Source organism: Canis lupus, chromosome 11 (assembly GCF_003254725.2).
Source record: "Canis lupus dingo isolate Sandy chromosome 11, ASM325472v2, whole genome shotgun sequence".
NCBI classification, from domain to species: domain Eukaryota; kingdom Metazoa; phylum Chordata; class Mammalia; order Carnivora; family Canidae; genus Canis; species Canis lupus.
The window spans coordinates 1,587,666-1,647,399 of NC_064253.1; the positions used below are offsets into that span (position 1 = coordinate 1,587,666).

The 59,734-nt window shown below is 43.1% G+C and overlaps 1 protein-coding gene across 6 annotated transcripts; it reads left to right on the forward strand.

The window, feature by feature from the left end:
• The first annotated feature begins 7,656 nt into the window (after positions 1-7,656).
• On the forward strand, positions 7,657-59,304 carry MAPK9 (mitogen-activated protein kinase 9). 6 transcript variants are annotated; one of them, XM_025446564.2, is made up of 13 exons: positions 22,326-22,466; positions 22,876-23,111; positions 34,015-34,144; positions 36,763-36,821; positions 37,000-37,136; positions 39,059-39,197; positions 46,099-46,264; positions 47,579-47,650; positions 50,769-50,951; positions 52,168-52,292; positions 53,356-53,419; positions 54,431-54,502; positions 56,174-59,304. In XM_025446564.2, the coding sequence occupies exons 5-13, from the start codon at positions 37,099-37,101 to the stop codon at positions 56,314-56,316; spliced, it is 1,002 nt and encodes a 333-aa protein (XP_025302349.1). In that variant the 5' UTR covers positions 22,326-22,466; positions 22,876-23,111; positions 34,015-34,144; positions 36,763-36,821; positions 37,000-37,098; the 3' UTR covers positions 56,317-59,304. The 6 variants fall into 6 exon arrangements, with proteins under 6 accessions (XP_025302347.1, XP_025302348.1, XP_025302346.1 ...); XM_025446565.3 differs by having other exon boundaries at positions 22,327-22,466; positions 22,912-23,111; XM_025446562.3 differs by lacking the exons at positions 22,876-23,111; positions 37,000-37,136; positions 47,579-47,650 and adding exons at positions 7,657-7,789; positions 47,165-47,236 and having other exon boundaries at positions 22,295-22,466.
• The last annotated feature ends 430 nt before the right edge of the window (positions 59,305-59,734 follow it).

Genomic DNA, 59,734 nt, shown 5'->3' on the forward strand with positions numbered 1-59,734 from the left:
CATTTCTTTGCTTTTCATTATAGTTCTACCTGGGTTCTATCCCCCAGCAATACACCACCTAGTCTTGAAAATGGGGGCAAACACACACAAGATCATGATCCAATTTCCCCCTCTCTGGGAGTTGACACATGTTAGGTGCATACTAAGGCCCCTTCTGGGGAAGTTGCGAGCAAAGTCACAAGTAGTCTTGGGAAATATGGATCTCTTCACATTTGGCTGCTTAGCAAAACTAAGGTGTGGACCAGGCACTGGACGTGCAGTAGTACAGTCAAAGGGAATGGGCTGCCATGCCTCCCGCTGTCAGGGAAAAGCCAAGAACTTCAGTGAGTGACACCCATGTCCTCAGCAGAGCGTGAGGGGAGAGACCTCAGGAGCACATGGTCAGGACAGGCCAAATCCTGATGAGAATCTGGGCCAAGCTGCCCTGCGTGTTCTGTCTTTGGTTTAAGAAGACAGCCTGATAGAAATGAGAGGGTCTTAGTGATGACCATCTCCCTGGGGTCACACTGCTGTAGGACGACGGCTCAGCTCCCTCCACATCTGGTGCAGAGCTGCCTTCAGGGATCCCTCTGTCATCCTCCAAGGGATCCCCTGGTCATCCTGCTTCCTGTATCTCCCATCTTCCTTCTGAGTTTCCTTTTACATTTTGGTGGAGTATATCTTTCTTGAGCAATGGAGCCTGGGAGTTAAATTTTTGAGATGCTAGGAAATATATGACTCCACACCTCACATGGGACTGAGGGTTTAGCTACATAGGAATTCTAGGTCACAAAAAAAAATTTTTTTTCTTCAGAACTGTAAAGGTAATAATCCATTAGCTTGTTCACAGTTTTGCAATGGAGGGCTTCAAGGTCACTCTGTTGTAGGTGACTTTTTCATTTCCTTCTTCTCCCCCGGTTTTCTGGAATGCCACCCTGAGGTGTCTTGGGTCTCTTCTCATTTAGTGTTGATTTCAGTCTGATACCTTCTGCCTGTCAATTCCAGGGAATTTTCTTGAATTACTTTTTTTTTGTGGATTTCTTTGTTTTTCTGGCATCTTATTTCAGAGGTTGAAGTTTCTGGACTGGCCTCTCTTTTCCTATCATTTTTATTGTGCTTCTTACATTTTTGCTCTACTAATGGGAGATTTGACTTATTCCCTCAACCTGTTTACTACTAAGGGTTTTCCTCTCTGCCAATACGATTTCATTTCCAAGGGCTCTTTTTTCTTTTTTAAATTCTGAAGATATAAATTCATATATATTTAATAACACATATTTTTAAGCCCATACTTTATTCACATTTCCTTAGTTTTATCTAATGTCCTTTTCCTGCTTTTTCCTGACATCACATTACATTTTTCCTTAGGCTCCTCTTAGCTGTGACCATTTCTCAGACTTCCTTTGTTTTTAATGATCTTGACATTTTTGAAGGCCACTGGTGGCCTTTCTAGAATGTTCCCCAATTGGGTTTGTCTGATGTTTTTCACATGGTTAGACTGGGGTTATATGTTTTGGGGAAGAAGACCCCCAGAAGTATAATGCCATTCTCATTACTTCATATGCAGAGGGGTACATGCTATCAACATGTCTTGTCACTGTTATGTTAGCTTGGTCACTGCCTGAGGTAGTGCTTGTCCGGTACTCTAATTTTTCTCCTTTTTATACTGAACTTTTTTGGAAGGAAGTCACTATGCCCACCCCCATTGAAAAAGTGGGGAGTTATGCTTCACCTTCTTGAGATTATCTACATAAATTTTTTGGGATTCAATACAGACTTGTCTGTTCTTCCTTGTTTTTTCATTTATTAAATCATTTATTTCTATTAGTATGGACTCATGGATTTTTTTTTTTTACTAAGTTATAACCCAATACTGTTATTTCTTTTTTTGCTCATATTGTCTCCCACCATTGGAAGCTCTTTCAATTGGCTGTGTCCCTTTGACTACCCCCTATGTGTGTGTATTTTGCAAGCAGTTCCTTATTTTCTTGTACCACAAGATGCTTCAGGCTCCCTGCCCCAGCCCTAGAATCAATCATTGCTGATTTGGGATCACTGGTTTCTTTTGCTGGAGAGTAGCAGTAGAAAACAATTCCTGGGCTCTGGGTGTGCTTTTGCTATTGGGGTGTCACTGCTTTTATACCATCTCAGCTGAGAGCAAGGACATAGCAGTGCACTAAATATCTTTTTAATGGCTTCAAGGATGCAAGACCTTGTCATGCTCTCTGAAGCTGGCAAGATATTTTTCCTTTTAGAATTTCCTTTCTTTTTCACTATAGTTTCTGTTTCATTCTATATAATAGGCTGTCTTAGTTTTGTGATGTTTTGTTTTTGTTTCTGTTTTTTTGTTTTGTTTTGTTTTGTTATTTTTTTCCACATGGCCTTGGGCTGTCCAGTCAGATTCAAGGTGGGGGGGGGGATGTTTTGAGTACACCATGGGACCCATTGATGCCGAGATTCACTGCTGGGCAATCTGGGGGAGTTTGCCACAGGGGGGTCGGGGGTGCTTTAGGTTTTAAGAGGTCTGGAAATATCTAGTGGGTGAGGTCTTTGTTTAGGTTTTAGGGCTGGTCTGACTTCCAGAGAAGAATTTCCCAATCCCTTGCCTGACAGCAAGGGTCCAGTTGCTGGTGCTTTGGGGGATGCCTGGAAAAGGAGGGCTGAGTGCCACTGTATTCATTTATACAGCACCTATGCCCTTTTTCTTATCAGAGAATAAGACCCCAGCCTTCTGCCTCTCCCGGCTGTTCCTGCTCTTTTCTCCTGCCATGTTTTCCCATGAGTATGACTGCCCAGCCCAGGGGTGGGAGCCCATGCCCCAGGAGCCCATCAGAGTCATCTTCTGGAGATCTTCAAATTTGATTTGGGACAGAGGGCCTGCCCCCACTTGGGTGGTGGGAGAGCAGAAGGTGACACCAGGAGAAGGAAGCTGACCCAGAGGAAAACAGGGTGTGATGAAAAAGTTTCCCCATAGCTTCCAAGGCTCTGGCCAGGCTCTCTAGGTGGTGGTCCTATGGCCAAATCCACCCATGCTCTCCCAGGTGTTAAAATGCAGAAACATGGGATCAATTGTCCCCACTGGATTAAGCGCAGATTGGCTTTCTCTAACACACAATTGGAACAGTCTTGACTTCCATTCCCTGGCATATGAAGTCCTGGTCAGGGTTGGGGAGGAGATGGGGAGGGAATGCGGGAGCAGGAGGAGAACGGGCAATGTGAGGAGGGAGCAGAGGAGGCCAGCACAAGGACACTCACTGTCCCCTCGTGCACTGGCTATGCCCTGACCTTGGCACTTCTCTCCTTGAGCTCTTGAAGCATTCCCATCAGGTGGGGGTCACCACCCATGCCCACTCCCCATGGAGCTGAGGCTCCAGGAAGCAAACCTTTTGCCTAGAACAGCACAACTAAGTGAAAAGCCTAACAGGAACCCAGTTAAGGCAAGTCCAGATGAGTGGATGATGAGATTGGAGCCATGGAAACCGGTCAGCACTGTGATCCCTGGACCAGCCTCCAGTGCACCCAGCACTCCCAGGTCATGGCATGGAGCCTGAGTTCTTCTTTCTTCCCTCCTGTGCTCCACGCCCCCCCCCCCCCGCCTCTGCCGCCCCAGGGCAGGGAAGTGGGCAATGTCTGCCAGGTGGGCGGTGTTTGGTGTCTGCAGCTGCCACCCAGCCCATATAGGAGCCAATGGACTTCATCTCAGAGGGCACATGGTCAGGGCTGCAGAGGCAAAGGTGACAGGAAAGGGGGAGGTGACAGAAGGCAGGTGGGCAGTCGTGATGCAGGTACAATAAGGCCTTCTTCTCAGCAGGAGAGGGAGCAGCCAAGGCCAGAGGTCCCCACCCCAAAAATCAAGCCAGGAACCCTGGCATCCTCCTTGACTCCATCTCCTTCATCACCCCCACATCCCACCTCTAAGGCTGACAATTTTTTCTTAAACAGACTTCTTTACATCAAGTTTTTTAGTATAATTTACATCCACTAGAAGTTACACTTTTTTAGATGCCTAGTTCTCTAACTTGAAATAGTGATATGACCATTATCATCATTAAAATAGAGTATACCTGCCTGGGTGGCTCAGTTAAGCATCTACCTTTGGCTCAGGACATAATCCCAGGGTCCTGGGATCAAGCCCTGCATCAAGCTCCCTGCTTAGTGAGGAGCCTGCTTCTCCTTCTATCTCTGCTGCTCTCCCTTTCTTGTGCACTTTGTCAAATAAATAAAATCTTAAAAAATAATAATAATAAAATACAGAGTTTACCCATCATCCTCCAAAATTCCCTCCTGGCCCCTGGGTGATCATTCCTGCCCATGCCCCTTACCTTGACCTCTGGCAATCACTCATCTAATTTTGCTTTTTCTAGAATGCCCTATAAAGAAAATCATAGAGGATGCAGCCTTGTTTGGCTTCTTTCACTTAGTATAATGTCTTTTTTTTTTTTTTAAAGATTTATTTATTTATTCATTCAGAGAGAGCGAAGAGAGAGGCAGAGACACAGGCAGAGGAGAAGCAGGCTCCCTGCAGGAAGCCCGATGTGGGACTCGATCCTGGGTCTCCAGGATCACACCCCGGACCGCAGGCGACGCTAAACCGCTGCGCCACCGGGGCTGCCCAGTATAATGTCTTTTGTACTTTTTCCATGTTGTACATTTGTCAGGCCAGGGTTTTTTGTTGCTAGGTAATATTCCACTGTATGGATGTACCACAGTTTGTTCACCCATCAGACAACCTACGGGCATGGGTTGTTTCTAGTTTCTGTTTTGAATAAAGTCGCTATATTTACGTAGAGCTCTTTGTGTGGACATGATTTTATTTCTCCTGGATACATATCCAGGAATAGGATTGCTGGGTGGTATGATAGGTATATGTTTGATGTTACACGAAATTGCCAAACTGTTTTACAAAGCAGACATGCCATTTTGCTTTCCCACCAGCAGCAGATCAGAGTTCTAATTGCTCCACATCATCACCACCTGATATTGTCTGTCTTTATTATAGCCATCCTAGCGGCTGTGTGGTGGTAGCTCACTGTGACTTGTCACATCCCTCAAATCTTGAAATAGTTTTCAAATCAGTTCCTTCCTCTTCACACCTGCCCCAGGCCAGGCCTCTCCTTCTCTTACTAGGGTCTTCTCTTGCAATAGCTCCCTAAATGGTCTTGTGAACATAAGCCCCTCGTCCCTGAAACTTCATGTGCTCTACTGATCTTTCCAAAATAAACACCTAATCACATCATTCACTTCCTTTCTTAAAATCCTTCAAGAGCTGCCCTTTACCTCCATGGATGGGCCCCTATGCTGCAATGCCCCAAGGGCCAGCTAATGAAGTCGTGACCAGAGATGGGTCATAAGAAGTAGCAGGGACTATGGTGACCTAGGAGCTGCCCCTAAAAGCTGCCACTCAGTTCCAGCTGGTCTCTGCCTTCTGGGAATGCAGGCCCCATGTTGCCAGAGCTTCTAACTATTCAAGAGAAACCAGCAATTGAGATTCTTTTCCAAGTGAAAGCTCCCAATTTTCAAATGTTGGCAACTAAGTCAATTAAAGAAACAAACAAACTGGGCTAAACAAGGCATATCAGTGAATTGAAGTGAGCCCATGGGTTTCCAGTCCACCTCAAGGCCCTACTAACCCCCAGTCCACCTCTCCCCATCTCCAGCAAGACCAGGTGACCTCTGATTTCCTGAACACACATATAGGTCCTTATGTCTGAGTTTCGGGTCTCAGGGCCCATTCTGCCTAAACCACTGGCCTAGCACATTCCTGTTAGCCTTCCCGCCTCAGTGGGGGCTTCCTCCTATCCAGGCCTTCTCAACTACTTCTCACCACCTGGCAGGCTAAGTCAGCTGTTAGTCATGCTCATGTGTGCAAATACCCTCTCCCTTCCCCCTGCACCCTTTATTCACTTGGCCTCCACCAAAATTCTGTGCACTTTTCCAAGCATGGACTAGATCCTTCCTCATCACCTCAGCTGTGTCCTCAGCTTTGCTCCTTAAACCAGAAAAGGCAGAATCCTTTTAGAAAATTATAAGTGTGAGTGTGTGTGTTTGCACATGATTTTAGGTACTCACTTTTCATGGGGTGCATGTTGTAAACTTGACTGAAGGGTGTAGCAATGGGTGTCCCATCCTAATCTAAGGGGAAGCAGCCATGAGTGCTTCTTTATGAAACGACAGCTCTGACAGCCAGGCTTTACTAGTCTCCCATAATCCTTGATGATAGCAATTTTTGGATGTGTTTTCTCTTGTGCACCTGGGGCAGGTGAGGCTGATGTGAGGACCAGTGTGGGCAGGAACCCACCGGATGGGCCTTCAACTCAGAAGCTACAATTTCAAGCAAGGATGGGCCATACTCAAGTTCAGAAAACTCCCTCTGGTGGCCAAGGTAAGGAGTGGCCTAAGGGAGGACACCAGGGCTGGATCCCTTCCTCTTCCACTCCTTCGCGGAGGCCCTGGAGCCCTCGGTCTGGCCCTGAATCTCAGACTTGCCATCCTTCCCAAATTCTCTCAGCACCCTCCATGCCCCCCAGCTCCTTGACCTCCCTAGGGTCCTGCTTCCTCCTCTCCGTTTGTCCCCTGCCTTATCACGCAGTGGGTTCTGGCATCCTGTGAAGGCTGCTCCTCTTTCACAATCCTCTACTCATCCGGTCCCCAAAGTGTGCATCGCCCCCCACCCTATTCACGGACCTCTGAGCTTTCTTTCCAACGTGTCCAGCCCCCTTGCCTCACTTCCAGCTTTGCTTTTACAAACGCAAATCTGGCAACACGCGATACCCTGGCCTCTCCCATCATTTCACACGACCCAGGCCTGCTGGAACCTGACCGAGGGCCAGAGTGTTGCAGAAGTTGGCTCAGAACGTCAGCGTCCACGGAGTCCAGGCCCTAGGGGGATCTTAGCACTGCATTCCCTTCAAGGCCTTGCCTTTCTCCGAGTCAGAGGCTTAACCCCAGCCCCGGATACACCCGCCTGTCCCCTCCTCCATTCTGTGAAGGACCCGCCGGGGACTCGAGCACGCGGCCACCCGTACTCCTCGCACCGGGCTCCCCACTCCTGGGAGTTCACAGAAAGCCGCAGGGTGCAAGACCCCTGCCTCTCCTTCCCGCTCCCTCGCCGCCTGCGGGTCCACATCCCTCCGGGGCCACACGGCTCCGATTCCTGGCCGCGCGACGCCAGGGCTCGGATCTCCCCTGGCCCTGGGCTCCCCCCTACGGGCCGCCTCTCCGCCGGCGCCGTGCACCTGCAGCGCGGAGGGCTCCACGTCCCGCCGCTGCGCCGCGGCCCCGGCCCCGGCCCCGGCCCCGGCGGGGGGATGGCCGGCTCGCACGCGAGCGGGGCAGGCCCGCGTCCCCCGGCAGGCAGGCAGCGCTCCGCACCGGCGGGAGCAGCTGCGCGGCGGCGGGCGCCAACCCCGCGGCCCTCGGCTCCGAGCCCCCGGCTCCGCCCGCCGCCCCTCCCGCGCCGCCCGTCACGCCCCGCCCCCCGGCGCGATTGGCCGCGTCTCTCCGGCTTCCCGCGCGCTGATTGGCGGGAGCGCGAGTCCGTCAGGCCGGCGGCGGCGGCGGCGGCGGCGGCGGCGGCGGAGGGGGAGGAGAAGGGAGCCGGACCGGAAGGGTCGAGTAGCCCCGGCGCCCCTCACACCCACTGCGGCGGCGGCGGCGGCGGCGGCGGCGGCGGCGGCGGCGGCGGCGGCGGCTGGGTGGAGCGGGGCGGGGCGGCCGGCCGAGACCCCGGCAGCGGAGCCGCGAGGGCCGCAGCGCAGCGCCGCCCGCCCGCCCGCCCGCCCTCTCCCCTGGCGCGGCGGCTGGAGGCGAGGTGAGCGGGGCTGGCGGGCGAGGCCTGGCGGGGCTGCTGGAGCCGGGCCCCACCGGGCAGGGGCGGCGGGGGCCGCGGGGCGGGGGCGGCGGGGCCGCGGGGCCGCGGGGCGGCGGCTGCCGAGCGGGCCGGGCTCTGCGGGGCGCAGGCGGCCCCGGCCGCCGCCCCTGCCCCCAAGGCTGCCGCAGTCCCCCTCCCGCCGCCGTCAGCATCCAGGGGCTGCGGGCCTGCTCCCGGCCCGGCTGCGCGGACCCAGACACCCAGGATCCGGCGGGAGGCGCGCAGCTGCGTACCCGCGCGGGGATGCTCGGGATCCCGGGTCTGGCCCCCGCGACCTTGGCTAAGGCACTGGCCCGCGCCGATCCTCTGCCTTCCCCTGGGGGAGTGGGGAGATGTCTACCCTTTGGGACAGGGCTGTTGTCAGGCGGTAGGAACGTGTGTGAAAGCGCCTGGGCAGGAACCCCCGGATTATAGGTGGAAAATCGGGCGGGATCCTGCCCCATGGTGGCGTGAGTAGGGCAGGAACCCCTCGGCTCCCCGTCCGCGCGGAGACCCGGCCCCCGCGCCCTGCCAGTGCCTAGTCATCGCACATTCAAGTGCCCGAGCGGGCCCTGCCCACCTCCCCCGCCGCTCCCACCACCCAGAGTACGCGTTCCTGTCCCATCCATCGTCTCTCCTGCCTTGACCGTGCAGCCCCGTTTACCTCAGGACCTTTGCACTTTCGTTTCCAGTGCTTCGAGCTGTCTCTGGGATCATTCCACAACAGTCTCTTGCTGGTCAGATGTCTCATTTTCCACGAGGCCTTCCTTGACCACTCTCTTTCTCCCCTTAGTCATTCTATCTCATTATTTTGTTTAATTTTCTTCCTAGCATTCACTCTGCTTTGAAACTATTTGTTTATTTTGTTTCTCCTCCTAGGATGTAGCTTTATGAAAACAGGTAGTTGTTTCACTTGTCCACCGCTTTATTCCCAGTGCGTAGAAGGCACACAGTAAAGTATTCAGTGATAGCAGTTCAGTGAACGAATGAATGACCCTGCCTGCTGTTGCTTTTGCTCTGTCCGCTTATTTAGTGACTTCTGACAAACTTGTGAAATATGTAAGCAGATGGAAGCTTGTTCTCATTTTGCAAAACATTTTAACGTCCTTGACCCCTTTATTTGGTAACTGTCAGAACAAGCTGGGATATAAAATTTTACGTTTTTGTAATATTTTAGCTCTAATTGCCTTCCACACATTCAGGAGGCGTTTACCAAATTCTGCTTTATCTAGGTCAGGCTTTCTGCTTGGCACTGGGGACACAAATGCAATAGCAACAGGGTCTCTTCCTCCAGAGAGCCCGGTAGAGGCAGCAGACATGTGGACAGGTTAGTGCCAGGACAGTGTGATGCTTGCTGTAGTGGGGGGTCCACACTGTGGAAGTATGGAGGAAGTAACAGGTGGTGCTAGAGTTGGGCCTTGAAGGGTGGTGAGAAGTTTGCCAGGCAGGGAAAGGCGAAAGAAGGACTGTAGGCCAGCGTGGGGTCAGGAATCAGCCTGCAGGGCCAAATGTAAAAGATCATGGACTGGTGGGGACCCTGGAAAACTAAACTTCAACCAGCAATTTTTAAAAGAAGTCAGAACTTTATGCTGTATTTCTGTGCTCCTGATTCTTAAATGTTGGCAATAGCTAATTCTTAAAAATTTTTAAATGCTCTGAGCCATGCAAAATTCACTTCGTGTGGTTGCAGGACTGTCGATCTCCAGGGCAGGTTATATAGGAGGGAAGAACTGCAACGAGCTGGAAAGGTAGCCCAGGGCCAGGGGAGCTGGGCCCTGTTTGTCCAGGTACTCTCACTTAATTGTCCCTGGAGCCCTGTGTGCAGCAGCCGTGAAACCCATTTCTGCAGAAGAGGACGTGGAGGCTCACAGAGTTTCAACAGTCTGCTTCCTAGCAGGCAGCTTGGAAAGTGAAATTTGAACTGGGATCTCTCCCCAGCTAACATCCTTTCCTGGGTGCCTCTGCTCTCACTGTTCTCTTTTGGCTTTTAATTTGTTCTGAAAGAACAACATCCAAGGTATTTTTCTTCATTAACCTTTTCTTTTTCTTTCAAAAGGATCCTGTAGAATTAAAAATAATCCTGTTTTGGCATAGTCTTCTCTGAAGAGCTTTGATATTCCTGAGGATTTAATTTTTGGGATGCCAGGACAGATTAACATGTGTTTAAAATAAGTGTCGGAGGGCATATTCAATTTGTCTATCTAAAATAAAATGTTCTTAATTTTCTGGATAAAGAAAAGTGCCAGATGAAGCAATTAACAGTGAGTAAAGCAGTTGTTTTCATGATGCATAAGGTAAAACAGAAACCACATTTTCTTAACATTTGATTTGGCAGTAGGGCAGCTATTTGTGGTTTAAATATGTAGCTATACTTTACCACTGATTAAGAAGATGACTTGTTTTTTTTTTACAGAATTTTCTTGAAGAATAATTAAATCTGTACTTCACCTTTTGTGATTGCATGAACTAGTTTCAAGGCCAGTCTTTATTTTAACTGTTTATTATGAGAACTTTCAAACAGACAAAATTAAATTAGTATCCAGCTTCCAATGTTATCAACTCCTGCCCCATCTTATTTCACACACAACTCATCTACTCATACCCTAATCCCCCTGTTCTTGTCAAGCAAAACTTAAATGTCATATGTCATATCTCTAAGAGATAAGGACTCTTTTAAACTTAGAAATGCAGTAATTCCTTAATATAATAAAATAATCAGTCAACATTCAAATTCCTACTTGTCCCATAAATGTCATAGTTCTTTAACTGTTTGTTTATTGGAATCAGGATCTAGATAAGGTGCATAATTGTGATTGGTTGATACATCTCTTAAGTTTCTTTTTAATCTGTAGATTCCCCCTTTATTGCTTTTTGTTTGTTTTCCTTGTAGTTTATTTGTTGAATCAGTTGCTTGTTCTATACCATTTCCATGGTTGGTGTCTTACTGACTGCCTCTCTGCAATGTAATTTAACCTGTTTCTTTGTATTTCCTGAAAATTTATAGTTGAATCTAGATGTGGCTTGGTCAGATTCAGGATGCCCTAGGTGGGGTGCTCTCTTCCATCTAGAGGCAAGTAAGCTCACTCTGTGATGTTAGCAGGTATTGGTGCTCAGTGCTTAGACCCATTGATGCATTAGGGGTTGTATTATTTGGGAAGCAAGTTTATATATCTTTTGCACAACAGAAGCTCATTGTTTTGGATTTTATATTGCTTTTAAATTGCCAGTTAAAATGTTTTTAGTTGCTATCTCAAATCCTCTTTGGAAAACGTTAGGGTATAGATTAATAGGTATAAAAATGAGCAAAGATAGTAGTGTTTTAATATCAGACTTTCTTATTGCTAAAGAAGTTTACTAAACATTTGAAGGTAAAATTCAAGAAATTTGATTTGATTTCATGCATTTGGGTTTGTTTGTTGAGGTTTGGTTTGGTTTCGTTTCGTCTGTAAAATATTCCACTCTTCCTCTCTGCCCCCAGCTAATTTTACTAATTTTTAGTATCTTTCTTACGCAAAGACTACACACTCTAAAACTTTTCAGAAATAGTAAAATTGGACTCTAAGGATACATGGATAACAAATGAAATAATTACCTTTTTCTTAAAAAATGAGGCCTTAGTATTAACTACCTGTACATTAAATGGGTTCTTGCCTATTCTGAAGTTGTAATTTTTTTTTTTTTTTTTAAGATTCTGTTTGTTCATTCATGAGATACACATGGAGAGTGAGAGAGAGAGGCAGAGACAGAGGGAGAAACAGGCTCCCCACAAGGAGTCCGATGCGGGACTCGATCCCGGACTCCAGGATCAGGATGTGAGCCCAAGGCAGATGCTTAACCGCTGAGCCATCCAGGTGTCCCCTGAAGTTGTAATTTGAAGTATTTCTATAAGTGGATTTTGGGCTTTAGGAGAACAAACACTGTGAACACCTTGTAGTGGTATGTTAAAAGTTTGTCTTTCCATAGGCCAGGATAGGAAAAACTTAGGGATTCGTTTAAAAAACAATTTGTCCTCCCTCTGCCACAACAGTGCAAAGGATAATTGAGAAAGAATGACTGCTTTTAAAAGAACTTCCTTTAAAAACTATATATGTGTATGTGTGTATATACGGATTTGTATAGATCTATGAGTGATTTAATGCGTTAGACTACTTAAGTGTTGTGCATCTCATCCAGTGCTGCTACTAGTTTGATTTTAGTGTATCAAGGGGTGAGGGTGCAGCCCAGGTAATGAATCCACCAGCTCTGATTCTGAAATCAAAATCTGTTTCACCGACTCTTAACTCTCCTCTCAGAAACATAGCACCTCTTATGAAGTAGATGTCTTCAACAAATGTCCTGAAATATCACCTGCTGGGCCCAATCTAGAATGAAAAGTGAATTCTGTGCATTGCCTCCTGTGTGTTGTTTTTGTTTTTGTTTTGTTTTTAAAGATTTTGTTTATTCATGAGATAGAGAGAGAGAGAGAGAGAGGCAGAGACATAGGCAGACGAAGAAGCAGGCTCCATGTAGGAAGCCTGATGTGGGACTCGATGCCAGGACTCCAGGATCACACCCTGAGCCAAAGGCAGATGCTCAATCACTGAGGCACTCAGGCATCCCCTGTCTGTTGTCTTTGACTGTGATGCTCGCCCAGTAATGGCCATGTCATCAGCTTTCCTCTTACCTGATCTTAGTTCACATTTTCAGAATGCAATTGTTTGTTTGGGGGAGAAGTAAATAGAATGGGTGTGGTAATATCTGTCCTAATGGCAGCAGACTTTGAGACCTTGCCCTCTGCGGGCAGTGTGCTCACTGTCCCCTGAGTTTGATCCTGTGCTTTTTCTCTGTTATACTGATGATTGTGGTCCAAGATCATCTGGCTACGTGGCAGGCCCATTGCCCTCTGACCCCGGAGTCCTAATCTGTTTTTTTTTATTTTTTAAAAGATTTTATTTATTTACTTGAGAGAGAGAAAGCACAAGCAGGGGAGGGCAATATTGTGTTTCCCTGATAAGCAAGGAGCCCGATGCGGAGCTTGATCCCAGGACCCTGGAATCGTGACCTGAGCTGAAGGCAGATGCTTAACCGACAGAGCTACCCAGACATCCCTAAACTGTTTTTTTAAGTAGATATCTTTATTGTGCTATTATGTGTCACAAATATCTAAAGAGAAAATATAGAAATCCTAATCTAGACAGCTATTTTGATAATTCTTACAAGAAATACTCACTCTAAATCTTAACTCTATATACTATATTCTAGAGGAGAGTAATACATGTTTTTTCTTTCTACTTTTTGGTCTCCTTCACCCATTTCTCCCACCCCCAACTGCACCCCTGGCAACCACCAATCTGTTCTCTGTATTTATAAGGTTGGTGGTTTTTATTTTGTTTTTTTAGATCTCACATATAAGAGAGATCATATAGTATTTGTCTTTTTTTTTTAGATTTTATTTATTTATTTATTTATTTATTTAAGAGAGTGTGAGCATGAGTGGGGGGAAGGGTAGAGGGAGAGGGACAAGCAGACTCCTCACTGAGCCTGATGATGTGGGGCCCAACCCAGGACTCAATCCCAGGACCCTGGGATCATGACCCAAGCCAAAGGCAGATGCTTCACCCACTGAGCCACCCAGATGCCCCAGATTGTCTAGGTTTTTGTTTTTTGCTTTTTGCCATTGAACTGTATGAGCTTCTTACATATTTTGGATATTAGTACCTTATGAGAAATATGATTAACTGATATTTTTTCCCATTTTGTAGATTGCCTTTTATTTTGTTAATAGTTTCCTTTGCTGTGCAGAAGTTTCTAGTTTGTTGTAGTTCCATTTGTTTATTTTTGTTTTTTGTTGTTTTTGGTGCCAGATTAAAAAAATCATTATCAAGACCAGGAGCTTACCGCGTATGTCTCCTTCTAGAAGTTTTATAATTTCCGGATTTATGCTCAAGTCTTTAATCCGTCTTAAGTTAATTTTTGTGTATAGTGAAAGAGTGGTTGAGTTTTATTTTCTTGCATTTTCCACCATTGTGTGGTGTCCCGTTTTCCCATGACCATTAATGGAAGAAACTGTCCTTTCCCTGTTATATATTATCAGCTCCTTTGTCATAAATTAATCAACTGTATACATGTGGGTTTATTTCTGGGCTCTCTATTCTGTTCCACTGATCTGTGTGTCTGTTTCTTTGCCAGTACCATACTGTCTTAATTACTATAGATTTGTAATACTTAATTACTATAGCTTTGAAATCAGGGAGCATGATGCCTCCAGCATTGTTCTTTCTTAAAATTGCTCTGGCTATTCAAAGTCTTCTATAGTTCCATATAAATTTCAGGATTATTCGTTCTATTTCTATGGAAAATGCCCCTGGAATTTTGATAGGAATTGTATTGAATCTTTAAATTGCCTCAGGTAGTATGGACATTTTAACAATATTGATTTTTTCTAATCCATGAACGCAGAGTATCTTTTCCATTTATTTGTGTCTTTAATTTCTTTCATTAATGTCTTCTGGTTTGTTTTAAGTTATTCCTGGGTATTGTATTCTTTTTGATGCAGTTATGAAAGCATCATTTACTTTCTCTTTCTGATGGTTCACCAACATAGAGAAACATGAAAGATTTTTGTGCATTGAATTTGTATCCTGCATCTTTACAGGATTCATTTATTCTACCAGTCTTTTGATAGAGTCTGCCCAGGAGCTTGCCCTCTGACTCCAGCATCCTAATGCTAACCATGGCACCCCACCGCCCTACTACATTTATTCTCCTACTTAGTTTTGCCTTTAACAGACATTTACTGGGCACCCACTATGTAATTAGTAAAGGATCAGACACATTTTCTGCTCTTAAGGAGCTCACAGAGTGAAGTGGAGATAGACTCGCCATGCAGTATAAAATGAATATAAGTTGTGCTGCCAAACACAGGGCCAAGGCCCCCACAGTGGGAAGGGAGAGGCTGTAGACGAAACCTTGCAAGAGAAGCGGGTGCATTCACTAGATTTTGAAGGAGGATGAAGCTGGTCAGGAGAATAAAATGGGGAGGGAAGTCACTTCAGGCAGAGGGAAGAACTCAGGAAGAGGACCAAAGGTGGCCAGGAGCTGTGATGTCAGCCTGGGTCTCTGGTGATTTCATATTGCCTGAGAGTGGGCCAGAGGTCCTGCCATGTTAAAGGGTTAGAGCTTTACTCTCCAGGCAGTTGGTCACCATCAAAGGAATTTAAGCAAGAGAGTGGTATGATCCCTGTGCATGTTCAACAAATCTTTTTGAATTTCTTATTTTGAAAAAATTCTAGGTTCATAAGATAATGTAAAAGTCGTACAGAGAGGTCCCATGCATCCTTCACCCAGTTTCCCCCATTGGTTGTATATTTACATAACTGCAGTATAATACCAAAGCCAGGAAAGTGTGTGCATACAGTTCTATGGCGTTGTATCACCCGCAGAGGTCGGCATAAACACCACCACCAAAGTCAAGATTCACAACTGTTTCATCATCCCAGAGATCTCCCCTGTGCTACCCTTTACAGCCACATACCCCGCCCTGACTCTCCACCATTCATAACCCCTGGCAACCACTAATCTGATCCACAGCTCTATAATTTTGTCATTTCAAGAATGCTGTGTAAATGAAATTCTACTTTGCAGATGGGCTTTTTCACTTAAGGATAATGCCCTTAAAATCTACCAAGTTGTTTAGTGTAAGAGTCGTTGGTTTATTTCTGTTGCTGACTGGTAATGGTACGGATGTACAGCACTTTGCTTAACCATTCACCCACTGAAGGACACCTGAATTGTTTCCAGTTTTGAGCTGTTAAAAATGTAGCTGCTGTGAGCATCCGTGCATAGTTTTGTTTTATTTTTAAGATTTTATATATTTCTTTAAGAGAGAGAGAGATAGTGTGGGGGACAGAGGGAGGGAGAGAAGCAAGCTTCCCACTAAGCAGGGAGCCCCAAGTGGGGCTTGATCCCAGGACCCTGGGATCATGACCTAAGCCTAAGGCAGACACTTAACCAACTGAGCCACCCAGGCAGGCGCCCCATCCCACCCCACTCCTGTCATGTGCAGTGTTTTATGCGGGCAGATCTCCCTTTCTAAATGGCATGTGTACAGTGGTTTGGAGGTAGCAGGAATGGAGGCCTGGAGAGCACTTGGGCAGTTGCCATATCGAGGGAGCTCTGAGAAAGCCATAACCAGAGCAGAGGAAGGCAGGGCTGAGGAGGGGAAATGGACAGGCCCAGCTATTTGCAAGGGACCTGTAGGGAGGAGTCCTCAATGGATCCTTCCTTTCTAATCCAATCGTGGGGACTGTGATCACCAAACACTAGTGGTTGTCCTTTATCATAGTTTGTAGTGTAGTTTAAGAACTGACATCCGGAAGGATGTCTCTGAGATGCTGTAAGTCTCTTGATGATCAAAAACAGAGTAAGTTGTTATGCTGTGCCATTTTTGATAACAAAGTAGAAAAAATAAACGGATTAAAAACTTGAACAGCAAGTACTGAAATTAAGAGGGCAGTTGTGAAAACCTGCTTTTAATGGCAGTGGTCAGGTAATCTGTAGATACTGTATGTCCTGGGTATTCTGAACCATTCCTGTGGTTGAAGGTTGGTTGGCCTGAATCTGTAGATGACTGACTCATCATCATCAAAGAAAAACAGTCTTGGTGGAGTGAAGCCAGTAGGATGAGATGTAAAGGCCTGTGTTTTTTCCTGGCCTGGTCCTGACCAGCCCTTGGACATACCTAAATACAGTGAGAGAGATGAATTAGAATGGTCTATTGGGAAAGACATGAATATTGTCATCAGACACACCTAAATTAAGACCCCAGACCACGCCACTCTCCAGCTGAGGATTTGGGCAGCTCCCTCCTGTCTTCCGGCTCTTGTCTTCAGCTGTAGAGTGGGAGCAGTCCTGCTCACCTGCCAGACTGTGTGGAGGGCATTTATATCCATGTAGCTTAGAGCCTGGCCCACTCCTGCCTCCAGTCTCAGCTGTACCAAACCTACCCTACATTTAGGTCTCAGCTCTTCATTTAAAAAGATTTAATTTGTTTTTTGTTTTTTTTATGTGAAATATGTGCATGACTAAGAAAAAGCAACAGAAAGTTATAGTGGGAAGAGTGAAAGTCTCATTTTCCACTGTGTCTCAGCACTTGCTAGCATAGTGTGTGTATGCACAGGTGTGTTTGTGCATGCACACGTGCATGTGTGTGTATGTGTGTGTGTGGCTTTTCCCATAGATTGACATTTAATACGTGCACTCTTTAACTTGCTTTATTTCCTTTATATATCTTAGATATCATCCCTTTTCAGGACACAAATCCCTACATTATTTTTAATGGCTTTATTATGCTTTTATGCCATAGTTTATTCACTCATTCCAAGTGTACATTTTAGGTTATTTCTCATTTTTTTTTGCCAGTTACAAGAAGTGCCACGAAACATTCTTGCACAAATATCTTTGAATATTTGTACATATATGTTTATCAGATACATTTGAGGAATTGTACTTTCCAGGTTAGGAGTCGCATGCATCTAAAATGTTCATTAGATATTACATATTCTCCTCCCCAAAAATGTTGTGCCAATTTACGGTGCTTACCAGCATGTATGAGAATGCCTGTTCTTTCACACCTGGGTTGATACTGTGAACAGACTTGCACTCAGGTCTTGACCCCTCTGGGAAACCTTCCTTTATATCCACTCTCACTCACATACTCCTGCTCATTCACTGGCTCCCCATCCCCACCCCCACCACTCTGCTGGGTTCCTGCTCTTAGGCCCACATCTACCCCCAAGCCACTTCCTAGGTGGTGTGATAATTATACTTTTGGCTGTTCATGGGAAGGGTCTATCTGGTTAGTGCTCTTTCAACAACCTTTGCCTTGTGCTTGGTGCACAAGACGCCCTCATGAAATGTTGGGAGGTCCCAGCGGATGATACCTGATGTCCCCGCAAGACTTGGACATTAATATTGTATTTATAGTAGTTGAATTGCTTATATTTAGAATGTCAGAGAATTTTTTATTTTTTAATGTTTTAAATTTTTTTGAGAATTTTTTTTTTAAAGAAACATTTCTTATTCTAGGCTCTAAACAAGTAGGATGTTCCTCCTACCCACTGCTTGTCTGTAGAGTGGGTAGATTTTACTCCAGAATCCTGGAGAGGATTCTACAAGTCTTCAGTCTTCGACAAATAGGGATTTTAGATCAGAGTGCTTCATTCAACAAGGGTTCATTGAAGCAGCATGGTAAAGAGGGAAGGGTGTGGATGTGAGCCAGATGCCTTTAGCAAGGGCTGTGCTCACTCCTTCCCCAGAGGGGTTCGCCCAGCACACTCAAGTCTGAAGAACCCAGGGAGCAGAGCGTGGCCCCCAGGGAGCTTCTTCAATGGCTGATTGGTAGACATTGGACATTTCCTTACATTTCTCGATGGAGGAGAGGGAAGACAGACCCTCCCTGCTTGTGAGGTGCTCCCGGCCTGGGGAAGGGAGACACAGGCCTACGGAAACTGACAGTCCAGAAGCAACTTGGGATGGGCAGGGACTGGGTCTCACTGCAGGGATCCCAGGGGAGGAACTAGCGCCCTGTACTGAGGGAAGTGAATGCACTGACTGCACCTTCAGTGTGGTGATAGCACAAAAATTCATACTCTTCCCAATTTGTAAACTGTCTTCTAAAACCTAGTTGACGTCCATTTTGTTGAAATATAATCTCAGCAGAGTTGATTTCATTATTGGCTAAATTACTGGCTTCCTTGGGTTGCCCTGAGGTGCTCACGAAGCCCAAGTTGGGCAGAGAAGGTGGCTTTGACAACTTCTCTCTTAGGTGAGTTTGGTTGGTTGGTTGGTTGGTTGGTTGGGTTTTTGGTTTTTTTGTTTTGTTTTGTTTTGGTTTTTGGTTTTTGGTTTTTGGTTTTGGTTTTGTTTTGTTTTTGTTTTGTTTTGTTTTGTTTTTGGCAACTAAGGGCAACATGCTTTAATTTAAAAATTATTTAAATCCTGAGATGAAAATACATCAATTCTCAAACCTAATGACATTATGTTCTCCCCATATTCACAAAAGCTAACCTATTGGTGTACCAGTCAGAATCTAGGCTACAGCAGCTGTGGCAGAGAGAGTTGCAGGGCTGCTCAACAAGGCTTGACTTAGCTTCAGTGTGGGCAGGTGGACCAGAACAGGGGGCGGCTCTGTGCCACAAGATCATTCAGGACTCTGGCTGGTGGGTGGCTCTGCTGTCTTCAGCATGTGACTTCCAACTCTGGGATCTATGACAGCTATTCCCCCAGCCAGCAGCAAGGAAGAAAGGTAAGGTGAATGGCAAGCAGCTTTCTTAAAAAAAAAAAAAAAAAAGAAAAGAAAAATGATGTTGAAGTGGCATACATCATTCTGCTCGTATCTCATCAGCCAAAAGCTGGTCATCTGGCCATTCCTGGCTGTCAGGAACGCAGTCAGATGTCATCTCTGGTTGGGCAGCCATCCGTCCAGCCAGAGCACAGAGGCTTCTGTACTAAAACCAAAGATGGAGGCGTGGGTCCTGGAGCTCGTCAGCAGCCCGGGGTTATCATGCTGCTCATCTCTCAGGCACTGCACATGCTTCTGCCCCAAGCCAGACTCGCAGACTGCATGTGTGCCCTGCCTATCTCCACTTGCTTCACCTGATTTCTCCTCCTTTTCTCTGGGTCCTGTACACCCTTCCTCCACACCGTGCATTCCTTTCCTCTCCACACCCGCCATGGCCCTGCTGTGTTTCTCCAGATCTGTCTTCTGTCCTGCCCACCCAAGCCACCGTTCTCTCAGCTTCCCGAATGAGCACTCTGGAAAGCACATCAGAGCACTTGCCTCTCTGCCTTGATGGCTCCACAGCCCTCAGGCCCGGGCCCAGATGGCTCCCAGCAGCTTCCAGGGCCCATGGTGATCTGGCGTCCTTCTCTTTCTCCTGCTTCTTCCCCTACTGCCCAGCAGAACGAAATCCAATGACTTGTCATGCTCAGAAGGCACGTCCACCTCTCTGCACATGCTCCTCTCTTGCCCAGAGCCTTGTCTATCCTCTGGGTTTAGGGGTCTCCTTGTGTCGGGGGCTCTTCCTGAGTATGCCCACAGTGTCAGCTCACCAAGGACAGACACACTGGCTGTTCCAGCATAGGACCTACCTTGTCCACAGTGGTGTCAGGAAGTGCTTTTTGAAGGCCAACAGTGCTGGTGTACTGCAGTAGGGCTAAGAAACAGCGGGTTGTAGTGGCCACCTGCCTTTCCTCTGGGTCTCCCTCTGATCCTTGGCACTTGCACGCCAATCTACCAACTTGAGCAATTCAGGTCTGGGCACAGTCCGCTCAAGCTCTGTACCTCTGCTGTCTGTCTCTGGCAAAAGAGTCCAAGGCAGATGCCACCTCCTCCATGAAGTCGTCCTTGCCTTCTGCACCCCTGCCAGTGCGTAGCACCTCTTTTGCCTTTTGAATTAGTTTACTTCTTGCTTATGCCCTTATGTTATTGTAACTTGTGTTATAATATGGATAGCAGCCTCAGTTCTCACATTTCTTCCCTCAACTAGCGAATTATGTGTGGTTTCCAGCCTAGCTGATTTGGGGGCACCTGGGTGGCTCGGTCAGTTAAGCATCCAACTCTGTTGTCCAGACCCCTGTTGGGCTCCACACTCAGCATGGAGTCTGCCTGAAGTATTCCCTCTTCCCCTGCCCCTCCCCCTGCTTGCCTGCCCTCTCCTTCTCTCTCTCTCTTTCAAAATAAATAAAATCTTTTTTTAAAAAAAGGACTAGCTGATCTTGCTATATTACCTATGTCACTTAACACCTTTTTGTACAAAAGGACCCCATGAGTGTTGAGTTGAATTGTCTCAGCCTCATAAAAACTATTTAAAAAATCCTCTTTAGAAATGGATATTCCTTCAGATGTCAGTAAAATGAAGCAACGTCATGAGAGAATCACTAGATACTGAATTATGGATCAAGGCAGCAAAAGTTTATTGAATGCTTATACTGTCATCCTGTCCCAGCAGTGTGAGATGCCTCAGTAAGCAAGACAGACCAGTTCCCGTACACCTGGACCTTAGGCATGGCTTGGCCAGGCCATTTAGCTCACAGCCTACCAGGCACTGATAATCCTGCTCTGGGTTGTCACAAGCCCGTGAGTCCATTCATCTAGCGCAGTGCTGGCTTCCCAGAGGTACTCCCTGCCAGTGTGCAATGAGTCTGTCACAGCGGCTTCTGGTAATCATGAAAATGGGTTAAAAAAAAAAAAAAAAAAAAACTGGCAAGGGGCAGTGAAAGGAGTGGCCAGTTGGAGAAACTATCCAGTTGGAGAAACTATTCATTCGATCCAGATTCTTTGTTTACACTTGTTATTAATCAACCTATTTCCAGGTTTAATGGAAATTCTAGGCATCACTTTATTGAAATACAAATTATCAAAATTATCACTCCAGAAAACTCAGCAGGTCGACATCGAATATTAGATGGTAGAACAAACAGGAATTTGCTGGAGCTGTGCAATAAAATTTCCTGTTTTAAGGCATACAGAATGTTATTGTTGGCTTGGTAATTTTTTTAAAAAGAGCAAAATAAATAGCTTGCTGACTTTTAAATAAATGTCTTCAGACAAGAGCCAGGGAACCAAATTAATGTAGCTGCCTGCTGATTTCTGTTTGCTTGTTTTCTGTATAAAATCACACAGGCTCCTGCATGGTAGGGATCTCAGCCTATTGCCTGAACTACCAAAAGGCCACTTTGGGACTGCCAGTTTTTACTAATTTATCATAAATAAATGTCAGAGCATCCATGTCATTGACCATAGGTTACAACAGTTCTCCATCTAGGGATTTTACTGAGCCTGCTGGATGTGGGGTTTGGGCAATGCAGGTCCGCTCCAGGATGTGCCCAGGCACATACCCATGTCATCAGGCCCGCCATCCCATTGTTCTGTAACTTTCTCCTTTTACAGTCACTTTGACATAGGACTTGCTTTCTGCTTCATCACTTCACCTGAATTTGTGGACTTAGAAGAAGATAGGCCCTTTTGTAGTTTTTTTTTTTTTTCCTTTTTTTTTCCTTTTGTAGTTTTTGCAGGAATCATAGAAGGATCCCTTTGAAACCTCTCCCGAATGCCGTCATCCCTGAGACAGCCCAGCATATGCCAGTTCCACAGGAAGCAAGCTGATAAGAGTCATACAGTGACATAATCTTGTCATGGCTAGCAAACTGTACAAGTAAAAGAAAGGCTGTTATTTCCTAGTCCATTCCCTGGAAACCTGGTCATCCCTGGCCTGAGTGTTCCTTCCTTTCACGAGGGCCTCGTACCTCTGAAATGTTGCCTTTTTTTTTTTTTTTTTTTTGCATGTTGCTGAAGTTCAGAACTTGGTGCAACTGAGTTTATCAACTTACAGCCCCATTGTCTTATGCCAGAAAATTTGCAGCACTCTTTAAGTGAGCTACACATGTGTAATCTCAGAATGTATGTTCATTCTGTTTTCCTTTTAGGGAACCTGACGACTGTACCAACTCTTTGGAATATTCTATGATACTACATCATGAGTGACAGTAAATGTGACAGTCAGTTTTACAGTGTGCAAGTGGCAGACTCAACTTTCACTGTCTTAAAACGTTATCAGCAGTTGAAACCAATTGGCTCTGGAGCCCAAGGAATTGTTTGGTAAGTATGATCTGTTTCAGTAGCGTGGACTGAGTTTTTTTCATCAAAAAACTAAATAAAACTAAATTGTCAGGACTTAGAAAACACCGATGATAAAAAAAAAAATACTCTTTTCATTGCAATAGGTTTTTGAACTAAATTGAGTCAACCTCTTGCTCTAGTTATATGTAGTCATATTGTAGGATACAAACCTAAATTCTTAGAATGCTGCATAAATTTAAATAGGTAGCAGTTTTTCTCTTTTTTCTTTTTTCTTTTTCTTTCTTTTTCATTCCTCCTGTCATTAGATAACTAGAGTAATAGGTATGACAGTGAGTTGTAACAGAAATTTGGAGTTTTATTCATTTCTTCATCCTGGCCACCTCTCCCTCCCCCCCTTTTACCCCCAATCACTCCTATTCATTTCTAGGCGCCGTCACTGCAGTGCCTTGCCCTTCCTTGGCAGGACGAGGCCACTCAGTGTCATTATCACCCCATGGATTAACCAGGAAGGGATGCTGTGTGAGGGGTTGGGCTGGCCGTCTCTTCCTTGGTGTCTCACTTCAGCCATGTGTCCAGCCCGTCAGAACTGTTGGTCTGACCGTGAGCCTTAGTCTCTTGCATGGTAAGACAGTCAGCTGCCGCGACATCACTGCCCAGCTAAAGGTAAAGTCTTTCACGTGTTTTCTAGACTACAGTTTTCAGCACTTCTCCAACTTTTTATCCCATAGTTTTCCTGGGCAAGACTTTTTTTTTTTTCCTTTTTTGGGTCAATAAAAACAAGATCATCTCTGCCTCTAAAAGAAACCCTGATAAAGCTAAATATCAAATGTTAACTGCTTGTAGGCAGAGGGGATTCCAGATAAGAGAGGACTCTTCTGGATGTTCTGGTAGGGGTGCTTGTTTTCATTAGAGATTTTGAGTTTAGAGACTCTGCACCAGTGGTTTGTAATGATCCTTGGTTATAGAGACCTGCAATCAGGAAGTCAGGTGCTTCCTTCAGCCTAGGTGGTTGGAGGCCCCAGGGGGTTAAGAGGAGATTGCAGTTCAGAGCTTCTCAGTTCAGAGCTAATGCAGGAGAAGGGGCTGTGTGGAAGGAATGTAGGCATGTGTCTAAAATAACGGTAATCTCAATTTCCAAATGATAGCATGCTGTACTGGTACTAAAATCCAGTGTGCCAAGAGAAGTTTTAAAGTCACTGGATGGTCCGATTGAGGACACTTCAATTCATATAAAAAGGTCTAGACAACAAAACATTCTTTTGATTCATAATCCATCTCTTATTTGGAATCAGTTGGTCATTTGACACAGGTAATTTGGCAAGACTGTTATCAAGGGCATTTAATGTAGTAACCACAGTGAGAGCCTGACTGGAAGTTTAAAAGTCATTGTAAAATGGAAGGTTTTATAAACGGCAGGCAGCTAAAATTAATGACTCAATACAGCATGGTGAATAACAGTAAAATCATGTGCTACTTGATGAAATACTATTTTACAGAGATTGGTTTTGACTTCCAGGTTGCATAGGCCACGTTTCATCTTTATTTTTTAAAGAAGTGTTTAATAATGAAATTACTCATTATGGATGTGTGGTTTTTTTTTTAATTAAAAAAAAATTTTTTAAGATTTTATTTATTTATTCAGAGAGAGAGAGAGACAGGCAGAGGGAGGAGCAGGCTCCATGCAGGGAGCCCGATGTGGGACTCGATCCCAGGTCTCCAGGATTACACCCCAGGCTGCAGGCGGCGCTAAACCACTGCACCACCGGAGCTGCCCTGGATGTGTGTTTTTCATTTAAAAATGTTTAGTTTCAAACACAAGTTCCTAATATGCCATTATAAACTAAACTTCCTCTGGAAAAGCAGTGGCAGAATTTTACAGGATGGAAAATTCTGAATTAAAAAAAAATTTAAAAACTCAGAGTCCAGAAATAAACCCATACATTTATGGCCCGTTGATTTTGGAAAAGCGTGCCAAGGTTATTCAGTGGGGAAAGAACAGTCTCTTTAACAGTGCCAGGACAACTGTATATCCACATGCAGAGGGATGCAGTTAGATCCTTACTTCATGTCCTGTAAAAGTTAGCCCAGAGTGGATCATTGACCTACGTATGAGAGCTAAAAGCATAAAACTCTTAGAAGAAAAAGTGGGAAGCTTCATGACTTTGGATTCTTAGAAATGACACCAAAAGCATGAGCAATACAATTAAAAATTGGACTCCATCAAAATTGAAAACTTTGGTTCATCAAAGGACATGGTCAAGAGAGTGAAAAAACAACTCACAAAATAGAGAAATGTTCACAAATCACATATGCAGTAAGAGTCTAGCATCCATATGTATAAGGAACTCTTACAACTATAAAAAGACAATCCGATTTAAAAAACAAATAGGCAAAGGACTTTAACAGACATTTCCCCAAAGATCTGTAAATAGGTTAACAAGCACATGGAAAGGGTATCATCGTTAGTCATTAGGGAAATGAAAATCAAAACCGTAGTGAGATACCACTTCATACCCACTGGGATTGAAGAAATTAGAACCCATACACATTGCTGGTGAGAATGTAAGACAGTGCAACCACTTGTGGAAAATAGTTTGACAGCTCCTCAACATGGAGTTACCTCGGGTCCCAGTAAATACACCTAGAATTAAAGACAGATATTCAAACAAAGATTTGTACACACATGTTCCTAGTGGCAGTGTTCATAATAGTCAAAAGATGGACACAGCCCAAATGTCCATCAGTGGATGAACAGATGCACAAGTTGTGTTATATGCATACATGGGATATTTATAAAAAGGAACAGACCACTGGCACATCTGACAATATGGATGATCCTCAAGAACATGCTACACAGAAGAAGCCAGACATTTATGAGAAACATCCGAAGTGGGTAAATCCATAGAGGCAGATACAAATTTGTGGTTAACAGAGGAAAGATAGTGGGAAGCAACTGCTTAGTGGGTGTGGGGTTTCCCTTTGTAATGATGAAAATCTTTTGGAATGATCTGGATACGGAGGTGGTGACTACATGATAATGTGAATATACCAAACGACACTGAAATCATTCACTTTCAAATGGTGAATTTCATGTGTAAGTGAATCTCACCTCGGACTTTTTTTTAAAAAAAAAGCAAACTGGAAGATGCCTTAAACAAAGGATCTTTGTCATTTATAGTGGATATTTAACTCCTGATACCATAGTATCATATGTGATGACATTTTCATACTATATTATGTATAAAATATGTTGTCATTTTCCTGTAGTAGCTAAATTTATATATTCACAGAATCCTAACAGTAATTTCACTAACTCTTAATATTTTCCTTTACATGATTTTATGACAATTTTATTAATATTTATAGGAGCAGTTTTTATTTCACATGCAGAAAGGTAGGAAGAAAGAAGTATGTTGTCACTAAAAATTTTTTTAATGATTTTATTTGTTTGAGGCAGAGCACAAGCAGGGGGAGGAGCTGAGAGAGAGGGAGAAGCAGGCTCCTCACTGAACAGGGAGCACAATGTGAGGCTTGATCCCAGGATCCTGAGATCATGACCTGAGCCAAAGGCAGACGCTTAGTCAACTGAACCATCCAGGTGCCCCTGTAGTGGCTAAAATTTTAACACCATTCTAAATCTTATCTCTTGCAAATCCCCATTCCCATAGCCTGAGTTTTGATTCAAAGGAAAGATCAAACACTGGGTTTCTGTTCTTTCTTTTTTTTTTTTTTTTAATTTTATTTATTTATGATAGTCACAGAGAGAGAGAGAGAGAGAGAGAGAGGCAGAGACACAGGCAGAGGGAGAAGCGGGCTCCATGCACCGGGAGCCCGATGTGGGATTCGATCCTGGGTCTCCAGGATCGCGCCCTAGGCCAAAGGCAGGCGCCAAACCGCTGCGCCACCTAGGGATCCCGGTTTCTGTTCTTTCTGCTCAAGAAAGAAGTCATTAGGGGATCCCTGGGTGGTGCAGCAGTTTGGCTCCTGCCTTTGGCCCAAGGCGCGATCCTGGAGACCCGGGATCGAATCCCACATCGGGCTCCCGGTGCATGGAGCCTGCTTCTTCCTCTGCCTGTGTCTCTGTCTCTCTCTCTCTCTCTCTCTGTGACTATCATAAATAAATAAAAGTTAAAAAAATAATTAAAAGAAAGAAAGAGGTCATTAGGGGCAGCCCTGGTGGCTCAGTGGTTTAGTGCCACCTTCAGCCACCGGGGTGTGGTCCTGGAGACCCGGGATCGAGTCCCGTGTCAGGCTCCCTGCGTGGAGCCTGCTTCTCCCTCTGCCTGTGTGTCTGCCCCTCTCTCTGTGTCTTTCATAAATAAATAAATAAAATGTTTAAAAAAAAAAAAAAAGAAAGAAGTCGATACTTGGAGCTGATTAAGCCTAATTAATTAGTTAAAACTTAATGAGCCCAGGCACACTCTACAGTTTATTTCACAGTCTTGGATGTCACTATTCACTTACCTTTGTAACACAGCCAATTAATCATTACCAGATCAAAGCCTATTGGCTGGGGTTAACTTTACTGGATGCATGCAAAGGGGGTTAATGTGACACAGATCATTGATGTCTTTTTTTAGAAATGTTGGTACAATTATGAAAATCATTCTTAAACTTCTGAGATGTTTCATCTTTTGGCCTTTAGATGAAGTGTCATCCTGGGATTTGGGCCTACATGGCTAGAGACCTGGTTTCTGTGATTACTACATTGCTCCTCCCCACCAGAGCTGGTGCTGCCTTGCTGTCAGCCAGGGCAGTGGGTGACTGCCCCTCACTTTCCTGCCAGGCTTGAGGCTTCGTGGTCCCGTTGAGCTGCAGCAGTGGTGGTCCTCAAATTGAGAGGAGAGTACTTTTCCCATGAGACTTTCCCCACATCTTCTGAGGACTTCTTCTTGGCTCTATTTTGCATTATTAGCATCTTGGGTATTGGCATTTTGCTAAAAGTTCTCGGAAGAAAAATGTTCTGTACGTGGTGCAAGGAGCAGCCTTACCCCTCGTTTGAATAGAGCAAGAAATCGCTTCTCGACCTTTTGGCTAAGATCAAGTGTGAATAGAGCAAGAAACTACTAATGGTGCCAGACAGACCCCTTTCTGTCCATCAGTGACAGAAAGACCTGAATGTCCCCACCATCAAGCCCTAACTTCTAGATAACCAGTTCTCTCCAGCGTTCCTTTCCCTGCAAACATGGCAGGTTCTTTCCCATGACCATCACTTTTGTTCCCAACGCATGTTCAGTTAGATTGTCCTCAGAAACCCACCAGTCTTTCAAGACACTATCCCTGGTCTTTCAAGATTAATCTCGTGTATGAAATGTCCCCAGGTAATCACAGCTCATGTTTAGAATCCAGCCTCCGCTATGTTGAACCAAATGCTTGATCGATGTGCACATGTGCAAGTGCACATGCGTGTACACACATACACACACACACACACACACACACTATCTCACTCTCACTCCAGAACCATAAAATAGTAAATCTGTTATTTAAACTAGGAAATTTGTGGTAATTTCTTATAATAGTAATAGGAAACTAACACGGGGGCATGCATGTTCTTACTTTTTTTTTTTTTAAGATTTTATTTATTTATGAAAGACACAGAGAGAGAGAGAGAGAGAGAGGCAGAGACATAGGCAGAGGGAGAAGCAGGCTCCATGCAGGGAGCCCGATGTGGGACTCATTCCGGAGACTCTAGTATCACGCCCTGAGCTGAAGGCAGACACTTTAACTGCTGAGCCACCCAGGCATCCCATGTTCTTACATTTTTGAGAAATAAAATATCATAGTAGCAATAGTACATGGTTTACCAAACTTGTTCATTGTCTGTTCAAAGTAGAGCTTTATAAAGACCTAGGGACTGGAGTGTGGGCAAGCCAAGGTACCAGTACTGGAATGGGATTACATGGAAGAGCTGTGATCAGAGTAAAAACAATTTTTAATTGTTTCTGCAATTGTCCTTGATTTGTTTCTATGTTTTTGTTGTTCATTAAAAATATTAGTAAAATAAATTAGGAAGTAAGTTTTAAAATGTTAATAGCTTTGGATTATTCATAAGCATCAACTAAATTATTTAATAAAATTAAGTCATTGGAAGATTTTGACGCTGTAGTGGGGAAAATGTGTGTACATTTCTTTTATATCAATTCAGTTTTTTCTTTGTCCTTCTAAAATCTCAGGTTGTTCAACCAAATTAGGATTATCTGTTTTATGGACAGCTGTAGGAAGTGTATATTTTTAAAAAAATGTTTAATATTGGATCCGGCAGTCCCTAGAAGGGACCATTAACCTGAACATGAAATGGTTAGTCTAGCTCTTACTCCTGTTCCTCTCTCTGGTTCTGTGTACCCATGAATGTTGCCTTGCTCTCACACCGTTTTATTTTCTTTCTAGTAGTGCAAGTAAATAAACACATAACTTTCTGCAACAACATTTCTATGATGAAGAAGGTGTATAGCTTAAAGTGCAGGAAGAGTGTGATTCGAGAGGACTGGGTTCCTAGGCCAGCTGTGATCCACATCGCAGGAGTCTTTTGTGACCTTGGGCAAATCCTTTTGTCTTTGTGGGTCTTAATAGTTTCATCTCTAAAATGAGTGGTTTAGAGCTTCTGGATCAGAAGCTAACAAGATGATCCAGGACAGTTAGTGCAGAAGAGCTTTTAACAAGTTTCTCAAATGTAAAAAGTAATTGGGAACTGGGTGCAGATAAACAGAGCAGAGGAAGTGAGAATAAGTAGACAAGACATTTGCACAAGGAAGAGGACCTATCTATAGTAAAACCCCAAAGAGGCTGTGGGTATAGAGATGACAAATACAGAAAATGAAGATGACACAAGTGGCTAGAAATAGGAGTGTTCATTATGAAACATTCATGCCAGTTGGCTCCCAGCATTCCCGTCCTCACCCTCGCACTCAGCATTTGCACTTAGAGTGCAAGTAGGTGAATGAAGAATTACTAAGACAGGATCCAGAGGAGGGCAGAAGCCTAGTGAGGGGAGCCCCGGATTTGGGGCTCTTTCCCCTGAGGACATTTGAAAATTCTAGAATGGGCAGCTGAGGTATTGAGTAATACTTGAGATTGCCTTGGGGGGCACTGGCAGACAGACATTGGAGCCCAGGGCCCTGTAAGGGGCCTGGTGAACTTCTTCACTTTGAGTGGAGTCCTCTAAAGGACTGCATCCAGGAAGTGAGAATGAACCAGAAAGAAACCGTTCCCTGCAGGCACTGCCACTCTGCTTCAGATCACCTCAGTTCACTGAACTTGAACTGAAATTGCTAGTGCCCTGCACCAGGTACCCAGAAGAAGTGAATTTAAATTCTCCCTAGAGGAAAACAGTATCATACTGGATAGTAAATTATTTCTAGATAGCAACACATAATCACAGATAACTAGTCACTGAGGAGATTAGACAACATGCTCACCAGCACAAACAGAAAAGAAACAGATCCAGAGGGGAAATTGGTATTATTAGATCCAAACTTTTAAGTAGCTATGATATTATGTTCAGGATGGTAAAAGGGAAGATGAAAAATGAGAACTTAGAAAAAAAGAGAACTAAATAGAAACTCTAGAACTGTAAGATAAGAAATCAAATTATGAAATTAAGGGACCATAATTAAGGCAATAATTATTTCCATAATTAAGGAAATTAAGGCAGACCATATAACTGAAGAGAGATTTATCAATCTGAAAAATGGATCAGGAAAAAATTCCAGGATGAAGCCCAAAGAGACAAAAGTATAGAAAACTACAGAAGAGCAGATGTATTAGTTTTCTAGTGCTGCATAATAAATTACCACAAACTTGGTGTTTAAAGAAAAAAAACAGCCATTTATAATATCATAGTACTATAGGTCAGAAATCTGCATGGGCTTGCCCAAGTTTTTGCTCAATATCTCACCAAATTGACATCAAGATGTTGGCTGGGCTGCACTCTCATCTGGAGGCTCTGAGAAAGAATGTGCTTCCAAGCACAGTCACAGGACCCAGTTCCTTGCAGCTGTAAGTCTGAGGTCTCCATCCCTTGCTCTCTGTCAGCCAAGGGCCACCACACTTTTAGAGCCTCCCACATTCCTTCTTACAATGCCGCCCCCCACCCCCATCTTCTAGGCTGCAGTGGTCCGTCTAACCCTTCTCACGATAAAAAATCTCAGACTTTCTCCTCTTCCCAGCAGCCAGAACAAACTCTGCTTCTAAAGGGCTCTTGTCATTAGATTAGCCCCAGCTCCTGTTTCTTAATTTCATGAGAGTATGCTTAGCCTTGTTGTAGGACATGGGTCAATATACGTAAAAATCAAATGTCTAGAAATTGGTAGAATGAACCACTTTGACAGTGGTTTGACATTATCTACTAAAATATATACAGTCTCATCCTTAGCTATGTACTTATCAGAAATGCATGCATAGGGGACTCAGAGCCCTGTGTGAGAACATTTATGACCATGTTTTTTGTAATCGCTTGCAAACTGAAAACAACCAAAGTGTCTATCAACATTATGTCATATAGCCATGCAAAGGCATATTATAGCAATGACACAGAATAGCTACACACAACAACAGACGAGTCTCACAAATGTAATGTTGAGTGAAAGAAGTCAAATTTCAAAAACTAGGCAAAAATAAGCCATGGGAGGTGGGGAGAGGGAGCTTGAAAATTCATGTTTAGCTGGTTGAAGCAAGGAAGTGATTATCATAAAAGTCAGATGTAGTCAGAAGTATCCCTCCTGTCATCTTTGAGGGACAGGAGGGATAGTGATTAGTAGATGTTGTGGGGGTTATTGGAGTGATGCCGACAAAACATGGCTCTTTGTGATAAATCATTAAGCTGAGGAACAGGACAGGAAGTTGAGGAATGAATATCACCAGTACTCAATGTTGGAAATCTGTGGAGTTCTCAGAGAAAATTGAATGTGAAGTCAGAAGACAAACCATCAGTCAAGGCTGAGAGCAAAATAAGATCATTTATCTTCCATACACTTTTTCTGAGGAAATTCCTTGAGGATGTATGTATTCTACCAAGAAAGAGAATATGAGAACATGTATGACCAGAAACATGGGGGCCAGTGAAAAAAATTCCAGGGATGAAGCTGTGCAGCAGGTCTTGAAAGAAATTGCAAGAAAAAAATATCTTCAAGAATGGAATAGACCCCAAACAATATGTGAGTGAGAAGGTAGAAAGTACTGGGGATAGCCTTCAGAAAGGGGTATTTTTCTTCTCCCCACCCCCCCAACTTTTATTTGAGAGAGAGAGAGAGCAAGAGCAGGGAGGAGAGGGAGAAGCAGGTTCCCTGCTGAGGACCTTGGGATCCTCACCTGAGAGAGAGGAAGGCAGATGCTTAACCAACTGAGCTACCCAGGCTCCCTTTCTTTTAATAAGAACAATCCTTCGTTAGGAACTTGTGGTGGAAAAGCTAGAAAGTCATGGTCCACATGTCAAACAGCTTTAAAAGGACATGATGTTTGAACAACTGATGGAATTGAAAAGAATAAGAAAAGAAAATCCATTTGACTGATGCCAGAAGTCGTCTCATTCTCTTGTGAGTGGCAATGAGGGTCATGTGATCCTTAGAAAATGAAATGTCATCTCAGCTCTGCAATTAGGAACTTTGACATGTGCCTGCATACATAGTCTCTTTGTCTTGGTTTTCAACTTTTGGACACATCCAAAACAAGCCCAGAAGACTTAGTTGTAGAGTAAGGAGATATGTTCTCTGGCTTGACTATTTGAGACAGAGTTTGGAGGAAGGGAAAGAGAGCAGAGCGTGCTGAAGGCCAAAGAGATGGACTGTGATGGCCTCATCTTACATACTGGAGGTCCTGAGGTTCCCTTGAAAGTTGATAGAACAAGAAGTTTAGGCACATTGTTTGGAGTTATAAAGGTAACCAAGGGAAAAGTTTAAAATAACATGAGAGCAAAAAACTGGGAGGAGTTCGGGGTTTCAAGTAAAGTGACTAAATCTTTAGTTTTGGGGGAGTAGATAGACAATTTCTGAAACTGATAAATGAGAAAATAATGATAAAAGTATATTTGGAGTTGAGAGTGAGCACAAGAATTCAAACCAGAAGTAATTGAAGGTGGTTTTTCCAAGGATTGGCACTAGTAGTGGAAATAGGTGTCTGTACACGTCTGCCCATTTGGCTCATTTTGAACAAAAACTTTTGAGATCAAAAAAGGTGTAACTGTTGTCACATTTTAAGACTGATAAATATAGGTACAAGTACACATGTATATTAATTGTTGCACAAGTAGATTTATCATTAACATTTTATAATTTGTATGAATGGTGCATTTTCATATGAGCATGAAGATTTACATATGTGTATACATGTACACATAATGTGACCTGAATTAGAAATAATTACAAAGTAACATGATCTCTAGCCTTCGATTTAAAAAAGATTGACCTGAGGATTGTTGGCAGAAAAACACTAATAGAAATGAATAAGTGAAAACAGTGTTACAAACTGAATAAAATAAATACATAGAAATAATATATTTTTTAAGATTTTATTTATTTGAGGGAGTCAGCATGAGGGAAGGTGCAAACGGGGGGAGGGGCAGAGGGAGAGGGAGAAGCAGACTCCCCCAACAGCAGGGAGCCCAACTCAGGGCTCGATCCCAGGACCCTGGGATCACAACCAGAGTGGAAGGCAGATGCTTAACTGACTGAGCCTCCCAGGCGCCCCCCTGGGTAAACTATGAGCGAAGCATCATAGTTTAAATGATGCTTCGGTTCTTAGGTGGTCCTTAGCAGCTTTTGGCCTCTGATGAGTAGCTGAAGGGTAATAATAGCACCAGGAGTGCCATTAGTACTAATTTGTACAGAATGTACAATCAGGCTACTCAATTTTTCCTATTTTCTGGAAGAAAAAGGAACCATGGCTTTCAGCTGGGAACTTGAGATGCCAGAAACACAGCCTCTGCAAGATTTTATTCATACTATAATGGTACAAGGAGTTATTTCTAGCAGGATTTTATATATAGTAATTGCTTACATTAGGGGTTTTGTATCTTAGGGATTTTACCACGAGCTGAGATGCTGGCTTCTGTTTTCTTTTAGATTCTTTTGTCTGGGGAAAAACACAAACAAAGCTTCTCATAATATTCTTCTCATGAGCTCAACCCTCTCCTCCACCGTGATATGCCAGAATATATTTATATTTTATTCTGTGATATCCAGTGACTGTTTCAATTTATTGGCATATTTAAACTGAAGACTTCATTTCTTGACTGGTCTTACATGCTTTGTATTGAATTACTTGTTTCCAAATACAATAATGTCAACCAATATAATGAGAAGTCAGTGTGCCTCCTAACTGCAGCTGGCATGTTCGTGCTTCTGCAAAGGAGTCAGTCCATTCTACCCTCTTAGCCCCCTTGCCTTGCTCTTGGTGTGTAGAGGTACCCTAAGTGGAAACAAGCTGAAAGGTATTTCCTTATTTGTTACTTAGTCAAAAAGAGAATACATTGAACAAAGACCAAAAAGAGAATACATTGAACAAAGACCGTGCACTGCAGTCTTTTCCAGAATCATCCTAATGGGTTCCTTATTATATTTCCTGATTACAGTGCCGCTTTTGATACAGTTCTTGGGATAAATGTTGCAGTCAAGAAACTGAGTCGTCCTTTTCAGAATCAGACTCATGCAAAGAGAGCTTACCGTGAACTCGTCCTCTTAAAATGTGTCAATCATAAAAATGTAAGTTATGTCTATGTTTTCCTCTGATAATATGGTCAACAATATGGTAATCTTGTGGGTCTTTGGAAATACCTTGAGTTCAGAACTCAAGTAAACTAGTAATAACAGTAACTATTTAAATGGTTCTATTTTATTGACAAAAATTTTTTAATTTTATTTATTTGAGAGAGAGAGAGAGCATGAGTGAGGTGAGGGGCAGAGGCAGAAGCCGACTCCCCACTCAGCAGGGAGTCCGATGTAGGGCTCCATCCTGGGATCATGACCTGAGTCAAAGGTAGATACTTAACCGCCTGAGCCACCTAGGTGCCCCTTATTGACATAATTCTTAATCAGCATTGGGGGAATTGAAGTCAGCCAGAAGCATCATGGTTCAGTCTAGGTCTGATAGCAATATCAATTAACCCTGCATCATTTGACTTTCACTATTTCTGTTACTATAAAATGGCAATAATATTGACCTAACAAACTGAGAAACACCTAGATAATTTCTTAGAAAAACATTGTTCTACAAAGTGACTTTTTACTTTGTATGATGGAAGTTTCATTTCTAAATAAATGTGAGTAGATGGTGTGGTATTCAAGATAGCTGTACTTGACATCTCCACAGAAATCAAAGCACTGTAAATTTCGAGGAGAAATTGTATGTCTTCAGAAAATGAGGTACTCAGGCACATTGTATGTCCACTACTGGTCTCAGAGCATGATTCTGATAACCTTGCCATGTTATAAAAATCATAAAATGTAATGTCTGGAAGGGGCTTTGGAGATCACCCCTTGTGACCCCTTTTTTTGTTGTGGGGGATGAGTATTCAAGACTACACTCAATACTACGTGACTCCCTTTGTTTTAGCGTTTATGCTGGATCTTTATGGTACAGGAACATTATGTACAAAACTAAGATAGGTTTATTCTTTTGAGTCTGTGGTTTGAATTTGTTTTTAATTTCTCCAATGCATACTTTATTTTTATACATTAAAATTTTTTTCAGGTTACATGAAACTATGATTATTATTTTTTAAATTCAAATAAAATAAACAAGGCAAAAATCATTGAATCCCTCAGAACCCTACCATTAACGTTTTGGTGAGCATTCTTACACATGTATCATATGTACATGAGCACAATCAGCTATGTTACTGTGAGTCCTGCCTTTTCCCTTAGGAATGTTTCTGGACCTCAAATACATTACATAGTGTACTATTATTAATACACAATAATTTATTTAGCCAGTCACCTGTTACTGGTTTTTAGATTGCTTCCAGTTTTTGCTATTATAACCAATGCTGCAATAAACATCCTTATACATGCATCTTTGCACACCTGTCCAGGTGAACTTCTTAGCCAGAGCATATACTGCACATTTCTAATTTTAATATATGCTGACAAATTGACCTCAAGGAAGACTGTCAATGAAAAGTTAATGAAAGTTTTGCACTTTCATTAAGATTATCTGAGGGAAAAAAAGAATATCAAAGAATGTGTTTTATTTCAGAATCCCCTCAGGACTATGTACATATTATACATTTTTTTGTTGTTGTACTTTACCAACCTGAGAAATGACAAATGATATTTTATTCTTACTTGTGAGGTTAATTTCTTTCCATACTTTTTAAGCCATTTATTGTTAAAGAACTTGTTTCCCATGGCCTTTGGCAATTTTTCTCTTGGGCTGTTTTTCTCTTTCTTATGCATTTATAGAGGATCTTTGTATATTAAAGCTATCAACCCTCACTTCTTTTCCATTTCAACTCATTTAGGTTGCTTTTGCCATACCAAAATTTTTTTTTTTTTTTTTTTTTTTTTTTTTGGTTTGTTGGTCTTGGTTTGGGTTTAACACAACACATGTCCTTGGTTTCCTATCATGCTTAGAAAAGGCGGTTCTTCACCAGGATTACATAAATGTTTATCCACATTTTAATATTTTGTGGTTTCGTGGTTTACATTTAAATCTTTGTTCCATTTTGAGTTGATGTGAAGATCAAAGTATGGATTTGGTTTTATTTTGCACTCGGTCAGCCAGCCACCCCAATCCTATCTACTCAATCATTCATCTTTCCCTTGGTCATTTAAAATGATAGAGGACATGTGTGATTCTCAAGCAGTGGGACTCACTGTTTAACTGTTGTGGTACCAGGACCAATGTCTTGTGGTAAAGGTCTTTCTAGAACTCTCTTAAGTAAATACATAATACTGTGAGGGATTCATCTTCATCATTCTAAAAATACAAGCTTCATATTTCAAAAGTTTAGAAATTTGTAGATAGTATTTCAGTTTTCAGAGTTAACATATTGCTTTCATATTTTTTTGCCCGTAATTTCTACTTTTTTATGTTCAGAGCCCGAATGACATTATGTGTTAAAATTCTGTCATAATAAGATACTAGAGACACATAAAATGTGATGTGATTAAAAGCACATCTTATTTCCAGGATGAGAATCCTAATCATTTAACTTTTCTCATATACCATGTAACAGGATGTTTTGGTAAAACTAATAATAAATACTGAGCTCTGCTATGCTTTGTTTTTCAGTTTTAATACATTTTCATGTTAATTTTTATAATTATGTAGAGTTAGAGTTACCTGATGTGCTGAGGTATAATAAACCTTCTCTTTTCAGATAATTAGTTTGTTAAATGTGTTTACACCACAAAAGACTCTAGAAGAATTTCAAGATGTGTAAGTATCGTTTTTACTCAGTAATACACTATGTATCAAAGACTAAATATTTAGAAAAGAAAGTAACTGCTTTTTTTTTTATTTAGGAAATGTAGGTAGCAATATATTTAGCCACTTTTTTCTGTGGAGGAGAAATAGTAAGGAAGATAAATAATAATATTCAACTGTTTGTACCTAGATATTATCATCTCCCTAACAGAGAAAGGATGATTGAAAATAATTCTTCAGAGCAAACAGTGACCATTAATGCTGCCCATTTGCTTTGCTGAAATATGAAATGTTTTTCTCCAGCCTCCTGAAAGCCAGGATTACAGGGTTTGAGGGTTTATAATTATTATTTGAAATCGTTACATCATTAAATGTTATGTGTTTCCAAAATCTGAAACAGAATTATCTTACTAGCAATAAAATATTAATTTATCGTATTGAGGTATAATGCACAACTAATGCTAAACTTACTGGTGTGTTCATTCAACAAATATTTGATTGCCACTCATGTGCTAGGCACTCTCTTGGACTTACTTGAGGGAACAAAACAGGCAAAAATCCCTTTTATTATTAAAAATTGCATGTAGTCATACTCACTTTTAGAGCTCTGAGAGAGAGAAGAAAAATAACCAACAAAAGTCAGGAAATGATGCTCATAAGGACTTAGCACATACTCTGGAAGAAGCAGAACTGGGTTTAGGGAATCAGAAGTGCTGGGACTTGGAAGTCAGGTTGAGATTGTAAGCAGGGTGGTTGGAGAAAGACCTCACTGTATTGGTGACATCTGAAGAAAGCCTTCAAGGAAGTGAGGGGTTAGTCCTATAGATATTTGAGGGAAGGTAGGTTCAAATAAAAGGAACAGGTAGTACAAAGGAGTGGAAGTGGAGCCATACCTGGTGTGCTTTAAGAGCTGCGAGTAGCCAGTGTGGCTGGAGCAAGGGGAGCAGATGAGAGAAGAGGGTGGGCTCAGGGAAGTGATGGGGCCACACACTGCTGGGCCTCTAAGCCATTGGAAAGACTTCCTTTTACTCCAAGGCAAGGCAGAGTGAGCTTCCCTGACTTACATGTTCAAAGAATAGCTTTAGTTTCTGTGTTGGGAACTCACCACAAAGGGTGGTGACACAGAAGCCCAGTTAGGAGGCTGTTGCAGCAACATAGGGGAAAGGTTATGGTGGTTGCATTTAGACCAGAGGGTAATAGGTAAAGGGGAGAGACTGGAGGCTGAAATGTCCTGAAGGGGAAGCTATGGTGGAGGACTGCAGTATGAGGAGGGAGAGGCTAAGGATGACACCTGGTGCTGGCCTGAGCCCCTTGCAGCCTGACAGTGCTCCCACCTGAGCCGAGGAGGGCTAAGGCAGCACAGACTGGAAAGTGAGGTGGAATCAAAGGCTCAGTTTTAGACATGGGCCTCACAGTGCCTCTTGGATACCCAAGTAGGCCTAGGATGTGGGCAGGTGGATACATGAGCCTGGGGTTCAGGAGAGAGGTCTGGGTGCAAGATATGAACTTGAGAGCTGACAGTCAGTGGATGGTATTTAAAGTATTGAGACCAGAGATCAGTAAGACTGGGATAGTCAGAGAAGAGAAGGAGGCCAAGGACCAAGCATCAACACCCCCCAACAGTAAGGTGTTGGGGAGAGGAGCAGGGCACAGTCAGCAAGACTGTAGGACAGGCCTTTGGGTTTAGCAACATACAAGGAAGTGCCCAGGAACCTGGGCGAGGACAGGTTCAGCAGTGTGTGGGGGCACAAGCCCCATCAGAGTGAGATGGAGAAAAAAATGGGAGAAGAATTGGTGATGCCAAGTGTCGATACCTCTTTGGGGAGTTTTGCTTACAAAGAGAGGGAGAATATGGGGCATGGCTGGTGGGGAAAGAAGGTCAAAAGTTTTCTTAACATAAAAAAAGTAGCAGCATGATTTCTATACTAGTGAGTATGATCCAATAGCAAATAAATAAAGATGTATGTGAGATTTTGAATGTTTGAGATTGTTTACTATTACATAAAAATTGTTTTAATTTGAAATGTATCATTTTTTTAAAACTTCTACTAAGTTCCATTACATGTTTAACTTTTTTACAAGACACCTTATAAATATTTAGAGAAAATAAGTTATCTTTTTTTATACTTTAGCCAGTGCAATAACTAGGTAGTAAATTATTACTGTTTCATAGAAATATAGTTCAGTAACCATAAAGGAATTTAGGGTGATTTTTATATGTACATGGCTGATCTTTTTTTCTTTCCCAGGTATTTGGTTATGGAGCTAATGGATGCTAACTTATGTCAGGTTATTCACATGGAGTTAGACCATGAAAGAATGTCCTACCTTCTTTACCAGATGCTCTGTGGTATTAAACATCTGCATTCAGCTGGTATAATTCATAGAGTAAGTGCTGACACCATGTCAGTTTTATTTTTAAAATCACAATCATTTTGTTATCGTGATTGTCTAGGTACAAAAGAACTATTTTTTAAAAAGTCATCAGTGTCAAGCATCCAAAAACCTATGGAATCGTGTTAAAGTCCCCAAATACCATTGAGATTAGAAGACATTTGTGGAGCACTTCATTCGCAGGAGCTACTCTGGATGCAGGCTTGAGCTACTCTGTTTGATGCTGTGGAAGAAATCTTATTTTTTTTTAATCTTTAATTTTGAAGTATTGTAAAATTTTAAAGTTATAAGAATGGAACAGAGAACTCCCAAGTATTATTAAGCCAGAATCATCTATTGTTAATACATTTGCCATATTTGAAATACCATTTTTAATGAGGCAGGAATTTAGGTTCGGGATGGGGAAAAGTTAGAGGCTAAGTAGTAAATGATACCGTTGCTTGAGAAATCATACATAAATTATGGGTCAAATATCCATGTCTCATATTGTAAAACTTTGCCACTCCAGCATTCTGGCCCCACTGATGGGAACTTTTAGAATGGCCCTGGGTGGGCGTCTTCACTGGGCTAACCTGGGATTTGATGACAGAGTTGCCATTAAGGTCAGGAAGTAACCATGAAAAACCAGCGGGATACAGTGTAACTCTCTAAGCTGATTTTATTAGTTTTTGTTTCTTTTTTTATTTCTATCACTGTGTAAGCAGAACATCATGATAGAATCTTCTTTAACTACTAGAATGTTGAGCGAGACTCCAGGCAGAGATAATAGAATTTTGTTGGAAACATTCTTGGCGTTCCCTAAGTTATTACCATACTAATTTTGTCGACAGACTATCTTTAGATATTATATTTCCAACATCAAGAAGTTGTCACTTCTCTGAACCAAAATCTGTGTGGGGAGAAAGATAGTGAGACCAGAACAATGAAGCCTATTCATATAGAAAAGAATAGAGAGATTTTCAATGATGCAGTAGATTTGTTAGGTGCCAGGAAAATGTTGGCCACAGTGGCACAGCCCGCCAGTCCGGAGAGAACCAAGCTGCCCTTGCCTCACACCATGAGCCTCAGGTCTGTGACTTCAAAGCCAGTAAGCCTGGGCATCATACCTGGTCCTCCTCCCAGGGCCTGTCTGGGGCCTAACACGCTTGTAAAGCACCCAGCTCCTGACAGTGCTATTTCTGAAAAATACAGCCTTTGCTGCCACCAGGTGTTCAGTTAAAATAATATAAATTCTGTTGACAAATTTGCTTTTAAAATAGTACTACTATTTAAAAAAAATAGTACTATTCATTTTTTTCTTTAGTTTTTATTTAAATCCCAGTTGGTTAACATACAGTGTAATATTAGTTTCAGGCACATAACAGTGATTCAGTACTCCTTAAATCACCAGGTGCTCATCATGCGTGCCCTCCTTACTCCCATCACCTGTTTCCCCCATCCACCTACTTTTCTCCCCTCTGGTTGTCTTTTGGTTTGTCTCGCTCTTTTTTTCTGTTTGCTTACTTGTTTCTTAAATTCTGCACATGAGTGAAATCATACAGCATTTGTCTTTCTCTCACTTCTTTCACCTAGCATAATAGTACCCATTTTTTAAAATTAAAAAAAAAGATTTCCCAATACACCATTCTGTATGTCTGCCTAAAATTTTACAGGCCATTACATAAATTAAGACACTCTTAGCAGCTCTTAAACAGATTTTGCTTTAAATTCACACTTTAGAATAAGTTTCCAGACTTATTATTATTAGGCTTCATTATATTAAGCCTTATTGGTTTTGTAAATGAACACAGTTTGCCTGACTTGTGTCTTTCTTCTCAGGCCCAGAGATGTGTGGGGAAACAATATCCTCCCGTTCCTGGGGACCTATTCAGGGCTGCAGGACACATGCCCATGTTAGGGAATATTCAGTCCCTGGAGTTTGGTCCCACTCCCACTAACCACAATGTCAAAGGGAGTTCAAAGAGGTGTCTGCTTTGCCCAGCACAGTGTTTAGAAACCTGAGAATACCCGAGCAAATGATCCCATGGACCACTTCTCCATCCTGTCCACCACCCCACCAGGCCTTGCCACTGCCCCTTCTCACCTTGTACCTGCGCACACATTCATAGGTCTACCAGGCTTTATGTTTGCTCATGAAAGTACCACATGCTCCTTATGGGAAAGGGAGATAGAACAAATAGTGAGAGGCCTGAGTTGGCCCAGCCCACCCACGAGAGATGATGAGTTGCAAGAGCCTTTTAATGAGTTAACGGTTGTCCACGAGCCATTCTAGTCCTTTTTCCTGTATACAACACCATACTCAAGGTGTGCACTTTCAGTTTTGCTTATTAAAATGCTTCTGTATTAAAAGCAAAATTTAATTATTTGAAAAATAAAACACCAATAGTTCCACGACTTTTTATCTTTACAATTCAAAAAACTAAAAGACGGGAAAGTCCCCCAGCTCTCCACTGTTGCCTGGAGGTGGCCAGTGACAGCAATTGGTTGTGTTTCCTCCCAAACTTGACAGTGATGCTCTTTTCTTACTTATGCTAATACCAACATTATCTGTGTATACTTATGTCCTTTCCAATTTATCCTTTTCAAACAAGATCCTCTTGTATGTAATTGTTCTGAAACTCACTAAACAACTTGGTTGGTATGTTCCTTATTTTAATCAAGGATCAAATAGTTCTACAAATATATATTAAAAAAAACAAAGTCCCCATGTCCTCTGAATTTCTCACTCCCCAGAAGCAAACTCATTTCTTTCAGCTGTTATTTTGGTGTTTATCCCCATACCTTGAAATAATATCATACCTTTATTCATTGGCCTTTTTTTCAGTTTCGGGCATAAAGTACCAATTTAGCTCCCTTTCATCAACACAGACCTCCCTACCCCGCCACCTTTCCTGTTCCCTGACCTCCCAGGTATTTACAGCATCATTGGATTTGGACCATGATCCCTAAACGCTCTCTGATGCACACTCCTCTGTTTATACTGTGATTGGATTTCTTTTCCTTTCAGCTTTTTGTCTGTGGAGTTAACAACACCTGTCTTTTATTAGTTTGCATTTTGGCCTTTGTTGTTTTGTTTTTCAAGGAGCGAGCAGTATGTTATATACCCACAGTGCACTCAGCCAGCTCATTTCCTGCCTCTCTGCTGCTTTTTGTCCCTATAGAGCATGTGGGGACTTTCATGCACAACATTGGCATGCCAGGATAGGATTAGACACACAAGACACGTTCTGGAAGAAAGCCTGTGAGGAGGAACCAGGGAGTGGGCTGGAGGGGGTGGAGAGGCAGACAGAAGACAGCTCAGGTCTGACCCCCTGGAAGAGCCACAACTGTGGTACAGCTCTCAGACAACTTTGCCCACCCCAGAGTCCATGGGCCATCTGTCAGGGGAGTCTGCTGTCTCACAGGAATGGGTTTCTGCCCCACACAGTCACTGGCCAAGAGCCACACAGGTCAGGAGAAGCTCCCCGGTTCTCCCCATGGACCTCTCTTCCTGAGGGGAAATTGAGAAGAGGGCAGCCACAGGAGAACACTTTAGCTCCTGTCACTGCAGTTGTTATCTGGGCCCTAGCAGGTGCTCTTTCTCTATGCTCTCAGCCATCACCTCAGCAGGTCTCCATGGCTTGCCTACATGTGACCCTGGTGCCTCAGAATGGGCTTCTGGGTCCATGGATCCACCCAGCAGTCATCTCCTCAACCCTGCAAGTGTATGATTGGAAGGGCTACACTTGGCAGTTGGAGTGACCCCTGCATTGGTTCTTTGGCCTACGAGGTAAAAGGTGTCATGATGGGGAAGGCCAAGTGGAAACATGAAGTTCCTCACAAGATAAATCAAAAGTATTATTGATCTCAGGGGGCAGGAGGGATAGAGATTAGTGCCACCATTGAAATTCCAGGAATGCAAGGACAGCAGTCCATGTCATATCTCAGTTTGACTCCCTAGTCCGGCCCTGGAGGAAACTAGATGATCCTAGAGAATGTGGACTGCCAAGGCATAACCAGCTCGCAGTCCTGGCTGCAGCTGCAGTGGTGGCCACAGTAGAGTTGTTAGATCAGTAAGGCCTCAGGTACAGCGTGAAGCCACTGTGGGGGAAGAACTGGGGAAGTCAAGGCAGCAGACACTTTTCCCCATGTGCAGGGTCCTTCTAGGTCCTGCTTTGGTCAGTGGGTTGTGAGCTGAGAACTGACTGGGTGAGGTGGTACTCTATAGGGAGATGCCTTCAGGCCCCTGCTCCTCTGATCTTTCCCTGCTTTGGTTACAGATGTTTTATGCAGTCTAGTTGTCTGTCCCAGGGACACTGCTCTCTTAGCCATCCCCACACCCTGTGGTCAAGCCCCAAGTTCAAATGTCCTTTGTATGTTAACACGTGTTTCTTGTTTTCCTTGTTTGGAGTGGTTTTCAAGATTTGAAGGGGCAAAACTGTCTTTGCCACCTTGAAGCTCTAAGTCCACTTTGTTCAGGAAAACTGCTGCTGGCTGTATGTGGAGGCTGATGAGAGCGCTGTGGAAGTGGGAGAGGCAACCGGATGCCTGTGAAAGGCATCCAGTTGCCAGCTGCCTCTCCCAAGCCTGCCAGGACTGCCGGCCACATCCTCAAGCAGCTTGATTTGCATTTTGTTACCATAGTTTTCCAGCAGATGGCAGGAAAGTGTGTTGTTCCACCCAAATCTGTGCAAAAGGAGAATCTTCCAAGGGTAGAAGTGGCTGGAGACGGGCACGTTTGCCGGGCATGTTTTCTAGCTCACTCTGCGGTTCATTGAGTGGGCGGTTGGCGAGCTGTTCCACTGACTCTTATCACTGTGGTTGCACTTTATATCAAGGCCGGGCTGGATTTCAGGGGCTGCTAGGTGTCCAAGTAGAGACATTTCAAATTTTTAAAAAATCAGCTTCCTAAAAAGAAAGCACCTGTTGACATCCCAGCCAACAGTGTAAGGCTCTATGTTAGCTTCTCTTACCAGCCCTGGTTGTTGTCATTCTTTTGCTCATTGCCACACGGGAGACTATAGTTCCTTGTCATTTGGACATTTAAAAACTTTTTTTTTTTTTTTCACGAAGTTGAGCATTATTTCGCCTGTTAGCAAGCTGTATTCTAAAATTCCTTTTTTTTTAATTTATTTTTTATTGGTGTTCAATTTACTAACATACAGAATAACCCCCAGTGCCCGTCACCCATTCACTCCCACCCCCCGCCCTCCTCCCCTTCTATCACCCCTAGTTCGTTTCCCAGAGTTAGGAGTCTTTACGTTCTGTCTCCCTTTCTGATATTTCCCACACATTTCTTCTCCCTTCCCTTATATTCCCTTTCACTATTATTTATATTCCCCAAATGAATGAGAACATATAATGTTTGTCCTTCTGCGACTGACTTCACTCAGCTGTATTCTAAAATTCCTATTCTTGCCACAGGCTTGGTTTTAAAAAAAGAAACTAGAAGCAAATTGGTTCTTTGCCTTAGTTGCATGGTTGCCTCCTCAGGGGAAAGGTTTGCTGGTGTGTGTGAGGGGCCGACTAGCAGTTGCAGGTACAGGGTGGGGGTACCCCCTGGGTCTCCCCTACATCAGAACACACATATGAGAAGGTAGTGTTCACGCAGTGTTCTGGGGCCAACGAGGCCAGAGCATCTGCTTGGGAATTGGTGGGGAATTTTCATTGCATTTTTCAAACATATTTATACTGAATCCAGGAAGTTTAGAACATTTAATAGTCATGAAACATAATTTTAGCTGATGTAATTTTTAACTCTCTTGCACACCTGTCTGTACCCAAATGTGCAGGAAAGTGTTAGATGCAGGGCCTGACACCCCACATGGAGTCCTCCCAGGTCCTCCTGTGTGGCATGACTTGTGAAGAGAATAGATGAGCATAGCTTAGAAGGCAGTTTCTGGGGTGAGTTTGCAGGCTGCTGTCCCAGGCAGAAGTCAGATCCCTGTGGCCTGAGGAAGGGTCTGGGGACAGAGAGGGCTTCACCATGAAGGAAGGCCCAGGACTTCCTGTGGGAAGAGACTCTGGAAATTTGTTCATATGTTCAGGGTGTGGGGTAGAGGGGAGTGTGATGTGTGTGTTCACACAGCAAGTATTTCCTGAGCGTCTGCTGTATGCGGCTGGGCTCTGATTACTGAGAGCACAGCCAGAGTCTCCTGTCACAGACCTGGCACTGGCAGGGGGAGATGGGGCTGCCTCACAGGTGGTGTGTGCAGTGGGGTGGGCTTGCTGATCATGGCATTCTTTTTTCTGGGCGAAGAAGGAGCTGTTCAAAGATTGCAGAGTCAGAGAATTGTAGCCCCATGCCATGTAGTATGGCAGCCACAAACCACATAGGGCTGTGGAGACTCAGAATGTGGCTCTAATTGTAAATATACAGTGGATTTCATAGACAGTACCAAAAAAAAGAATGTGAAATATCTCATTAATAATTTCTAGATGTTGCTTAATGTTTTAAAATAATGTTATGGATATATTGGGTTAAATAAGATATACTATTAAAACCTACTTGTTTATATTCATTCTTCTTAAGATGGTTACAAGCAAATGTATGTAAATTATGTGTGTGGCTTGCATTAGATTTCTGTGGGACAGCTGGGAACTGAAGAATGAACAGGTGGGAGGAGGGATAAGTGGGTTCTGTGGCAGCTCCGAGGAAATTTTAAGGAAAGGGATGTCATGAAGTTTCTCACACAGGGATGAGGGCAGCCATCTGACTTCTGCAGGCTGATTTGTATTCATTTTAATTTGAGAGAGTAGGGTTTTCCCAAATCACAGGGTTCATTGCTAACCCTCCTCAGTGTCCCAGGACTCAGGTACCTCCATAGACCCCGGCCTCACAAATCCCCACCAACACAAGCTTGTCTCTTTAGCATGCTCTGGTTTGTTGCACTCATTTAAACCATTTCTGCCCTAGGATTTGAAACCTAGCAACATCGTAGTAAAATCAGACTGCACGCTTAAGATCCTTGACTTTGGCCTGGCCCGGACGGCATGCACCAACTTCATGATGACACCGTACGTGGTGACGCGCTATTACCGGGCACCTGAAGTCATCCTGGGCATGGGCTACAAAGAGAATGGTGAGTGTGGGCAGCACCGGCAGAGGCTGTGGCGCTCCTGTGCGGCTGCAGCTCACCACTAGCCAGGTCCCCTGAGCCAGAGGAAACACCACGTGGGGGCTGTGTTATACGCAGGTTGTCATGGCCCACAGACTCGAAGTCATTCATCTCCCGTCTCCACTGGCAGAAGTCACCCATATCTACAAATATACTTTCAAAACGAATATTTTCTCAAAGTATAATGTATTTAGTATAGAGAAGTATGTGGACCCATACCGCCAGCAGTACCCGGAACCTCCCCAGACCTTCTCCAGGTCTCAAACCCCAAAGGGAGCCATTATCCTAGTTCGTGGGGCCAAAACTTGGTTTTATTTATTTTTGAACTTGGTACAAATGGAATAATACATGTTCTCTTTTGTTTAAGACTGGCTCTTTAACATTAAAACTTACCCTACCGATACCAGAGCCCTTTGTAACTGAGCTCTTGACAAATTTGTCAAAAAGAGCTCAATCACAGTTATTTGCTGAGTCTGAAAGTTTGCACAGGTCATCTGGACTGAGCCATGCTTTAAGATATACGTGCTTTGTAACCAGTGCTCCCAGCCTGACAGACACGGTTCTGTGGCTACGTGTTGGCCCTGTTGGCTCCTCCCACCAGCGCCAAGGAGAGGTACTAAATAGCCCTCTGTCCAGCCATCTGAGGCCTGGGGTTCTGATGGGCCCCAAGGAAGCCTAGATGAGCAAGCCCACCCCTGTGAAGACCTGCCAACATGGCAGTTTAGCAGAGGATTACTTAGGAAGCATTGTGTCCGTATTTCACAAAAGCTCCCATTGACAAGCTGGGTTTGTCTTTGTTGGGAGGGGGTTTGAGAAAGATGCATGGGGGTCTCTGGCTGGTTTTAATCACCTGGTGTTTGGTAGTGGACATCTGGTCTGTCGGGTGCATCATGGCAGAAATGGTCCTCCATAAAGTCCTGTTTCCAGGAAGAGACTGTATCCTTCACAGGGAGAGCCCCCGCAATGGCCACCGGGGTGGGCATGGGGGGAGGGCATGTGGCCTACAGATAGCTTTGTGGGGACAGGCACCTCTTTTTTCTGGGGTTTTGTTTGTCTTTTCAGCCATAAAGTACTGGAATCTTTGACACTAAAGCCCAGATTGCTGCAAGCTGAAGGCCAAAGTAGCAGCCAGCAATCATTCACACTGTGTAAAAAGCTCACCTTTAGCTAGAAATTTTTTTCCATTTTTGTGTGTTTAGTACACTGTTAGAATTCCTTTTCCTCACCTTTGTTTTGTTCATGGCACTTCATAATTTTGTCATTTCATTTTATTTTCAGTTGATATCTGGTCAGTGGGTTGCATCATGGGAGAGCTGGTGAAAGGTTGTGTGATATTCCAAGGCACTGATCGTATCCTTCCCGGGACGCTCCCGGCCATGCTTTCCATAAATGCGAAAGGCAGCAGGAGCTCAAATGGAAAATGTTGTAATTCTAGACTGTGTCCTAAGGGGTTCTTTATTATGTTTGTTAAATTAGTGTCACAAACCAAATGGTTCAGGTTTCTGTTTTCTTTTTCACTTGACTACCTGTAATGACTTTATTAAGGCTTAGAATTAAGTTAAACTGATGATATTCTTAATTTTATTAAAAATAGCTTAGAAATTGATTTACTCTTTGACAAATGTATTCTGATATTTGAATGAAAATACTGCTTATTTAGTTCACTGAGTTAATTTAACAAGGGAAGTTGCTGTCTAAATTTAATAGACCAGTATTGTGTCATTTACTTACTATACCATTTTGTTAGTTATCAGTATGGATTGAAATATCTTCCCCCAAAGTAAGAACTGAAGCGTGCTACATAAGACTGAGGTAAAAGAGACCAAAAGGAAAAGTTTGTGAGGAACAGTATATTAATTTTCTCGCCTGTTGACATTTTATAGAAGTTTTTTAAAGATCCATCTAGAAGGTTCTTTTGTGACACACTTGGGGAAGTCTAAACAAACATGATGCAGAAGATTAACTTATACTGTGGTCAGCAAATCACATCAATGACATAGAGCATAAAGCAAAAGAGACAATAGAACAGTTATAAGAGCTTTCTTTCCTCGTGGTCCTCATATTCTTCCATCTTTAACATTTTTTACTCTGACATATTCCCTTTTTCATTTGTGTTCTAACCACTTACGATTTTCATTAGTCTTTGATTTTGTTTTTTTGTTATCAAAGCCTAAAGTAGTCTCTGTCTGTTGGCAGATTGATGGTTATTTTTAAAGGAACTCAAGCTGTGTAGTCAGTGTTTAAATGTATTTTATTGAAATTATTTTAGTTTTTTATAATTTTATGAGGGTGATTTTCTTGTAGTATAAATTCTTTACAACACAAACATGGAATGAAAAGATTTTGTTCCTATCATTTTATTTGCCTTCCTTGATGTTTTTCATATCACAGATTTTATGTGAAGTTGAATACAGCATTTTATTTGTTCTAATAAATTTCCTAGCAGTTTTCCATAATCTTTGCTTTGATTCGCTTGTTCTAAACTGTAAATAAGGAGGTCTTTCTTTGGAAACAGACTCAGCTTAAAAGGAAGAAGTTGATATATTCTAAAGAGAAATAATTTAGAAATATCTACCTAATGTTCAGTCTCAATTCATAGTCATTTTGTGTCTTTCTTTTTTTTTTGAATTAATTAAGAAATGTTTTCTTCAGAAAGTACAAAAACTGGATACTTTTTGGTGGATTTTTAAGCAATTTAAAATCCTTCCTTACATATTAGCATCTTGCAGTATTGGTAATTGATAGTTTTATATATAAGGCCATCTAATGTCATTCTCAAAATACACACAGAGATTAACATCATTTTGCAAAGGCAATTTTGCCCACTCTTTCAAACAGTAGATTAAAAACTGCTAGGATGGAAAAAGATTCTGGCACCAAGATTGCAGTTCTCTGAGATTTGCTTCAGATGCATGACCTGGGATAGAGGGGGACCTCCTGTGGCCACAATAGCCCAGCAGAGGGAGGGAGCTGCAGCCAGCCCTCCTCCAGCACATGGGGCGCCATGCAACAACCTTCGTGAGTCGGGGCCTCCCCAAGCCTTGCTCCTGCTCAGTATAACCAGAGGCCCATAGCCACCAAGGGACAATAATGCATGCACACAGCCGGAAGACCAGCCAGCCTTGTTGGGTTTGACTTTTCCTTTCCCACCTGCCCTGAGTCAGTCTACAGAAATGACCCTTTATCGTGAACACACTAGACATTGAGCGCCTACCCACTTCTAGGCTCCCATCTGACTCAGGTTCGAAGAGGTCATGGCAGCTGCTGCATGGAAGTCCGGTCGACTGTCCCAGCAAGAATAGAAGCAGGAGATGAGGGACTGTTTTGGATAACCCAGGGGAAGGGAGGGTGGCGAGAAGGGCTGGAGGGCTGCAGGAGTCTGCTACAGCTGCACGCAGGAAATGAGGGAGTGAGACAGGAGAACATGCTAGTTACTCCAGAGGCCAGAACCCATCTCGTGAGCCTGTTCAGTGAAGCAGGAGAACATGCGTTACTCCAGAGGCCAGAACCCATCTTGAGAGCCTGTTCTCGTCCTGTGTTCCTTCACAGTGATGTGACTGTTTTTCTGAGACAGACCTCAATCAGATTTTCTTTTTTAACTTTTGAAAACTGCTTTTTAAACATTGCTATTTCCATGATTTCTTTTTCCTACATCCTTTTGTATAATTGTTTACAGTCTCAGAATTCCTTTCCAGTTCATGATGCCAGTTATTATGCCAAGCCCCACCTCTGGAAAATAGGCCACGCTTGTATTCTCACATTTTATGAACAAGTCAGATGAAGAGCCAGGGAAGACTGGGGGCCTGGCACCTGCTGTGCGGCAAGTGTGGTGGAGTCTGAAACCCAGGGCATGTATTTTGAAAGGAAGTCAGATGCGCTCTGGGTCCTGCAATGACAATCAGAGAATGACCTGCAAAGTTGTCCATCTAAGTGCAGCTCCAGGGTGGCTCACGGCCCTGTTGGAGAGGACAAGGCTTGGGCTCCAAGAGCCCCAAGCCCCAGCTCATGCACTGCACCGGGCCTTTGCTTCTCCAGGCGTGAACCCAGGACTCTACTCTGTCTACTTCAGGGAGCTTTCAAATTTAAGACACCTTGGTGTGAAAATTGATTTTGGTTTGCCTAAGTCATCTTTACCTAATTTCACCTTTAATCACTTCTGTCACAGGTAGTCTTTAGTAATAAGAATAACTATGTTGATCTAGAAGGGCATGGCATACATCCCTCGAGGTGTTGGTCTAATAAACTGTGATCAGAGTTTAGAAAGGTGCAGAGGTTTTAAAAGTAGTCTCAGAAACCCACACTGTATTTCAATATTATTTCAGAATACCTGTGCTGCCCCAGTGGGGTAGCCTCGTTAATCACCTGTTGGCAGGTAGAAAGAGGATTTTAGCGTTTCTGTGAATGATGCTACTCTGTGTAATGCAACCGTAAGGTCCTTCAGTTATATTTTCCTCAAGAGACTTCTTAGATATTGATCAGTGGAATAAAGTCATTGAGCAGCTGGGAACGCCGTCTGCGGATTTTATGAAGAAACTCCAGCCAACCGTGAGGAATTATGTAGAAAACAGACCGAAATACCCTGGAATCAAATTTGAAGAGCTCTTCCCAGATTGGATATTCCCATCAGAATCCGAACGAGACAAAATTAAAAGTAAGATGCCCTTCATTTTCCCTCATACCTGTTTCTGCAGCCTGACACCCCTGGACGTGGGGAGATAAAATAGTGGAAGCCCTCAAATTGAGTGAGGTACAGGTGAGCCTGAAGGCTTCTAGACCTAAAAGTTCTGTCCTCAACAGAATGGCCTCATGGAAACCTTTGGTCAAAACAAAAAGGTTCACGTCAGTCTGAAAAACTCATGTTAATTATAGCAATTGGAATTCACACAGTTTTCAGGTCCATGGAACACTTGAATTAAGATTCTAGCCCATAATTGATTAAAAAAAAAAAAGTGGGTGCCTCAGTGGCTCAGTGGTTGACCATCTGCCTTTGGTCAGGTTGTGATCCTGGGATCAAGTCCCAGATTGGCCTCCCCACAGGGAGCCTGCTTCTCCCTCTACCTACTTCTTTGCCTCTTTCTCTGTGTCTTTCATGAATAAATAAATAAAATCTTTAAAAAAAAAAAAAAAAAGCTGCTTCTCCCTTTCTCCTGTGCCCGTCACCAAAAACATGATTTAAAAGAATAAATTTCTCTCCACATCAGGGTAAACTGCCTCGGTCAGAAAAGCTCTGTCTCTCCTTTGCCTACCCATGTGAACTTTAATTGCCTAAACCTATGTGAGCCTTACATTTGACTAAGTTACTGAGCTTGTTGGTTTTTTTCTAGCAACTAACCTCTAGATTTTTTTTTAAGTGTCTGTTTCCAACATTATATATAGCTGTGGTCATAGCGGAGGTATCTGTAAAGTATTCTATGGTGTGCAAATGTGAGATTGTTTTATGGCTTAAAAAGCCTGTTCTAATTTTGTTTTGATGGGCCATCAAGAGAAAAGCCTTGCTCATGCTCTGTGCCTGCACTCCAGGCAGCGCCATCCTTATCTCAGCTCCCCTGCCTGCCCTGGTGGCAGCATTCCCCGGGCACCATGTCAGCCTCTGGCTGGCCTGTGTCCACCTGGTACCCTTTTCCCAGGCCCTGCCACTCCTCCCCTCCCAGTTCCAGAGGCAAGAAACCTGAGTTGGAAGACCAGATTTGTAGTGAAAGTGCCTCCTTGGCTTATTCTTAAAGAAAAAGCCTCAGCTGATCCAGAACCTATCAAAAATGTCAAGTTTTAATACATCTTTGTTCTATCTGTACTGTCACATTTTCTCTGTGATTTTCTATGTTTCAGCATTAATTTATTAATTAATCTGATATTTGTTTTCATCCTAGCGAGTCAAGCCAGAGATTTGTTGTCAAAAATGTTAGTGATAGATCCTGACAAGCGGATCTCTGTAGATGAAGCTTTACGTCACCCTTACATTACTGTTTGGTATGACCCTGCTGAAGCTGAAGCGGTAAGCATCTGTTTCGGAAAGACTCGTGTGTAAAGGCAGGGAGTCCGCTTCCTTGGATCTTCTGTCGTTCCAGAATGGCCTCAGTAAGGATAGCAAGTTCTAGATTTCAGAGGACTCCCGAATACAAAGAGGCCAGGGGTTGTCCAAGACCTGGCCTGCTTCTGGGACCTTTGCTCTGGGGCTGTCGCTCAGTGTACTTTAGGGGTGGACATGCTTCTGCTGTGGTGATAGCATTGTCTTCCTTTATGCAGATGCTGATGTATGAGTGTAATAACACGGTTTACTAAGCCTCCATCGTGTACCTGGCAAGGTGCCATGTGCTTTGCCTATAACACCTTGGTTAAGCCACCCCCTCAGAGAGGCTTAAGAAACTTGCTGAAAAGCACAAGTTTATTTATCCTTTCCCAGAGGCACTTGCTGGGCGAGTTCCACTTCCGAGCTCAGTGTTCAGGCGCATTTTCCCTTAGCAGCACCAGCATGGGTGATCTCTGGCTGTAAGCGAGATAACTGGCATAGGGGTGGGCTCATTTTAGGGCTGGCCTGTAGATTTTTTTTTTTTTTTTAGTTTTTTTTTTTTTTTTTTTGGCCTGTAGATTTAACCACCACAGAAACATAACGTTTCATATGAAAGTCCCATTTATAATAAGCATGTGATTTTTAAGGAAATTTTTGGGATGGCCCAATGTGAGCTGCGGATTGGGTACAGGGGCTCTAACATGAACTGTAAACCTGAGCTGGCATGTCCTTATCCAGGACTGGTCTCTAGGAAGTGGCTCAAATTACTGATTTTATAGTTACATTTGGACAGATGCCTTTAGGGTGTCTTGAGGTCATGTTATAATTAAGAGGACCATAATAGCTCCATTTTGGGGGGGGCTAATTTCCCTCTAATTATTTTGATTCTGAAAATGATGTAATATCACACTTATAAAGAAATCTTTAAAAAGCTACATATGAAATGAAAGCCACATGATACATAGATTAGACTCTCCCTGGTGATTTTAGTGTCTTCATGCCTCGTTATGGTTTTAACTGTTGACTTCATATGTAATTTAATTTTCAGCCACCACCTCAGATTTACGATGCCCAGTTGGAAGAAAGAGAGCATGCAATTGAAGAGTGGAAAGGTAAAGAACAGAGCTGATTTTGCCACTCGCTTGCGGCACTTTACTCTCAGCAGTAGCCTTCCTAGGGTAGGAGCTAGGGACCATGCAGCCCCTCTCAGCCCATCTCTTCACAATCCCTAGCACAGAAGAAACTTGCAGATAACAATTAGTGAGGAGCAGGTATGGATTGCATATTGTTTGCTTCTGAAGACTGTAAGATAAACCAAACAACCCACAATAAACTAAACCCATAATCAGGAGGTCAAATAACAATTTTCCATTAAGAAGCAGAATCAGTAGTAGTTGAGAACCATGGTCAGTGCAGGTCAAAGGTGGCAATGTGCCCTGCCCAAGCAGATCATGTCTCCTTGCTCCGGGGCGTCCAGAGTGCCATGACCTGCATGAACACATGCTCAGCAGGCCGACACACACAGGCACAGCCTGTGGCCAACGGTTGGCTCATAGGCCTCCAGAAATGTTTGCAGTGTTCTCATCTTGATTCACAAAGGCCAAAATTTTAAGAACCCCTAATGCTTCCTTAGTATGTTGTTAGCTTTTCTCACAAATCAGAATCAAGGAAATGGAGGTTGAAGCCAAGAAATGACTGAGGAACTTGGATTAATTTCTGGCCAGTCTGGAGGGGCTTCTCACCCATAGATAGATATCAGTTCCTTTTGGAGAATCCCAAGTAACAATGGAGAGAAACATGTGCAAACAGTGTGAAAGCATCCAGTACTCTGAAATGCTCTGTGAGAGCCCTTTTGCTGGTCTCCAGCCCCTTATAAAACCCCCTGTGGGTTCAGAACTGCCTACGTTTTTGGCTGCCCTAACAGTTGAGTTAAAGACGTGGGTGTTTTGGTTTTTGTAGGTGATACTATTGAGTTAACCAGATGATATTATTGAATTAACTGTATACCATAATTAAAAATAAGGCATCACAGTGCCCTTGGAGTGGTTCTGATTGATTAGAAAGCAGGGTTCAGAGACACAAAGAAACTGATGAAGCCTTTTAACTTGCATTTCCATTTGAAGAACTGATTTATAAAGAAGTGCTGGATTGGGAAGAAAGAAGCAAGAATGGTGTTGTGAAAGATCAGCCTTCAGGTTAGTGATTGCTTTAATAGTTTGATCTTAGCACCCCCTCAACCCCATTTCCAAACTGGTAGCAGTGCGCTAAATGCTGGCTTGACCAGCACTGGGCCTGAAAGCTCCCCGAGGTAGATGGTCTTCCTGTCTCAGTGTGTCGTGGTAGCAGCAGCTAACGGGTTACTGATGTAACAGGCACTAAACTGTGTTATAGACATCCCTGCTCTGCACTTGTCCCTGCTGCTGTCAGCTCAGTTTACAGATGAGGGAGCTGATTTAAAATGTTACCAATTTGTGTGACCCTCTTTGTACCACCACACACACACACACACACACACACACACACACACATACACACAGTGATTAAAGAAAATTAGCATGAATCTAAGCAAAATGGAATTTGGTTTTCTTTTGAGAAAATCATTCATGTGATTCTCCTGTATTTGTACTTGGTCTGCCTGGGAATCTGTTCACACCGTGTGACTGTTAGAGACCTAACACATGTGTCAGTAGGATCCCACCTGCTTCCTAAGTGAACTCCTTTGAGTTGTATTTATCTTCTCACTTCACATCCTCTGCCACCCCCCACCTCCACCCCCACAGGAGCACACGCACACAGAAGTGCAGATTGCACCGTGTACTCATTCTTGAATTTTATATTCAGCATGACATATGTGTCAAGCATCTAGAGATTATGTAACTTTAGCACAGATTTAGGTGCTGTGGTTAATCAGGCACAAATTTAAGAATGCAAGCACTGGCCTCCAAGAGCTCGACTGTTTTATTTTTGCTCAAACCAGCCTAAAATATGGACAGTCGGTAATGGCATGGTTTTGTGTACTTCAGAAATCAAAACATCAGTATTGGAAAAAAAAAAAAAAAAAAAAAAAAAACATCAGTATTGGGGATGTAGAAAACAAAAATAAAATGAACAAGAGGCCACTAAATTTTTTCCTTTTTTTTTTGTTTGTATACAGTCTTTAACAGTTTTTTTTTTAATTTAAATTCAGTTAGCCAACATATAGTACATCATTAGTTTCAGATGTAGAGTTAATAATTCATCAGTTGCATACAACACCCAGTGCTTCATCACATCACGTGCCCTCCTTAATGTGTATCACCCAGTTACCCCATCCCCTCACCCACTTCCCCTCCAGCAACCCTCAGTTTTGTTTCCTAGAGTTAAGAGCCTCTTATGGTTTGTCTCCCTCTCTGATTTCTTTCCACTCCATTTATATTACAAAAGAATTCTTCAAAGGTTCCTGTTTTTTCCCTTGGACAAAGTGTTGATGATTATAGCTGAAATGTCTGATGACCGTTGAACCCTATTTGGGCTTCAGCCTTTTGTGACACCTATATTTGTAGGATAGATGCAGCAATTTTCTATTAATATCTTTTTTAAAGAAGCATATTTTTCAAACATTATACACATGCACAGATGTGATGTTTAGCCACTAGGAAGAAAAGGAGAATGTTGTAGGGACAGACAAGAAATTTTTGGAATACTGGACCCAAAGAGAGACTCCAGAAAAAGTTGGGCACGTGTAGCAGGCTCATGGGTTGTTAGTACGAGCAGTTAGGCTGGGGGGCCACAGAAGCATGGAGCTGAGAAAGGCCTCATGTCTCACTGCCCGAACCTGCAGCAGTGTCGTGCCTCAGATTTTATTATATTTGGTTTTCTTAGCACAGATGCAGCAGTAAGTAGCAATGCCACTCCTTCCCGGTCATCATCCATCAACGACATCTCATCCATGTCCACGGAGCAGACGCTGGCCTCAGACACAGACAGCAGCCTTGATGCCTCGACGGGACCCCTCGAAGGCTGCCGATGATAAGTCACAAGTAACAAGCTCGTCAACAGTGAAGGAGCTCTCGCTTCCATGGGCCTGAAATGCTTGGGGGTTGATGGAACCAAACAGAAAACTCCATGTTCTGCATGTAAGAAACACGATGCCTTGCCCCTACTCAGTTCTAATAGGATTGCCTGCCTAGATTCTACAACGAAGCAGATTATGTCTGGAGAAAACACGTGCAAGCCACACTCTTAGAGATTTTGTTCAAGGTCATTTCAGGTGAGCAATTAGAATAGACAATTTTTTTTTTAAGTTGTGCGGTCATAGTGACAATTTCTCATCCTCATAACTGTTGGGACTTACATGCATGTGACCACATGTGCTTGCTCAGACTTGCCATCTAGCACTTTGGAAATCAGTATTTAAATGCCAAATAATCTTCCAGGTAGTGCTGCTTCTAGAATGATCTCTTAATCCTCTCAAGTAATTTGGTGTCTGTCCAGAAAAAATAGATTTATGTGTTAATTGGCCACCATCATATTATCACGTCTTACCTTTTATGATACAATTTATTCTATCTTTTGTATTTCAGAAGGAATATAATTAAATCTATTTAATAAAAAAATACAACTTTTTTTTAAATTTTCATGTTTTGGGCTGAGAATTATCACTGCTGAAATCTAGACATTTATATGGACACTTTGTTTCCTCTAAATTGTCTGAATTTGGGATGAGTGTACATTCATCTTTATTGCATGATAAAATTTTAAGTTTTGTGCTGCCTAAGACAGATATACCTTTAAAATCCTAATCTACCCTCACTCATTTTTCCTGGTCTTCTGGACTTATTAATTTAAAATCCCACCTAAAACTTCGCCTTCTTGATCAGGCACCTAACACTTCATGTCAACAACACAATGGCAGATTCTCAAGTCCATTAGCGGTGAGAGTAGAATTTGACAAGACGGTCACTGAAGCTGACTGCGGTGACTTCCTGAGCGCTTGCTTTCCCCAAGCCTGGTCAGGGTCATTCCCTCATTCCTGGGGAGGTGCACCATCTCCCAGGACAGCGTTTCCAATTTCCAACCTAATGTTCTTATTTGGCTTTTCTTTCTTTGCTGAAAGAAGCCACATAACCCCATCCATCCACCCCCAACCTCCCCACACTTGGATCTGTTCGAGGAAGCGAAGTGATTCCAAACGCCTGTGTGGTGGTGGTGGTGGTTTTTTCCACTTCGTGGAGCATCCCCTTTTCCTAAGGGAAACCCATGAATTTTCTGGGAAACCTCCTCATGGGGTTTTTTTGGAGGAAGTGCCCTCAAGAGTGGTGATTAACCATTGAGTACTTTCTGATTTAAAACTGCTCACCTGAAATTGATGCTTTCAGACTTTCTGATGTGGAAATTATTCAGAGTTCACTAAGCTACTGAGTACTGAAGTGTCACTGCAGAAATGGAGTTACAATGATCACATTTTTTTGGTTACCTGTGCTCCTAATGCTTGCCCCATGAGCTTATTCTGTTAAAAATTCATATCTTGTGTTTTACTGTTTTTGGAAGCTATTGGGTCAGCATTCTATAGGAATGTGTTCTGAGGAGGAACTTTGATAAGAAATTTTATTATAAATATTATCAAAAAGATATGATTCTCTCGCACCAGTTGTATCTTATTGGTGGGTCTGATCACTGGAAACTGGAACCCTTGATGAACAAAATTATTATTGAAGGTAATAGTTTTATATTGTGAGGTTTAGACACATTCAGGTACAAGATGGAAATTCTGACTTGGATTAAAGGAGAAATACCTATTATGATATGGCTCAGGATGGTTTTGGCTTTGGAGGCCTGATGGTATAGTGAAGAAAGTTATCATTATCTATATATAAACATCTTAAAATGGCCTTTTCTCTAATACATATTCTTTAAAAAGACTTCACTAAATCTATCTTTAAATAGAAAAAGAGAGAGGAGAATTTTTTAAATGTATGAACTGCCCTTGGCTTCTGTGAACGCGGCCTGGGGATGCTGAGGGCTTGTGAAGCTCCTGTATCCATCCAAGGTCTGGATCCTGAGAGGAGCTTGGGTGCCTCTGCAGACTGGCTTTTTACTCAGTTATCATTCCTCCTGCATATTCTTGGATGGAGCTTGTCTGGGCGTGGGTGGGCTTCCTGCCATGCCCACCACCCATCAGACAGCAGGAGTGCACCAGGGTGGGACAGGCCACTGGCCGCAGAGAGCAGAGCTCCCATAGAAATACCTCAGCCCCCATCATGGTCCTCCGTCCTGAGCCAAAATGTGCCAGGGTCCTGGTGCATTGCAGACAGTTTCAAACTGCTGTCTATGGATGAATGCTGATGTTGGGAAAAGAACTAAAACGTGCTCAACTTTTTCATCTTTTCTATTTTATTTTTGTAATTTATATTGTACACAACCCTGGAAGTAACTATTTTGGACACATATTTTTATAAACCAGGTAATTTATTATTAGCCTGGAATTGGGACTAGGTTTATTTTATTTGTTGGCTTAGTTTTCAGTCAAAAAGGAAACGACTGCCTCCCCTATGTCAGGTCTTGACCTCAGGTGCAGGTTTCAGAGAGCAGAGAGGGTCTATCAGAGCAGGAGAACATTGTGGAAACACGGACTGCTCAGTGCTGATCAGTCGTGGTCGCAGAAATGGAAGTGGGGCTCTGTTCTTCTCTTGGGGACATGAAACTCAGAGCCTCCATGCTGGAAGGAGAAAACCCTTGGCAGGGCCCCCTGCTGACACCCAGAGTCCCTGGTTGAACCTCTGGATGGGATAATCCAGCAGTTTAATCCAGATTCAATACTGTGTAAGTCATGGTGACCATGTATGAGTCTGTCTGGTTGATTTCTAATGTCCTCCTCTGGTGTTTCATGCTGGTAGTAAATACAGGTGTGACCTTCAGATTGCAGATCTCAAAAGTAACATTGCCTAATGTTTTATAATAAAATATATTATGTGTGTTTTGATTAGTGAAAATAATACAGATACATTTTAAAAGAGAAGTATATAGCATGTCCAGTTCTTGTGTGTTTCTAAGTGACACTTGGCTATATTTCTACATCACCATCTCTGATTACAGACTTAACGTGAACACGGGTGGATGTTGGAGTGTCGTCATTTCCTTCCAATATTAGCAAATATTTTTAATCAAAAGGCAAAACGTTTCTTTTTCGTCTGTTGCTAAAAATGTCCTGCAAATTTCTGAATCTCAAGTTTTCAAAAATATGCAAGTATACTAATCAGATATTCCCGAGTATTGGTATAAGTGTTTTTCTCACAAGGTGTGGCCAGGAGGATCCACCGAGGGGTCTTTCCTTGTCTTACTTAGAATCCTTAATGGTGCCTATGTGCTTATAGTTTTGTGAACAGGATGAGCCACTTTGATTTCACTCCTAGTTTTGAGGTACTTGAAGATATTTACTACTCCAGGGC

Bases quoted from the DNA above. Each gene is read 5' to 3' on its own strand.
- MAPK9 (XM_025446562.3), top strand. From the start codon at position 22,345: ATGAGTGACAGTAAATGTGACAGTCAGTTTTACAGTGTGCAAGTGGCA. The intron at 34,145-36,762 runs GTAAGTTATGTC...TTCTCTTTTCAG, and splicing joins AATGTGTCAATCATAAAAAT to ATAATTAGTTTGTTAAATGT. The intron at 36,822-39,058 runs GTAAGTATCGTT...TTTCTTTCCCAG, and splicing joins CTAGAAGAATTTCAAGATGT to GTATTTGGTTATGGAGCTAA.